The 72,089-nt window shown below is 43.0% G+C and overlaps 1 long non-coding RNA gene across 1 annotated transcript; it reads left to right on the top strand.

The window, feature by feature from the left end:
• The first annotated feature begins 37,440 nt into the window (after nt 1-37,440).
• LOC134413595 (uncharacterized) lies at nt 37,441-64,550 on the top strand. The gene is made up of 3 exons (XR_010026552.1): nt 37,441-37,511; nt 38,655-38,746; nt 64,418-64,550. It is a non-coding gene; the product is annotated as an uncharacterized LOC134413595 (long non-coding RNA).
• The last annotated feature ends 7,539 nt before the right edge of the window (nt 64,551-72,089 follow it).

Below are 72,089 nucleotides of genomic sequence, written 5' to 3'. Positions count from 1 at the left end.
TTTCAAGGCAATCCCATCATCCCCTGATGTTAGGGGAACTTTTGAAATTTGAACACTCCAGTATGTCAGGGATTTAAAGTTGCAATTGCAGACAGCTCAATGGGGCCAGTTCCAAGGCAATCCCAACATGCCACGAGATAACCCTAAATCTTCTGGCACATTTGAAAAAGGGATTATTGAATTTGATAAAGTCTAAGTGAGCGCAGGAAGGACTTCTCCCCTTAGTCAAAGCAAGACACATACACCATCGCTGCAAGGCGGGAAGGGGAGAATTATTATTATTATTATTATTTATTTATATAGCACCATCAATGGAAAGCAGGCAGGCAGCATGCATTGTAGTGCCGCAAGGATGGCTTGAGCACTAACGCATAGCAAACCAACCCATAAGTGGGCGCAAAGTGAGGCAAAGATGGCTGGTTGTTTCTTTCTAAGCCAGCAGTTACGCCTTGAGGGGCACAGAGGAGGACGATTGGGAGCAAACCAGGCACCAGGCGGGCAGAGAGGCAGGCAGAGTAGGCGAGGAGTCAGTCCTGGCAGATGCCCCACCACAGCAGCACCCCGGGGGAGGCGGGCAGGCAGGCAGGCAGGCTGCGGGCATTTCTGGGGGCACAAGGAAGTGATGGCTGGTTTCTAAGCCAGCATTGCAGTTAGTCACGCATTGCAAACGCAAACCATCCCAGCGAGTCGGTCACCGAGGAGGACAGGCTAGCAGAGGGGCAGGCAGAGTGACATGTCATAGATCTAGTATTGGGGAGGAGTCAGTCCCGGCAGATGCCCCAACACAGTAGCACCCTGGGTGGGCATTGGAAAACGCCATCTTGTGGGTCAATACTTCCCCCACCCCATGTCCTGCAGGGTTGCCTGCCTAACCCTTGTGGGGATGGGAGATGGAGAGCTTAGAGTGGCAGTGCCAGCAGCAGCCTTCGGCTTTCCCCTGGAACCAGTCGCCTTGCCCGCCTCTTTCCCCAGCAAGATCGCCTGGTGCTGCCTATGAAGATGCATCTTCATGCTGCTGGTTCCATAATGCCCTGTCGATGAACCCCTGCTTAGGCTGAGTTTGCAGTGGCGACAGACAGCAAAGCGGGGATCCGCTCCCAACTCAAAGTGGTCCCACACGATGCTTGTCTTTCGTTTCTGTGGTGACACCACCAATTGCCCGCCTGAGCTCTCTGGTGTTGCCACAGAAACAGGGGTGTGGGATGAGACTGGGGAGAGAGCCTCGGCCTGCTGCTGCTCCTCCTCAGCCCCCACATCCTGGAGGCCCACCGCCTCCTCCTCCTCCCCCCCCTCCACTGTGCTGAGGACCTCGTCTAGGTCCATCAGCGGGCTCGTGGGCTGAAAGGAGAATGAAGGAGTTGGGGATACTCCTCCTCCTCTAATGGCACTGCTGCCACGTGCCTCTTGCAAACGGGCACTTTTCCCATTCCCACCCTCAAAAAGAGAACGCCGGGCACAAGTTGCAGAAGAGAGTGGCTCTGCCTGCTGCTTGTCCTGCTTCTGTTTTGGAGCAGTCAGCCAAGGAGTTGCCCGTTTGAGTTTCACAGGAGGAGAGGAAGCCCTGCTGGCAGACTGAGCCTTGCTGCACGCCTGCTTTCTCTTTTCATGATGACTAACAAAATATTAATACTACTAATACTATGTATAAGGTACTACTAAGAATATGTATAAGAAGAATATAATATGTTTAAATGTAGGGAAATGGGACAAGAACAATAAAATATACTACTACTAATATGTATGAGAATATACTACTAAGAATATCTACAAGAATATAATAATATGTTTTAGAATATTACTAATAAATGTAGGGAAATGGGACAAGAAATGGGACAACCACTACTATAAGAAGAACAAAATATGAATACTACTACTAATATGTATGAGAATGTATACTAATAGACTACTAAGACTATGTCAAAGAATATAATAATAATATGTTTAAGAATAGGGAAATGGTGTGCGTATGCTTTCCCCAAAATGCTCAATCTGTGGCTGCCTGTTGAACTTGACAAAAGCAGCCCACTCCGTCGAAGTTACACAGAGAAGAAAAAGAGAATCCAATTTTTTTGGTATATTTGGTATATAGAAGATAGAAGGAAACACAATCAGGATTTAAGAGAGGGGAGGGGGAAAAAGAACCAACCACTACTATAAGAAGAACAAAATATGAATACTAATATAATATGTATGAGAATATATACTAATGGACTATGTGAAAGAATATAATAAAATATGTTTAAGAATATAAATGTAGGGAAATGGGACAAAAAGTGTGTGTATGCTTTCAAAAGAAAGCTTTCACAAAAGCAGAACAGTCAGGCTTTAATACAGGGAAGGGGGGGGGCAACCAACCCAACCACACACTCCAAAATTCAAAAATAAAGTTTATATTAAATCAAAGTAAGGGGAAAACACAGGGCAAACTAAGCTACAAGTCAGAAAGAAGCAAACAAACACACACACGCGCCAAACTAAACCTATATTAAATTAATCTATCTCCAAAGCAGGAGCACTAGCTAAGTAAGTGTTCCCTCCACGAACGCCAACCCACAAAGAGACACAAAACAGAAAGTTCTCAGGGTGGGTCTGCCTTAGTCCCCCCTCCAACGCTGGGATTGGAGGAGGATGCTTTCTGAGGAGATGAATTCTCATCAGGATTGGGAGTTGAATGTGCCTGTCATCGCTTCCAAAAAAATAATAATAATAAAAAAAAAAAACCCAAACCCCGATTTTTAAAAAAATATTGCACGTGAACCACAGCACGCAGAAAGTTGAGAGTGGTCTCAAAATGACCCCCATCCACGACTCTCTGTGCACAAGAATTTTCAGAACGATAGCTTAAACCCCCCCCCAGTTATCCCCGATTCTTTCCCTCAATGCAATCCTATGGGCGAAAAGCCGAAACGGAGCCCCGCGGTTGACCCTATTTTTAAAAAACTTCTAGCCCGCGACCCGTACGATGCAGAAAGTTGAGAGTGGTCTCAAAATGACCCCCATCCACGACTCTCTGTGCACAAGAATTTTCAGAACGATAGCTTAAACCCCCCCCCAGTTATCCCCGATTCTTTCCCTCAATGCAATCCTATGGGCGAAAAGCCGAAACGCAGTTTGAGCCCCGCGGTTGACCCGATTTTTAAAAAAATATTGCACGTGAACCACAGCACGCAGAGAGGTGAGAGTGGTCTCAAAATGACCCCCATCCACGACTCTCTGTGCACAAGAATTTCCAGAACGATAGCTTCAAAAACAACGTAGTTATGCGCGATTATTTGCCGCAATGCAATCCTATGGCGAAATGTTTTCAAGATGGCGACCGGAGCGCTCCGACTGAACTCGGAGCTCCGAAAAATGGTCGCTTCTCTTCGCCTTGCTTCTAGGGGGTCCGCGGTCCGCTCCTACTCCGCCTCTGGGTAAGGCGGAGCAGGCCAATCCGCTACTGCTTCTACGCTCCTAATCGGAGCGGAGCACATCCCTAGTTAAAAGCCACTTGTTCTATTGGTGGCTTCAGTCACATGGCAGCAGGCTCAGAGCTCTGCCATCTTTCTTCTTTCCCAGAGTGCCTCCCTTTAACTCCATTTTTGGGGTTCACCCACAATTCCCTGATTCCAAATCAGGTGAATCCCAAAATAGGGCAAAAGGGGTCTGGCTTATTTCAAATATAAGATCTCATAAGCTGCCTTGGAATCTAACAACCATTGCACATTCCTAGCAAGTGTTGTCAAGTACTGCATGCCATTAAAGGGGATCTATCAAATACCATATGATAAAAAATACCAATACATGCCAACTATCACATCCTTCCTAATATTGCCATCCATCCAATGTTGTCATATCCAGGGTCCTCTGAATTCTTTGGAAGCTCCTCATTGAGAAGTATGGATGAAAGATAAATTGCTCACTACTGCTGGCCTTTTTCAGTGGAAGGTTGGGTATATTCTAGAGTTCGGTATATTGCTCAATCAGGTGAATTTTGTGTACAGTCTAGAACAGGGATGCACAGCCTTTGCAGGTCCAAGAAGTGCATCAGGACATGCATGTACAAATTCACACAGGAACACACACATATCTATTCACACTTATACATTCATACCCATACACTCTCTCTCACACACTCATACACTGGTCCCGGGACCATCTCGAGGAGTGTGCACAGTGTGGCTGCTGCTCCTGGGTTATCCCTTCTTCCCCGCAAGTAGTGGGGTTCTGGAAATGGGCACGGAGCTGCACAGGGGCAGTCTGTACCCCTCAGGGGTGGGGGGAGCAGTTGCAAGTTGTTGTTGTTGTTTTTTTTAAAAAAAAACTAACATGTGCTGGACCACAATTGCGCTCCATCTCCATTCCGGGGGCGGGGGGGGGGGGCAAATGTCAGCTGCAATGTCCCTCTTCCCTTCCGGGACATCGCACGGCTGTCAAGACTCTGGGGGAGGATTGTGGAAGCAGCTAAGTCTGCAATCTTCCCCCCTCCCTCCCTCCCTCCCTCCCTCTACACCCTTAGGTGTAGACATGTCCATAGTGCATTCTGAGAGTACTAAGTTAATATCTGAGAGCTTTTTGAAGAGCTCAGATATTGACACCAAAATGCAGGAAGAAGATTGGGGGGGGGAGCAGGGTTTTGTTTCTGTACTGTGCATGTTCATCCCTCACTGCCTTAAGAATCGAGTGATGACTTTTTGTGTAACTGGTCAATTACAAGTTTATCTCCATTTTCTACCAATGGGATGCCTGGCACATCACCACACCTCAAACACCATCATTTTAATTAGAGGCATTTCACACATTCTGCTCATTATCAAGTGATGATAGACTGGGTCACTGATGTCCATGCAAGCATGGACCAGGTCTTCCTATAGATCCATTGGTGCACACATTTGATTTTACATAAAATCTCACATGTGGGGAAACTCACGGAGAAGGTAAAGACTCTTCACAGAGAGTAGGGGGGAAATTCCATAAAACCCAGTTTGTTTCATATTGCTAGAGGCTTAAGAAGTGAATTGGTATTGTTTGTAAGATGAAACAAAGGCAGGGGGCGGACAAAGACACTTTCCCTTATTCCTTAACTCCTTTCATTGCCTACGGAAACAACCCAGGAGCACGCTGTGAGATATTGTGTGCTAGCACACTAAAATAAAAATTGAATTGGACGTCTTACAGCATATGATGAAAGACATTATTGTTGTGGTATCTACATTATCTCCTGCAGCAATGTACAGTGGTAGCCCTGGCCCGTTTACCAAAGAAAAGTGATTTTGAGTGATAAAGTAGAACCAGCTACCTGGCTTCTAGCATTCTAACATTTGGGTCTGACCATTTCAACGTGTTTGATTAAGAACAACCATGCCTTTGTGTAGTGTAGCATTGGGGTGAAAATCTGCAGACCCACCCTGTGGTAGGTCAAACCTGCATCCAACCGCTCTCGAGCCTTTGAGAGCCGTTGGCATGGGTCCACCTTGACCTGCGCCCTTTGTCCTTTTTATGTTAATGGTGGCCACTGGGGAAATTGCATATTCTCTCCCTCCACTCTAATGCCAGAGTGAAGGGGGAAGATATATAATTCCCCCAGCCTTGAGGAAATTGCATTTCTCTCTTTCCCCAATCCCCATGCTGATGAGGGCCTTAAGGATGTATTTTGCCCCTCCACTCTAATGACAGCCATGGGGAAATCACATATCTCCCCACCCTGTGCCAATCAGGGCCTTAAAGGCCCTCTTAACCTTGCATTAAGAGGGCCTTTAAGGCTCTGATGGGTGCATGGGGTGGGGGCAAGGCACACTTTCCAGTGCTGCTGGAAAGTGTGCAATTCCCCTGGCCATGCCATTAGCATGGCCAGGGGAATTACGCACTTTCCGGAGGCTCCGGAAAGTGCACTTTGCCGGGGGGTTGGGAGGCTCGCTCAGCCTCCCGAGTATTAATCTGATGCTAAAAGGGTTAATCTTGTATTTGCATTTCATTCTCTTTTCTTGTAACCGTATATCTAGACAGAGATATTGTATACTTAAACAAACACCATGCCACTAGTTTAATTTTTACAATAAATAGATTCTTATTTACAATCATGTCTGTGGTGATGCTTGTCAGGTGGGATTAAATGTTGAGCTGTTTGGATTAGCAGTGGTTACCCACTGGGGTGTTCTGGACCCATTTGGTGTAGGTTCTGAAGCTATAAAGGACCAAATTCACACCGAGTACTCGGCAGAGGCTTGTGTGGCATGGATGCTTGGAGCAAGGCCAAGAAATCAGGGCTCACAAACACTTGCAGAGTGGTCCCCCTGCGAGTTCTTTAAAGCCTAATGTAGTGTATGTATGTGTGTGTGTGTGTGTGTGTGTGTATGTTCTTACCTTAGAATATTTGTTTACAGGCTGTTTATACCTAAAACTTCTATAAACCTCTACAAGTTCCCCATCTTTGCAATGTCTGGGATCCCTCTTGCAGCATCCATAGCCTAAAACAGGGATAGTGAACCTGTGTGGCCCTCCCAAAGCTGTTGGAAGTCAACTAGTATAATCTCTGACTATTGGCCATTCTGAGTCCAACAACATCTGGAGGGCCATGGGTTCCCCCACTCAGGGTCTAATATAGACTTCCCCAACATGGCGCACTCTGGGTGTGTTGGGATACAACTCCCATTATCCCTGGCCATTGCTTGCTGTGGCTGATGTGAGTTGCAGTCCAAAGTATCTGGAGGGCACCCAGTTGGGGAAGACTGGTCTAACGTGAGACAGCAGAGGAAACAGGATATTTATTTTCTGTAATGGCAGTATCCCAACTCTATCACTTCCTCCCAATATGCATTCACCAAATCCCATCCTTTTCTGGGTTTAGAAAATGGGTGAAAATATAGCTGTTCAGAAGGGGCTTTGGGATTTGATATAAGAATGAGCGAGTCCCTCAGTTTCACTTTCTCCCACATGCAAATGAAATCTCTTTCTTCTGTGAATGTGAAGAATTTTTGATAGCGGTACTGAACAAAAAGCTGTGCCTAGTTTGATGCCAGGTTATTTAGGCAGCCATGCATGCCTAGAGGATTGCACAAGGTGTGTTGCTTTTTAATCGAAGTGCTTTCCCTGTATATTTGAGAGTACGAACTCTAATCCACATTGATTGCTGGAAAAAGTGGAATATTAATAAAGGAATTAATATTTCTCACAGTTCCTTTGACTGAACAGAAGTTTATTTGTTTTATTTACTTATTTATTTTATTTTATTTGTAAAAGCCAAGGGAGGGGTGCCCTGTGTGTCATGTGGACACACAGGGATGATCCTGGGGCGAACACCAGGATATTGCCTGGTCTAGCCATGGCCTAAGTTTCAGTTCACGTGTTGGTTCAAAAGTGTGGAAGTTCACATTCAAATGAGAACCAAATACATTTCTCCTGCATCCCTAGTGTAACAGCATTGCTCCCTGTCCTTCCATTTTTGTCCAGGGTGTTACATATCTGGCAGCGTCTTCTATGAATGACTGAAGGCCTGTTTTGTGCTGACAAATGGCTCCATTGCCATTTCTGCATTTCAACCTTGCTTCCTGTCTCCAGCAAAGAGCAGCAGCCCAAACCTCTCTTTGTCAGAGCCATACCAGCACAATCAAAGCACTGAACGGAAGTCTTGTGGCATAGTCAGAGTTGCAGAGAATTCACAGTTCAGCAAAATGTCTATGTAAGCTAATGAAATGGCTGCTTCAGAGACTTTATTAAGAATATTTTAATATATTTATTATGTTTATATCCCACCAATTTTCCTCCAAGGAGCCCAAGGAGGCATACATAATCCTCCACCTCCTCACAACAACAACATTATGAGGTAGGTTGGGCTGAGATTCTGGACTGGCGCAAAGTCACCCAGTGAACTTCTATGGCCAAGTAGGGACTAGCACCTGGATCTCCCAACCCCCAGTCCAACACTCTAGCCACTGCACCACTCCAGAAGAGCCACTCTGGATCAAACCAACGATCCATCTCATCCAACATTCTGTACACACAGTGGTGAGCCATCTGCCCATGGAAAACACACGAGTAGGACATGAATGCAACAACACCCTCTCACCCATATTCCTCATCAACTGGTGTACATAGGTGTACTGCCTCTGATGCTGGAGGTAGCATATAGCCATCAGCACTAGTAGCCTTCTCCTCCAAGAATTTGACTAACTCCATTTTAAAACCATCCCAAATGGTGGTCATCACTACATCTTGGGATAGTGAATTTCACAGCTTAATTATGTACAGTGTGAAGAAGTCCTTGCTTTTATCTATCCTGAAGTTCCCAATAATCACCTTCATGGGATGACCCCAGGTTCTAGTATTATGAGAGAGGGAGAAAAAAGGTCTCCCTATCCACTTTTTCCTCACCATGCATAATTTTATATACCTAACATTTTATACACCCTTATGCATCCCCCCCAAGGTAAACAATTCCAGCTGTTGTAACCTTCCCTCATAGGGGAGTTGCTCTAGCCCCTTGATCATTTAAGTTTATTTATTTGTCTTCTTCTGCCTTTTATCTTTTTCATGTCTAGAGAAGATGAGCAGCTTTACTTGGAGATTTTGCCAGAACTGTCAGAGAAAATGATGCTTCTTTAGACTCTGTGATATTATTTATTTATTTGTAGCTAACTGTATTTCTCTACCCTCTAGGAATGGGTGAAACAGCCTTTTTCAACCTTGCCTAAATTCTCCTAAAAATCACTTTGACCTTCATTTCAGCTCACTCTCATTTTTGTTTTGATCTGTTTTCTGGTCTGTTTGAATGGGAAAACTAGGCATTTTGAATGGGAAAAGTCTACATTTCTGTGTTTATTTTTCAAAAGTGTGTATTTTTCTCCATTGACTAAAGTATCAAAATGTGCTGTTTTCTCTATACATGCTGCCCTTGGGTAAACTTATTCAATCTCATGGCCTCCAATATCACCTGTATGCCGATGACACACAACTATACCTCTCATCTCCGGAACTTTCTCCTGATGTCCACGATCGTATCTCAGCATGTCTTTCAGATATCTCAGCCTGGCTGCTTCATCGCCGTTTGAAACTCAATATGGCAAAAACTGAACTGCTTGTTTTTCCTCCTAAACCTTCTCCTCATCTCTCATTCTCTCTTACTGTCAACGATGTCACGCTTACTCCGGTCAAGGAAACTCGTAGCCTTGGCTTTATATTTGATTCCTCGCTCTCCTTTATTCCTCATATCGAGGCAGTAGCTAAATCTTGTCGTTTCTTCCTGTATAATATTGCCAGGATTCGACCATTTTTGTCTGTCTCTTCTGCCAAGACTCTCGTTCATGCACTGGTTATCTCTCGGTTGGACTACTGCAACCTCCTCCTCTCTGGCCTCCCCTCATCTCACATCAGTCCGCTGGTCTCTGTCCACCACTCTGCCGCTAAGATCATCTTCCTGCCCCGCCGCTCTGACCATGTCACTCCGCTTCTGAAATCTCTTCATTGGCTCCCAATTCATTCCAGAATCCAATATAAACTTCTCCTGTTGACCTTCAAAGCTTTTCACGGTCTAGCTCCTGCCTATCTCTCCTCTCTCATCTCACACTATTGCCCCGCTCGTGCTCTTCGCTCCTCTGATGCCATGCTTCTTGCCTGCCCAAGGGTCTCTACTTCCCTTGCTCGGCTTCGCCCATTTTCCTCTGCTGCCCCTCATGCCTGGAATGCTCTTCCAGAACACCTGAGAACTACCAACTCAATCACAGCTTTTAAAACACAGCTAAAAACTTTTCTTTTCCCTATAGCTTTTAAACTTTGAGTTTGTTCTGACTCTATACTGTTAGCTTCACCCTTCCCGGTGCCTGTTTACACTTCCCTGTGCCTGTTTGCATTCTCTTTCCCTCCTTATTGTTTACTACAACTTTATTAGATTGTAAGCCTATGCGGCAGGGTCTTGCTATTTACTGTGTTATCTGTACAGCACCATGTACATCGATGGTGCTATATAAATAAATAATAATAATAATAATAAAGTGCATAATTTTATAATATTATGTGCTTTCCGAATGCAATTGCAAATCTAAGAATCATAGAATCACAGAATCACAGAATCATAGAATAGCAGAGTCAGAAGGGGCCTACAAGGCCATTGAGTTCAACATTGAGTTTGCAAGCATTTCTAAAAATATATATGTTGCTGCTCATGTTTGCATTCGTGATGGTAAATGGGACAGGTTCACATGATTTGCAAACAGAAACAAAATTCTCATGCCACCCACTCAGTCCTTAAGACTTCAGTATTACAACCCTCACATGCCATAAAATAGCCATCCACAGTGCCTTTTGCCCCATCTCTCTGGAGGGGAGAGCTTGGAATCTGGACTGCATCATCAACTGCTTGATGAACCTGGCACACAAATACCCAGATATATCCCTCACAGGTTAGTTCTGTATCCGCTTTGTTCAGATTGTAATTATATGCCATTTGGGGATCCAATCTTTTCTAAAAACCAGGGCAAGATACAAAAGAATGAAGAAGAGAATATGAGAGCCAGTGTGGCTGTACTGGCACTCAGGAGATCCAGGTTCTACTTGATTGGTGGGAGATTCAGGATAGATAAAAGGAAGAACTTCTTCACACAGTGCATAGTTAAACTATGGAATTCACTAACACAAGCTGTAGTGATGGCCACCAATTTGAATGGCTTTAAAAAGGGGGTTATATAATATAATATAGTCTTGCTGCTCATGTCATACCCAATAACCCTTGTGATTGCTGCTCGCTCTGTGCAAATGAGAAATCTCCCCAAATTTGTGTAAATCTCCTAATTTCCACAAATATCCTCCATGGACTAAAATGGGGCTGATTTGGCCTACTGGGGAAATTTGTACATATTAGGATATTTGCATCAATCAAACTGGGAATTGGGAAAGAGGTGAATGCAAAGCACATGTTCGACAATTGGTGAATACGGTCAGTGGTCACATGCTCACAGTCATGCTCGCATTTGGAGTTTTGAACAGGGCATGTTCACATGTTTTATGAGCAAAAATGAAATTCTCATGCATCCCTACATATCTATCAGGTGAAGACTGTTTTCACCTAGGTTGAAGGTGTGCATTCAACCGAAATCATGTCTGTTTTCTGAAAATTGCCTAGCATGCTCTTAAATATTAATAGGATGTTAAGTACTACTACTACTCTTCCTAGTAGTAGTAGTATAAGTAGGAGTACTATCAGTTCCACTATTGCTATCAGTAGTGGGTGGTTCTTACTATTGGCAGAATGCAATTGCAAAAACAGTGAAAACTACTGTAGACGACGAAAAACAGATACCGAGATGGGGCATACATGTGGGAAAGGCTCCTTAGCAGTACCACATGGAAATGAAAGCTTACACCAATAGGGCACATGGATTTGTACATGTCAATATAATTTTCATTTGTTCACTTGATTTAGTAAAACAAAACCAAAAAAGCACCATCTACCCAACTGCACTCACCTTCCAGGAAATCAAAATTAGAACGGATGTTGCCTTGTGCTGCTTTTTGTTTTTAATGTACAATTCTTGGTACAGCAAGCACATGCAGAGAGAAGGAAGATGGAGCATGAATTTGCTTTTCACTGTATCTCTAGCTAGCCAGTTATCCTGAATGTGCCTGCAGGTTCTATAGTAATATTGTTCCAACCTTTGCTGGAAGGCCATAGTGTTAAAAATATTGTCATCTTTATTTTCAGAGATCCTTTTCCGAGCTTTGACTTCCTCCATCACCAAGCTGTAGCACTAACAGCCATCTTGTCTTGTCCAAGGAAAAGGCCCTGGTGCTCCTAGTTGAAAGCAATCAAGTCCCTGACATCAACATGCTCTGTAGTGGGATGGACGAATCTGTCAATTTAGGTTTCTCCCCGTTTCTACTTTTTCATTCCTAAATTTGATTCATATCCATTCATATCCATTCGCCATGAAATGCTGTAGTTTTCAACAAGAATCTGCTAGCCATCCCAGGAACTGAATGATTTATTACATTTTAGGGAGGTGAGGATCAAGATTTTCTTCCTCCTGCCTTTGAGTTCCGCCCAGGATCTATCTTCTATGGATGGAAGAGCTCCTTCCATGGGAGGTGTCACTGCCTGTTTTTTTTGGGGGGGATTTCCACTTCCCCCACATTTTTAGGGGGCTGGCAGGGGCTGCCATGGGGTGGAGGGTGGGGAAATCAGCTTCCCACCAGCCCAGTTTCAGGTACCAAAATTTAGATCAAAGCCTCTAAAAGTTCCATCACCTTAAAGTTTGCTTGAAATTTTGTGTGTCTAGTGAGTCTAGTGGACTCACCTAGACTCATGGCTCTCCTTGCACTGGCTATCCTAGGCGGGCAGGTGGGGGGAAGTGGCCCAGCACTGCTCTGAATCAGCCCAAGGGCCTGTCTTGATGAGGAGTTTCCCCTGGGGTGGATCTGGAGTGGTGGCAGGTCATCTATATGATGCAGCCACCATCCCAAAGCCATCCAGGGGCAAACCCCCAAAACTCCACTTAAAAAAAAGTCGGACACTTACCCTGACTTTTTTTTTTTTTGCTGTGGAAGCATGCCACACCTGATGGCAACCCCTGATTGGTTGCCATCAAGGGGGCAGACCTCCAGGAGGTCCAAGGCAGGAGCGCCGGGTCCCACCACAGCGTGTCCCTCTCTTCCTCCTCCTCCAGCTGCCCTGTTCCTCTTCCCCGTATGATGATGATGATGATGTAAATGCAAAGCTTCACATTTACAGATTAAATAAATAAATAAAAACTTGTGGGATGAGAGGAACAGGGCAGCCAGAGGGAGGTCAGAGGGAGGAGAGCTGGTTTGGGCACCGTGCGTCCCTCTCTTCCTCCCCCTCTGGCAGCACCGTTCCTTCCCCCTCCCCGGTGCTTGGAGCTGCAGCAGTGGCAACTCTACTCTCGTGCTCCTGCCCATGCAGATGCCAGGAAGAAGCACAAATGCAGGAGCCTGAAGCCTCACGGTGCTGCCACACAGCCATCAAGACAGGGCCCAAGGTATCCCACCACTTCAGTGCTGGTTTGCTTTCTCCTTGAGGTACCTTGCATCGACCCACCTTGGCTCAGATTTTGGGATTCAGCCCAAGGCGATGCTGAATCCCTAGAAAATTCCATTGCAAATTTCAGTAAAATGCAAATTTCAAAGCACAGCTGAGTTGTTGTTGTTGTTGTTATTATTATTATTATTATTATTAATAATAATAATAATAATAATAATAATAATAATAATCACATTTTTATACCGACCAATAGCTGAAGCTCCCTGGGCGGTTCACAATATGGTTTACGTATTAATTCAAAAATGTGAAATTACATTGGTTCAAGTGAAATGCAAACAGCATTTCTCCCCCATCCCTCTATTCAGGTGAAGTTTTTTTATTATTATTATTTTTATGGGATATGTAGAACAATGATTTAGGGCGCAATCTTATGCCTGTTTAGACAGAAGACGCCCTACAACTCCCAGCCCTAGCATTGCTGGCTGGAAATGCTGGGAGTCGTAAGACTTTTATTTTCCCTGTCTAAACATGCATAAGATTGTGTCTTTAAAGTCTAAATAAAGCTCAAGGATCATGGGACACACTGGGAAATGCAAGCCTCACCTTTCATTAGAGGCCAAGCAAGTTATTCATACATTGATAGAGGATTTGAGAAAAATCCAGTCTGCACTTAGGTTTTGGATGTCAGCTGCCACTGAAGACTGCTTTGCATTTTAAAAGCCCGGCTTTAAAAGCCCATAAGAAAATAATATATGGGAAACAGTGATACCCCTTCTTTTCTTCTTCTTTTTCCTTTTTTTTAAATAAAAACCTCTTTCAGCGTGGCTGAGAACTACTTTAATAAAGGAATTCTGGAAGCACTTTGAAGCCAGAGCTAGGCAGGGCAACCGTGATATCACAGTTATGTGAATAAGCTGCCCCAGTACAGCAGAGCTGGCTCTTTACAATACACCACAATGTCTAAATACTGCATAGGAGCAACACCGACTGGAAATCTCTTAGCTGGATAATGTGTTCATGGGTTATTTTGCTCTTCCAGAACGGTGTGTGTATGTGTATGCTTAAACACTCTGAAAAAGATATCCATTCACCATGAAATGCTGTAGTTTTCAACAAGAATCTGCTAGCCATCCCAGGAACTGAATGATTTATTACATTTTAGGGAGGTTTTCTAACACGAGGATCAAGGTTTTCTTCCTCCTGCCTTTGAGTTCCGCCCAGGATCTATCTTCTATGGATGGAAGAGCTCCTTCCATGGGAGGTGTCACTGCCTGTTTTTTTGGGGGGGGGATTTCCACTTCCCCCACATTTTTAGGGGGCTGGCAGGGGCTGCCATGGGGTGGAGGGTGGGGAAATCAGCTTCCCACCAGCCCAGTTTCAGGTACCAAAATTTAGATCAAAGCCTCTAAAAGTTGTGCACTTGAAAGTGATGGTAGTAAATTTTCAAAATTTCTGTTCTGGTAAATATAATCATTTACAAATATGATGAAAATGAGGTTGATAAAACTAGATTATATACATTTGTGATGGACTGAACCATATGTAGTTCATCTTCAACTAGGCTTGAAACTTGATTCCTATTGGGACCAGATGCTATAGTGAAGTTATGCGCCTTCCTTTGAGTGCAGAACACTTTCTCTATGCCCTTGGAGGAGGGGATCCAATTTGTATGGCTTCTGGGATGCCTTCCTAGTGTCCATAGGGTTGAATTGTTAATGATTCAAACAAATGAAAAGTTTGATGATTTACTACCTGGTTGTCTTCAGATTTAAGATTTACTGGCAAATGTCTGAATTTTCTGATATTTCCTATTGGCTTCATCAAATCTCAGGAATTACGTGCCAGTGTTACATTTCTGACTTGTATTGGGTGGTACAGAAATGTAATAAATACATAACATAACATAACACACAATTACACTCATGGTTTTCAATAACACGGATGATATCCCACTATGCGTATTGAGCCTCACTTAAAGTGTAGAGCATTTCCCAAGGATGTTGCCATTTACTTAGTTGATTAGACGACGTTTTGCTTGATATTTACACACTTACTAGTGCCTGCTGGAGAACCATTACAGTGTTTATGAATGAACATCTCCTTTTGCAGCTATTTGTACAGAAGATCATTTTATTGGTGGTGGTTGGGTGGTGGGGAGCAGGGAGAGAAGCCTTCAGTCCAGCTATCCCAAGTATAAAACAACCACGACAACTCTGTGACCTTTCTTGAGGCTTAAAATAATATTTCTAGTACCAACACGATTTAAATTTTCATGAACAAATAAGCTGTTTCGCACAGTGGAGAAGAGTAATAAGCTAGGATGAGAACTGAAACCAGCCTGGGACCTCTAAGAGACCCCCCTGGACCTGGCAGGAATCTGCTCTCTTCGTTTCAGGGAGAGCCTCCTGTGCTAGTCTAATTACCTTTTAAAATTCATATCTAGAACCACAGGCTGCCACATGGGATTAAGCACAGTATGCTTTGCAAATTGAAAATAAGATAGCTGTTAGAAGCATATACTTGCCTCTATGATTACAGCAACAAACAATGGCAAAACATTAATTTACATCTATTATAATGGAGGAGCAAAAACTGGGATGTTGGGGGGATTGGGGGGGTGGATATTATAGGTAAGGGATGAATTTGCAAAGGTGATGTTCTTTTTTCCTTTCTTTTTTAAAATGTAGGCTCCAAAGAAAGATGATTCTCAGTAGGGCAGATAACTAGCAACAACTGCAGTTCTAGCAAGTTATCACAATTTGGGTGGGGGGGGGAATCGTTAATTTTATTTGCAAAATGACGAGAGATATTTTTTTATATAGCAGAATTATTCAATCGTGAGTCTAAAGTTTATGCAGGTGATAAGGATTGGGTGAGGAATCGGGAAACGGGCAACTGCGGTTATAACAGCAAGCCGTGCACTGGCCGGGTGTAGGATTTTTTTTAAAAGGTGTTTTATCTGCTAGAAATGAATACAGCATTTACAAATTGGAAATGACTCTGTAAACTCAGATAAGATTGTCTTGGTAATATTTTACCGCGGAAGCTGCTCACCACTGCTTACTTTCAATTAGCCATCTAAATCATCGCCTATACAAAAAGCAATCCCTGCTGCTTTGGGGCAGAAGGAGTTGGAATGGTGGTGGTAGGGGGGGGGGAGGAAGTTCGAAGAGTTCCTAAGAGTTTTCATTCATGTTGCTGAATATGGAAGATCTGTAATCTCGTCCTTAGAGTCCATAGTTTAATGTAACTCCCCGAAAGTATTTCCCTTCAGCTGCCGTGAAAGGTACTTTCTTTCCCTCCTCCTTTCCTCCCCAGAAATGAATGGTGATTCATTATAGATAACCCATCCTGATTAATTTTGTTTTGACTTCAACTTTGGAACAAGAACCTTCGTGCCAAAGTCTCTCCCCTGCCCTAGCCCGATAGCAGCTATTTTTAGACCAAAAAGAGTAATATTTTGTGCAGGGAAGGGGGGCTAAATTTAGAGGTGGTAAAAAAAATAAAATTAAAACCCTTGATTGTCATCAGAGTCTTGGCTGTCAGATAAAAAGTGGCAACTTTTTTTTTCTTTATTGGTGTGTGTGATGAATTATAAATAAGTGGCTTTCTTGGAATTTATATTCAAGTTGTCTGGCTTCTGTCAACAAGATCCATCAGTTGGAGGATGTGAAGGACTGGGTAGTCAAAACCCAACTCATTAATTTTACTGAGATGCACATGTTTTCCTTGCAAAGCTCACAGAGATCTACAGACATTTTCTTTAGCCTTCTATGCCGAGCCGGTGGTAGCATTCGCAATTCCTAAAGATGAGGGACGCCAAGGGCTTGCAGTTCACGGGTGTGTGAACGTTCATTTTCTCTGTGCTTCACGGCTGACCCGCATGGCGTGGGCAGCTGGATGTGTGAACTGACTCTCCTGATAAGCATTGTGTTTGACGTGATGTGAAGAGATAGATGTGTGCTAGATGTGTGACAGCTGCTCACATGTGTACGATGATGGAGAAAGCTTGCAGAAACTGTGGGAGGGGGAAAGGGGGGATTATTGCAGCACAGAAACTTACTTGCTCCCTCGATGATTGTTTGCGTTACAGGAGCTTGCAGCTTGTTTATGGAGGATTCAACTTGACCCTGAGCAGAAAAGAGCAACTAAAACGAACAAGGGGATGGAGCATCTCCTCTATGAGGGAAGGTTACAGCAGCTGGGGTTGTTTAGCTTGGGAAAAAAGGAGGCTAAGGGGAGACAAGATAGAGATGTACAAAATTACGCATGGTGTGGAGAATGTGGATAGGGAGACATTTTTCTCCATCTCTCAAAATACTAGAACCTGGGGTCATCCCATGAAGCTGATGGGTGGGAGATTGAGGACAGATAAAAGGAAGGACTTCTTCACACAGAGCATTGTTAAACTAGAATTGAGTACCACAAGGTGTAGCCACCACTTTGGATGGCTTTAAAAGGGGGTTGGATAAATTCCTGGTGGAGAAGGCTTTCAGTGGCTACTTGTTCTGATGGCTATGTGCTACCTCCAATATCAGAGACAGTAAGCCTATATACACCAGTTTCTGGGGAACATGGGTGTTGTTGCACCTGTGTACTGCTTGTGGGTTCCTGATCAACAGTTGGTTGGCCACTGTGTAAACAGAGTGCTGGACTACATGGACCAGCAAGGCTCTTCTTATGTTCTTATGAGCAACAGGAGTAGATTCCTCTTTAGTCCTACAGTGGCACATGCATTGATCCTTCCATACCTGCACAGCCACCATATAGCCTTGATGCAAGAAAACAATGCTGGTATGGGATTCTCCAGTGTCACTGGGAAAGATGACGTGCATTCCTCTTTCCCTCTTTCCAGCCTCTTCTTTGCTTCTGCTCTCCCTCTTCTCCCTCCCTCCCTTTTGCTTCTCAACTTCACCTCTTCTATGGGTGTTTCTCCACTCCTTCAATGGAGTTCGTGAAGGTGCCCATTGATCCACTGCTGTGAAGTATCTCACAGCCAGATGACTTTGTTTGCCAGGAGACTTTCTTTTGTATTTCTGGTCAGGTGTAACACTAGGAGAGTTCCTACACAAATGTACCCTTATTTACTACAAGTGTGGACTCAGTCCCATTTTTTAAATAAATGATTTGTTGGCCTTTAGCATGTCCTCTCAGCTATGACCCTTCTTGAAGCTAAGTAATGTCTGGAGCAATAATTTCTTACCCCTACATCAAAGCATTGTACACACACTGCATTGTTACACTTGACTTGCTCTTTTTTTTTAATTATGTAAAAAAAAAATCACATTAAGCCCAATCTAATTACTGCAATGTATATTAGAAGCAGGGCACCATCAAAATTTTATTTAAATTAATCAGGTTTTGATTTAAGATATTAAATTCAAATTAATCATGTAAAAATGGAAATGATCCTTGACGTGCTTCCAGCTGTGACTTCAGTCTGTTTTCTCGTGTGAGTCACTTTCGGGATGTCTTGGGGGGAACATTACAAAAATTCACGCCGGTGCTATTTCAATTAGAGTTATTTAGCAGGACAGATGTAAAGAATATGGTATAATTAAAAAGGGGACTGATGACACGGATACAGATTTTCAGGATCAAAATGAGGAGAGGGAGAGGGAGAGAGAGAGAAAGAGAGATGGCTGTTATTGAAAATTGAATACTGGTCATATAGCCCAAGTTCAAACAGGCCAAGGTGAAGTACTCATTAAAGGAGGAATTAAGTCTTTGGATATTCCACTCATTTTTTCCCCCCTCTGGAGCCTCTACAAAATTCAGGCAGGGTGTAACTTTGAAGTATCATTAACAACCAGATGATACCTGATAAGAGAATTAGGATGTCCTTAAAATAATTTCTCTTCCCTGGTTGGTTTTCCCTGTTTTGATTAAATGGTTTCAAAGGCCTTTCAGAAATCCCCAGAAGCTTTAGAATTGCTACTAGACTACAGATTAGCTGAGGACAAGCTCTGGCAGCTCTCTAGGATGACACCATTCAAGGAGTAACCACCACACGTGTCTGGGTTCTTCCTTAAAGCAACAGTGTGCACCAGAATCTTCTGTAATGGATGAAAAGGAGTCTTTGGGCGGAATCCCAGCGGGGATATCTTGGTCCCACCTTGCCTAGGCTGCCCAAATGTTTTGAGATGACAATAAGAACAGAACTGGGGCCTGCACCATTTTCAGGGCCATCACTACCTTTAGGCTGAGTGAGGTGGCCACCTCTGGTGACAGATGCTGTTGAAGCAAAGAGCTGTGCATGCCCATACGATCTTGCCTAGACTTTTAAGATCCTCAGTAGAGGCCCTGCTCTCTATCCAGCAACTACCAGTGGCGTGTTCAACAGGAATGTGAGAGAAGACCTACTCGGTGATCTAGAGCTTCCTGCCAAGAGAAGCAAGGCTGGCTCCAATTCTGTTGACCTTCCGCAGGCAAGAAAATATGCTTTTGTTCCAACAAGTATTTCGGTTTTAGCCTGATTTCTCATTGAGGTGAGTTTCAATCTGATGGGTGCCATTCATTCCTTGTTCTTCTTCTTTTCTTCTTTTTAAACTGATGTGTTTTAATGAATGTAATTATATTCTAGTTATTTTTATTTTAGTAATTTTATTCTAGTTATTCTAGTTGTTTTTATTTTATTCTTGGCCACCTTGAGCACTAGTTTTAGTGGAAAGGTGAGGTATAATGTAATTTTAAAAATGTCACATCATCTGATATACTCAGGTACAATGGAGAATACTGTCCTATCACCTCTAATGAAGTAAGATTCAACTGCCAACTTATTGGCTTTTATACATGGAATTGGGAGGGGAGCATTTTGTCCTTCATTTAAGGCAACAAAATATCTTGGGCCAGCCATGGTTGATGTTCTGTAAAACCAGAGGTGGACATAGAATCATAGAATAGTAGAGTTAGAAGGGGCCTATAAGGCCATTAAGTCCAACCCCCTGCTCAGTGCAGGAATCCGCCGTAAAGCATCCCTGACAGATGGCTGACCCTCCAGATGCTTTGACTTAAAACTCACATCAGCCCTAGCCAGTGTAGCCAATTGTAAGGGAACTAGTAGGCCAAACATATGGAGAGCCACAAGCTGCCCACCTCTCTGTTAAACCACTGTGGGAGCAATCCTATAGCCCCTAGACAGAGTCTGTGGGGCTATAAAATAGTTTGGATTCCTGGATCTGAGGTCAAAGTCAGGGCTTTACCTTAGAGCTAGGGATCTGAGCTCCTTGCCCTCTTCCCGCCTACAGCTGGTGCAGAGAGAACCACACCAGCAAAAGCCACCTCATAGAGCAGAGAAAGTGGTCATGGTCATGGGCAGGGAGCTGACTGGGGAAGCTGGCTTACACCATATCTCCAGGCCATCCTAGCCTTTTCCTTCCCACTCCATAGAACCCCAGTTAGATGGGCAAAAAAGCCCATCTAGCTAAAATTTAGAGCAGGAGGTGCACAGAGACTCTGCCCTGGATGGCTGTCAGCATCTGTGCTCAGAGGTTTATGGCCAACCTGATCTGATTGTGCCCTGAGTGGAATGTGCAGATGCCCACCAGGGATATGCACTGGAGGCTTAAAATGGCAGTGTGGGCACTTATTTATTTCATTTCTATATTGCATAACAACTGAAGCTCTCTGGGCAGTTCACAAAAATTAAAACACAAAGTACAGCGTAAAATATGAAATATGGAAGCATAAAACCACAATCTAAAAGTACAACCATAATAAAACCTAACAGCAATGTAGATACTTAAAAAACAGATTTAAAATATAGATTTAAAACAGCAGAGCTAAAAGACTAGGGCCTTAGCTAGACCTACCTGTTAGCCTGCGACAGAGGGGTGAAGATCTCATGATGGTTTTATTGTGAGATCCCCCTTCTGTTTACACGTGGTGTGCAACGACCTCAAATTGCGCCCGCATTTTTTAATTTTTTTCTTAAAGAGCAGCAGCGCACAAGTGCGCAAAAGGTAAGTGTTGGCATTGTACTCACTTTTTCACCATTGCAAGTGCATTATTCATCTGGAGCTCAACAACCATATTGCTATGGGACTCTACTACTGGTTAGGCCTCATCTTGAGTACTGTGTCCAGTTCTGGGCACCACACTTCAAGAAGGATGCAGACAAGCTGGAGCATGTTCAGAGGAGGGCAATGGGGAAGACCAGGGGTCTGGAAACAAAGCCCTATGAGGAGAGACTGAAAGAACTGGGCATATTTAGCCTGGAGAAGAAAAGCCTGGAGACAAGATAGCAGTCTTCAAATACTTGAAAGGTTGCCACACAGAGGAGGGCTAGGATCTCTTCTTGATCCTCCCAGAGCGCAGGACATGGAATAATGGGCTCAAGTTACAGGATCACTTTCCAGCTGGACATCAGGAAAAACTTCCTGACTGTTAGAGCAGTATGAATTATAATTTAGGGAGGTAGTAGGCTCTCCCACAGTAGAGTCATTCAAGATGCAGCTGGATTCTACTACATTGTATTATCCTTTGGGGGACAGGTTTCCTCTGATTTGGCTTTCCCACATGAAACCATGTCCATGTGTGATGTTGGTGGAATTCCATGAGCAGTGGCCCACAAAAAAGGGTGCTAGCTGTTGGAGGTTTAATTGGAGAAGACAGTATGAAAGACAAACGTTCTGTTTTGTTATGTTATTACTGCAGTTGTCTGTACCTTTGTTACAGTTGCAGGAAGAATATGAAACATTGACAGTTTCTGCTTCCCACTCACATGAAATAAATGTACACAATGATTGTTCTTTAATAGTATTTAAAGATATTTTTAAAACAAACCATGTGGGAGTATAACTTCTTTTTTAAAACAAGGTTCTTTTTTTCTTTTTCTTTTTTACAGGAAACACTTTGTTGTGTATGACTGCTTAAGTGAAAACACAGACTCTTCATGTATAAGATGAGTCTAATTACAACTCATTTATTTAAAAGGATGTGGTAATGATCTTTAAAAGGTATGTGGTGAGTCACGGTTTGAATTCCTTGCATAACAGGCCGGGTGGGTGGGTGGGGGAATGCCGCCGGTAGTGGGTGGGGGAAAATCTCCCTAATACTGAGTCAGGACCTTGGTCTATCTAGCCCAATATTGTCAACACTGACTGGCAGCAATAGCTCTCCAGGATTTCAGTCAGGAGTTTCTCCAGCCCTACCTGGAATTGCCAGGGATTGAATCCGAGATCTTCTGCATACAGTGTGCTCTGCCACTGAGCTATGGCTACTCCCCTTAGGAGGACTGTTATGGAGTACTGGAGCTATGCAATTGTGCTTAATATGGCCATAATACACCTTCTGTGTATTATGCAGCATCCTCAGGAATAGTGCCAGCCCAGGCTGTTGAGGGCCATTGAGCAAAATACCCTCAATGGCTCCTCCTTCAGTGAGTCTGCCTCTCACCACCAGTAACACCAGCTGCTATTGCTCTTCTTCCACTCCATCATCTTTGCTACCTGCTTGCTTTCTTGATGGGTAGAGAGGCAGTTCTCATGGCCAACGTTGGCTGGGCCAGAGTGAGAGGCAAGTAAACAAGCAGGTTGCAATGGAGGGAGGGCCCCTCCTGGGGTATTGACCCATGGCAAGTGCCCAACCATGCCTCCCCTTGATGCCAGACCTGCTCAGGAATGACAGCAAGTAGTGTAGTGAAAAGAACACTGAATTTGGACAAGGGGAAATAAAAAAAAGCCCAACTGAGTTTAATTCCTACTTAGCCATGAAGATCTCAAGATGGTCTTGGGCAACTCACTGTCTCTCAGCCTAACCTAGCTAGTTGTGGGGATAAATGGGAGTGTGACTCCCCATTCCTCTGAGGACTGGTCCAGTGCACTGGTGTGAGATCTCAAGGTTTTTGTGTGACTGCACACTCCTTTGCCCCAGCCTAGTCTGGATTTGAAAAGATCAGTAGGAAATTCGGTGAATACGTGGGGAGTGTTTGCAGATAGAACCTGGCCAACGACGACTTGACATCAGCGTAGGAAATGTAAAGGTGTTCCAGTGCATAATAAAGCAAGTTGACTATTTTGGTAGGGAAGGCAAAAATGCCCCCGAAGACTGATCTGGTCTGGTGTGTGTGTGTCATGGGAGTCAAGAAAGAGGATAGAATATGGTGGACATTTCCTCATTTTGCCTCCTAGACTCCAGTCTGTGGATTGCTGCGCTTGGCAGACTAGGAGTTCACCAACTTGGGCAAGCATGACGATCTCCACTGGTCTTTCAAACCACCATTTTAATGCAAAATCTGATCTATCTATTTATCTATCTATCTATCTATCTATCTATCTATCTATCTATCTCCATTTATGCAAATGGATCATAACGCCTGTAATTTTGCAAAGATGGCCACTTTAGGGCTGCTATTTATGTAAATGAGCATTAATGAAAAAGGATGAGCTGCCATTTTTACACAAAATGGTCACACGGCGAGGGATCAGGCATGCGGCAAGCAGGGTCAGGTGGCTGGTGGGTGTCCAGCATGTGGCACGCGGCATGTACCCCTGGACTATGGTGAGTTCTCCCATCTCTACTTTCTGATTCGAGAAATTCATGGCAAAAACTGAGAAGTGTGAATTCTGAAGGACGCGTGGATCTGGATGGACTGTATCAGAATTCGCAAAGAAAAAAGAAATTCTCAAGCAACCCGAGTCTACATCCCCCATCTACTTCATTTCCAGAAGCAACAATTCACTGAAAATTTTGAAAGCCATGACAACACACTTGAGGAACTCTACCAGGTGATCCTTTTCATCACGTTTCATCTCTCCTGCTTCGTGAAAGTGCAAATGCTCGCCACTTAAGTACTTTGTACTCTTTAACAAGCCTTTACAGTTGCTTAACCTTGGGCACCAAATTCATTTTCATTAGAAACGAAGTATAAAGCATAGCCTTCCAAGAGAGATTATATTAGCCCTTCAGCCTCACTTTTGACCTTCCATTAGATTTCTTGTTATTTGGGGCATCAAGAATTTAATAACATGCAACAAGCAGAAAACACTTGCTTGGGACAGAAAACATAGGTACATTTAGCAATATATCTCAAAAAGCAAGCTCTTCTGCTCATCCAATTGCTAAGAAACATGATTTCTCATCAGAACCCACATGGTTCCTTTAAACTTTATGTGTTGGGGTGTGTGTGTGTGTGTGTGTGTGTGTGTGTGTGTGTGTGTGTATGTGTTTCTTTTTTTGGTAACCCATTTCCTCCTAGCTTCTAAAACAGCTTACAGGGACTGTCACTGTCACTGTCAAAATCGAAAGAAGTGGGAGGGGGAAGAACTAAAATAGTCTGGAATGGTTGGGTTTTTTTTGGTTTTTTAAAAAATGTGTTTTCCTTTAAAATATGTGATTATATAATGATGTGCAGTACACGCCATTTCAAAGAACAGACTACAGGATCACAGCTAATTTAGCATACTCAAACGTTTTCACTTTTCTTTTCTTTTTTAATCTGAATGCAACATGTTGAAATAGCTGAAAGCCCAATGTGCAGCAATGGGTTATACACAGAGTGGCATGTCCTCAACTCTGTTCTAGTTCAGAATTGGGGTATACATTTCCATTTGTTTCAAAATGTACCTCCAACCAGTTGAATGAGGATTGAATGAGCCCGATGGTCGAGAATGCAAATTCATATTCAGATATGCATCTAATCCAGACAAGCTGCTAGTGATGGGAGAGAGATTCATTTAGTTCACATTTTTTATGTGAATTTACCTACTTTCACACTTTCAAACCACTACATGAACAAAAACTCAGTTCTCCTTCAAAATTTGCACTTTTTCTAAATTCTGCAATGGAGTTCTCCGATTTTTAAAAAAGCATAGAAAATGCATATATTAGGGGGGAAAACATTTTAAAATGCATTACATTTGGAAAATTGCTTGCAAAAATGTGTATATTAGACAAAAACACAGACAAAAATACATGCATTAGGGGAAATGTGAATTGCTTATGAATTTTCATGTGAACTTTTACAACAACAACAACAACAACAACAACAACAACAACAACAATAAATATCTTCAGAGTCCCTGGTGAAGACTGGATAGTTTGAGACAAATGGAACCTAAGATTGTACACATGAGTAATTGAGAGAAACAGAAAATGGAAAATGTGTCCATCCCTACTGGCTGATTGCATGGATGTCTACATCTACAAAAGGGTCTCCCTTGCTGGATTTGGGACAAGCATGTTCTTGCAAAGGACTATAACCAACATCACATAATAGATCATTTTAAGAGCTTGGCATAGAAGTTTAAAAATGTAATACGACCCCTGAATCACATGAGGCAGCTAACTTACTGAAGCTAAGCTGATCTGCTTGGAGGAAAGACCACGTGGGAATCCCATGTAGCCACCTTGAGGTCTACAATGGGGATGTCCCAGGTGTCTATTTGGGGCTCAAGGCTTGATGATTTCTTGCTGGCTCAGCCCCTGGACACTAGTCCACAGACCCCTGCACTTGTCTGACATGCCGTGCACCAAGTGGGGAAAGTATGGTGGTCCCCACTGCTCCACCAAGTTGCCATTCTGTGGAAAATGGTGGGTCATCCTTTTAGGTAAATGGCCCTTTTGCACAAATGGCAGCCCTGACAAGGATGTTCAGGGGTCTGGAAACAAAAGCCCTATGAGGAGAGATTGAAAAAACTGGGTACATTCAGTCTTGAGAAGAAAAGACTGAGGAGAGACATGACAACACTCTTCAAATACTTGAAAGGTTGTCACACAGAGGAGTGCCAGGATCTCTTCTTGATCCTCCCAGAGTGTAGGATATGGAATAATGGGCTCAAGTTGCAGGAAGCCAGATTCCGGCTGGACATCAGGAAAAAACTTCCTGACTGTTAGAGCAGTACGACAATGGAACCAGTTACCTAGGGAGGTTGTGGGCTCTCCCACACTAGAGGCCTTCAAGAGGCAGCTGAACAACCATCTGTCAGGCATGCTTTAGGGTGGATTCCTGCATTGAGCTGGGGGTTGGAACTCAATGGCCTTATAGGCCTCTTCCAACTCTACTATTCTATGAATCTATGAATCTATCAGAGCCCTGTTTATGCAATATTACATGTGTCAGTGGTCTAAATAGACAAAATGGCAGCTTGCCAGAGCAGTGGGATGCTGTGTGCTGCTTGCCGGGCACCTGCCAAGTACCCAGTGGCTTGCCAGGTACGGTTTACATGGGAAGCTGGCCATCCGGAGACAGGAGTGAATTCGGCCATCCCTATTCTACAATGGAAGAAATCTAAGATACTAATATAAAAAGTAATGAAATTTAGAGAAACAATAAAGATTATCATGAGAATATTTAAAATGAAGCAAAAAGCATTGGACAGAGCATTGTTCTGAAGCATTCTGGAGAAATAATAGTGGCTGCTACAAAAAAAAAAAAAAAAAAAAGGTATCTGCCCATAGGTGGGGTTGAGGGTTCATTTCTGGTGTGTTGTGGCTGCCATTTTGTCCTCATAATAGCCTGGAATGATGCTGCATCTGTTGCACTCTGTTGCACGCATGTGCATGTGAGAGACAGAGAGAAAGGAAAATCCATTACTGCCCTGCGTACACTGGTTAGTCCACCCCTTTCACCCCACAAATTCCCAAAATCTCCCCCCACTCCAATGGGGGGAATCGGACAGTGAATGGCAGGAGGCTGGGTTAATCCAGCCCTAAACATCTCATCAGACCTGAACTCACAATAGTCCTTGGCATGGCACTGCCTCTCAGCCTCGGCCCCCACTCCTGAAACAGAGTGACCTCCCTCCCTGTAATAGTGAAACAATGTAACTAAAGAACTTCCAGTGTGCTAAATCTTTACATGAATATCACCTTAAGTATTATTCAAAGCCCCTTTAATGGGATAGGTCATGAATGTTACATATATAAAAGTGTAACAGGTAAAATACATTTATAAAATCCTGGGCCAGATCTACACCAAGCAGGATATGACAATTTGAAAACTACAGAGAGTGTGTGTCCTAGGCCCCAACAGTTGTCACTCCTGTTATTTTAAAGCAGTAGTATAGATCCTGCCCTGGAAAGTATGCACTCAAATGAGTTCCATTTCCGAGACACCTTCTGCAAATGTGTGGCAACCATAAAATATGAGAAAGTCTTTGCCACATCGCTGCAGAAGTTGTCTTGTGATCAGTACTCATTTGACTGCATAATTTCCAGGATTACCTTCCCAGTGCATATATTCTCAGGATTCCTGTCCCTGCTGACTAGCATCTGCTCATTTGCTAGAACATCTGAAAAGAGGAGCTCTTTCCACACATAGGCCCTGTTCAGACAACACGCTAAACCATGTTGCTTAACCACAAAATGCTTAATGGAATGCATTAAGGTTAATGCATTCCGTTAACCATTTGTGTTTAAGCAGCATGGTTTAGCGTGTTGTCTGAATGGGGCCATTGAGTTGTTGCAGCGTGTGGGGCAGGGCTGGCAGAGTACACATTGGCCAAATCCACACCAAGGAGGATATTGCCCTATGAAAGTGGTATATAAAAGGCAGGAGCCACACTACTGCTTCATAGTGCAATGACAACTGTTGGGGCCCATTGACAAATACCTGATACCTCTTGCATACTGCTTTCATACTGCTATAGACTTCTTGGTGTGGATTAGGCCATTGACTGGAGCATGACCAGTGGGTGTGATCCCACTCTCCCCACCATGGGTTGAGTCTATACATGGAGCTCTGCTGGATATTTTCACTAGGGAGAGATGGACTCACCCCTGCTCGCCTTCGTCAGGTACTCACCAAGCAGCTTTCTGTCCATACTCACAGCTGTGTGTGAGTTTCTTGAAGCTTGTAATGTTGTGCAAATAGCCCCTTTACTGCTGTCATTTATGCCTCATTCCCTTCCCAGAAATGCTCTGGCCGCCATCATTGCACAAAATGGCTTCATCGGGCTCTTGAAAAGCTGTGGGTGCTCAACAAATGGGTCCACCAGTGCCTTGGGGCTTGGTGAGCAGATCCAGGAGGCTGGGCGCAGGGGAGTCCATTCAACATTACCCTCTGTGGACTCTCACGACATCCCTAATTTCCAATGATAGACTCTTTCCTCGCCTTCCTGATCACACAGGAGGGCCAATCTCAAGCAATTAATCCCCTAGGGAAGGTGTTGGGCTGCTACTGGACTTGCAGCTGGGCTTGCTCATACTCAAGTGACGTTCACATGGACTGAATTCTGGCACCTCCACATGGATGATGTAAACACAGCAGTGCAACTCCCACAATGTTGCTTGCTGAAAAAGGCATAGCAAACATCCCACCCAGCTAATATAGGAAGGGTGTTTCCTTAACCTTTCTCCATTCAGCACTTACTCATGTGGCCAGTTAGCTCCATTCAGAAAATTCAAGTGGTGAAGATGCTCCTGGTTTGTACCACTTTGGACTACAGGTCAGGAATTACAAATGGAATACTCCCTATTGCAAAATCCCCTCTTTCTCACACTACTCTATTCCCTTTTCCTTGCATGTCATGTCTTTCTTCTTCTTCTTCTTCTTTTACTTTAGATGCTAAGTTTGCAGGCAGGGACCATCTTGTTTTACTGATTATATGTATGCCACTCTGGGTACCATTTGGACCAAGGAGCAGGGTAAAATATACTCTAAACAAACAAACGAACAGCTCCCAGGAAACAGAAACCTGGTTTCTGAGGGGAACACAGCATGTAGGGAAGGGGTTCATTTGTTCAATTTGGAGTGTGTGTGTGTGCAATCTCCCCCCTACAGCTGTTGGTGGAGTCCAAAGAAAGCTTTACCACTTGACTCTGCTGCCCCTACGTGAATACATGAAAGGAAACTTCTGGCTGCTACAATCTGCCTGCAATATTAGCGAAAGGTTTCCCTGTGCCCTGGGAGAGCGCAGTGTCCAGAGCAAAACAGCCAGTTTGAATACACCTAAGGATAAATTAATTCTATGTTGTTGTTGATACAAAAAAGCAACATGATGGAAAGGCTGAGGTCAGTCTTGTTAACAAAACGAGCCTCATATTGCAGTGTCGTTCCCTTCCAATGGCGTTTGCATCGCCCCCAAGGGGGAATGGGGCTTGCCGGTTGTTTATCTGTATTCTATGATGCCGTGTCCTGCAGGGCATATTAAAGCCCATGAAATAATGATGAAGCCGAGGGGTAATTAAAAGCCACAGTGACATTGATCTGCTGAAATTTCAGAGGGAGATCAGGGCACACGGGGAGACTATCCATCTTACCTCATGCAGGGCCAGCTTGATTGGCCTACTGAGTATTGAAGATGGCTAAGTTCCTCACCTGTGGCCAAGAGGGCTCCCAGTGCAGCAGACCTACTGGTTTAAGAGCTTTGCAAAACAGGAGGTTTAGGGAGCTGGTGTGGCCACAGCTGTTGCTCTCTGTCCTTGAAGATCAGGGAAAACCATTTAAAGGTACAGACCTCTTTGCATTGTATACATCAGAAAACCCAGGGAAATGAAATGATACAGCTAGGTCTCTCCCTCCATGCCACACTTGTAGCACATGGTTGGCAATCAAGCACTGAACATGCTCCAGAAACTTGATACTGTACCCCCAAAGGCCAACACTCCGATATTAATAGGTGTGCCGTTTCCTCAGAAAGGAGTGCCACGCTCAGCGTTTGGTTCTCACATGGCAATGACTCCCATTTGACTCATTCCACTGAGATGTTTGTTGTGGTAGAAGCAAAGCGAACAAAGGGGTTTTCAGTCTCCCAGTGAGAGCGCTCGAAGATGGTTTTTGAAGGCCATCCCATCCATTCAGAAGGCTGAAACAGCCCCCAGGGAGGGATAGCAGAAGTGAGGAATTTGCATCTGAATGCAGGAAGACATCCTAAGGTATTGGCCCAAGCCATGGTGGACGAGGATTTGGATTCTGCTTCAGGTGGCCACATGTCTTGTGCCACCATTGGTGATGTTTGCCTTTGATATGGTTTTCCACTTCTGGTGCTCCATAGAAAAGAACCTCAAAAGGGCATGGGGTGACCACTTGGCTAATAGTGGTATGTGCTCACAAGGAAGCAGCCCTGTTTGGGGTCACGGTTAGGTTAGGCCAATCACATTAGCCATGCATCCAACTTTGCAGATGACAGCCCTCTACCTGAAGGGTCCCTGAGGACAGTCCTCTGTTTGAAGGTCTGACCAGTCCAAGTCTGGTTTAACGATAAAGAACTGTAAGATCACAGACTGTGCAAGGCACATAGGTCACCAGGCCACAATCTTCCTCACTATGGTGAGTCATAGTGTATTTCTATGTAAATGATCACAATTTTGTCATATAAATTAGCAAGCACACATTTCATGCAGCTCTGCATCCTCTTTTGTCCTCTTTCTTGGTGTTATGTCAGTGGACACTCTAGTACCACCCCCATCCAAATTGCATTGTGGGGGGACTAATAAAGATCTATTATATAAACTGCTTCCAGATAATTTTAAATATGGTCAAGAAATATTATGGCAAAACAAGACAGATATTCCTGTGGCACTCTTAGTTTTTCCCCTTCAATGCACTAGTGGTTGTTGTTGTTGTTTTACATCTATATAGTTAGATCCAATCAGGGCTGGCCCTACCATTAGGCAGAGTGAGGTGGTCACCTCAGGTGGCAGATGCTTGGAGATGGCAGTGAGATGTTGGAGGATAGAGGCATGTACCCTGTGGCCTGCCCTTCAGGTGTAATAGAGGATGCTATCCCATTGCTATTGTTGAAGACAGATTCAGCTGCCATTCAATTTTCTGGGGCAATTTCCTTTCACCCATCTTTTCTTTGAACAACCAAAAGAAGAACAATAATCTCTGCTGAAGGTATTAATTCAGGACAAATAGAAAATGATCCCTAGGGGTTTCTTAGCTGTCCTGATTTGTCATGTCGTTGGTAATGTTAAAAGTGCTTCCTTGGCCAATGTTGAAAAGTATGAGGAGGAACATAGATGAGAGAGGGCCTACTTTTATTTCTTTGGCTCTCTTATGCATCTCAGGCCTTTGCTAGAACTACCTTAAAATCCGCGCCGGATGAGGGGTGAGCCCACGATGCAGCTATTGCAGATCTCGCCCTTGTTTACATACGAGGCGTGATGCGCTCACGAAGAGAGCCGTTGCGCCCGCCATTTTTTTCTTTTCTTAAAGGGGCCGGATGTGAAAGAAACCCTTGTGTGCTTAGGTAAGTTGATTATTTTTTTAAAAAAATACATTCTCCCCACTCCCCCACCCTGCCCCCGATGGGTGCAGCACTCCTGGGGAGTGCTGCGCCCCATGCATGGCTTCTCCTGGCGATTCACAAGTCATTGCGCAGAGCCGGGAAAAGCAGCGGAACGGGCTACATGTTTGCAGTCTTGAGCTCAGCCCGAGAATGTGGGAAAAATCAGACTAGATGGGGTAGGCTATATTCTGGGGCCAGGGAGGGTTTATCCTTCTCTGAGCCCGGGATCCCCTGTGCATCATCTGGACGCATAGGGGCAATCCCGGGTATCAGCCCGTGATATAGCCTGGTCTAGCAATGGCCTCCAGCCCAAGTTCTTGAATTTGTAAGGATGTGTGAACTCCCAACAAAACTTGAGATCATCAAAGTTCTCTGAATTCCATCTTGAAACTTGTTCCAACTTGGGTCCAAATCAGATAACGAGCTTTATTATTTTATTTTATTTTGCATGAAAATCCATGCATATTTCGATGCATAGTTTTTCAATTGTGGCATCTTTGAAATATACACATTCTTTTCTTGCTTAATGTACATGTGTATGTCCCCCCAACCCCCAGTATGCATTTTCATGTGCATTTTTCAAATGTATGCATGCTGTTGAACGCAAATCACATTGCAAGCTCGGAAGTGTATAGATTGCAAACAAAGTGTATAGATGTCTCAAATGCAGATTGCATTTATGACATTTATTTATTTATTACGTTTCTATACCGCCCAATAGCCGGAGCTCTCTGGGCGGTTCACATGTTAAATGTTAAAGGTGCAAACTGGGTAAATCCTAAAAATGAGTGGAAACAAATGTCTCATATATCTCTATTGAATCGTGCTCAGAAAGTAATACAAACTTAGTTCAGCTGCTGAAACACTAATATACTATGCTCTCATCATCCCAGTGCACATAAAGTAAGGCTGAGACTAAAGTTGTTTAGTGAAAATCTTGGGCTGAAATTAACTGGGGGCAAACAGCTTCAGGACAGGGCAAACAATTTGCCCAAACCAATTTCACAGCCCATTTTTTATCGTTGTACTTATTGCCATCACTAACTATGTTGAAGTCGTGGCAGAAATGGTGATGGTATTCATGGAATTCCTGGTGGTCGCCATTTTTGTCCCTGTTTTTTTAACCAGATGCTTTCTGCCTTCACTCTAAAATGGAGATGGGCAACCTGCAGTCCTACAGCTGTCATTAGACTCCAACTACCATCAGCCCCAACCAATGTGGCCAATAGTTAGGGATGATGGGAGCTGCAGTCAAACAACATCTGGAGGACCATGAGTTTCCCACCATGGCTTTAAAGGTCTTCTGTGAAGAAATAAAAGCAGCCATGACTCATGAGTTCAGTGTTTAGTTTGGTGTTGGCTTTGTCCCCTTTCATGTCATCTCGGCTTCTCCAAATTTGAAAATTTTAGCAACTGTCAACTCAGCCCTGTGATATAACAGCCTGTCCTTGATTACAGATAGTATGACTGATGCCACCTTTACTATATTTATTTATTTATTTATTTTATTTAAGGATTTTTATGCCTCCATTCAGCCAAAAAAGGCTCTCACGGCGGCTTACAAAAGGATTTCTTGACAGTCCCTGCCCACAGGCTTACAATCTAAAAGACATAACACAAAAGGAAAAGGGATTGGGAGGGAGGAGGAGGAAGGGAGAAAGGAAAGCAAATTCAGGCACTACAATCTTAGTTGCAAATGAATGTATGAGAATTTCATTTTTGCTCACAAAATGTAAACATGTCCCATTCAAAGTTCCAAACACAAGCGGCAGCACATCCGCTGCAAATATTCGCAAATTGTCAAATTTGTGTTCATGTTCAGCTCATTCCTTATTCCCAGTTCAATTTGCGCAAATTTCCTCAGTAGAGTGATTCAGCCCTGCTATGGAGGAAATTTACCCACATTTGGGGAGATTTGTGTGAGTTTCCGCTGCTCCATTGGTGCAAATTTCCTGCTAACAGGAATTGGCCATGAGTGGTGAGACAACGTTTGGCAAATTCTGGCAATCTAGTGGATACCACTTGCAGACAGGAATTGGCTGTATGTCAGATAATCAGTGGAGGCATAAGTGCCCTATTGGATTCTGTCCAGTGCTTTTGGAAAGACATTGAGCACAAGGGAGAGGGCCTTCTTGGCAGAGGCCCCACACCTTTGCAACACGCTCCCATCGGAACTCTGCTATGCACCATCCTTGCAGGCTTTTAAGTAGGCCTTGAAAACATTTTATTTTACCATGGCCTTCTCATGATGAGTACAGTTGTTGCTAATATTGCTGTTGTTGTTCTTGCTGGTTTTAGTGTTTTTATTGTTTTAAATTGCTATTTTATTGTGTTTATGTTTTTATTGCTTTTAATATTTTAAGTTTGTATGTATTTTATTGCTGTAAGCCACCTTGTGAGGGCTTCTGCCCTGAAAGGCCACCAAGAAATGTTTTAAATAAATAAATAAGAAATTCAAAGGAGAAGAAAAATTCAAAATTCTTGGTTCAGTGTTCTCCTGCCTACCTTTCTGATGAGGTAGTTGAGGAGTGTGTGGAAGTGCCCTATGGTTCATTGCACACTCATTTCTCTGGCAACCTGTAGCCTCCCCAGCTTCCCACACGTCAATTAAAGCCCAAGGAAAGACTTCTTGAGGTCATTCCTCCCATAGGGCTTTTTCAGATCAGGAAGTGCAGTCTGGGAGATGTCAAAGCAATGCAGAAAGAAACACACATACACACCACATACATTGCCCTTGAATGACACCAGGTATGGGGCATGGTGAAGGATGCAAAGATGTGAGCAGGCTGCCCAAACATTTGCTGGTGTTGACATTTGCAGTGGCAGCACACAGACAATATCCTAACTTCACATTCACACTGATGGGGTCCCTGCTGGTGGTGGCTAACAAGGAAAGGGGTCTTGGAGTCCTGATGGATAGGTCAATGAAAACATCAACCTAGTGTGCGGCTGCTGTGAAAAATGCACATTCTACGTTGTGGACCATTCGGAAATGAATCAAACATAGATCTTCCAATGTCATAATGTCTTTATACAAACCTATGGTGCAACCACACTTGAAATACTGGCCATGCCACATCAAAAAGGATATTGTAGAGGAAGGGAATGGGCAGAAAATGGCAACCAAAATGATTAAGGAGGTAGAGCAACACCCCTATGGGAAAAGTTTACTACGTTTGGGGCTTTTTAGTTTAGGAAAAATGGTAGAGGTGTACCCAAAATGGTGCCTGGTGGGGAGAAAGTGGATAGAGAGAGGACTTTGTCCCTCTCTCCAAACGCAAGAACCAGGGGTCATCTGATGAAGCTGAATGGTGGGAGGTTCAGAAAAGTATAGAATTCATTAGCCACAATTGACTAGTGACAAATGTGCAGTCCCAGCTTTAAAGGGGGACTAGACATATTCATGAAGTATAGGGCAATTATCCTAATCATGGCAACTGTACATTACTTCCAATATCAGAGTCAGTATGCTTTTGTATAACAGTTGCTAGGGAACTTAAGTGGGTGGGTGCTTTTGCAGACATGTCCTGCTTATGGACTTCCCAGGGGCAACTAGTTGGCCACTGTGGGAATGGAATGGGGGTTAGATATGTCTTTGGTTTAAACCAGCACAACTCTTATGCTGTTGGCGTTAACAGTCCTTATTGCTGCCCACCCCACCCCACCCCATCATTCCCTTGATGAAACTTCACATTCCATCAGTAAGAAGATATTTATATCACCTAATTTTGCTTGTCAGACTGACAGTGTTTCAGAAATCAGAATTTTTGTACTGTGTGTATTTCCATTCAGGTTGGCAGGGAATATTAATAGGAACTGTTTGTTTGTTTGTTTGTTTGTTTATATGTACACAACACAAGACAAGGAAAGAAAACCTTTGTAACCTAGTTAACCTTTCCAGGTACCCAGTAGTGAGCAAGAGGAAGAGAAGATACAGAACCATTTCCCTCCCACCCAAAGCTATGGTGCCTCAGCCTCCTTGAGTCTTCACTGGCTTCTTCTTTGTATTTAAAGAATGCAAATTTGAAGGGAAAGAATTCCCCCATTCCTGACTTCCTCCACCCACCCCCACTGTGATGCCATTGCATAATTATCTGGGCTGGTTGAAAGAATGAAACCCAGTTCAAAATGTATGAGTTCATTTTTTATGTTCTACTGAGAAAATTTATTCAGTGTGACTGCTCAGTAGTGAGAGCAGTAAAACACCTTAATCCCTGGTTGAAGAAAGGTAATACCTTGACAGATGTGTGCCTCCTACTTTCCTTGCGGCCATGTTTCAACAACAAACCTTTATTTCTGCTTCTTGGCTGTAGCAGGGAAAAAAATGAGTGGAGCAATAAAGCAGTCAGACAAATCTCTGGAGTCAGGCAGCAATGCAATAGTAATGACAGATTTTTTAATGTGGCGGGAGAGATTGACAGGAAAATGTCTTCAGAGCAAACGCACGCCAGATGGAATGAAAACGGTTTACTGGAGTATGGAGGTGCTACTGAACCGAATAGAGGGTGGGTTTAAGGTGGGTGTCTTATCCGATTCAAGTAAACAACAACAAACACCCGAAATCCCCTCATTTGGCCATTGCATAGACCTGTCTATTTTTTTATTTAAAAGGAAAAAAAGGGGGGGTGAGTACATCTGCTTTCTACAAACTTGCAAAAAGTTTGCAAACAAAAACTTTAGAAGATCACAAGTTTTGAGTTTGGCTGTGCTGGCCAAAATGGGTAAGAAAATGGTTTGGTCTAAAACATGTTTTTTTGCTCTTCAAAGATAAAATCATTCATGTGGGATTTTTTTTTATTGTTTATTATCCTTTAAATCGGAAGGAAACTATATCTGGAGAAAAAGAGAGGGGGGAAATAAAATATCATGCTTTTAATCAAAAGTAGTTAAAGTCTGTTTTGTTTTGTTTTTAAATCCAGTCAGAAGTCCAAATAATGCTTTCAAACCAGATTTAAAAGAAGCCAACTCTGTTGAGTTACCTCACAAATTAAAGCAACACCTGGATATTCTGCAAAGTGGTCCTAAGAACTCAAATAAAGGTAAAGCATTGCAACATTTTATATGCTATAAAAACACAAAAACATTCAGAAATGAGACACACACACACACACAGAGAGAGAGAGAGAGAGAGAGAGAGATGGAAAAGAGGGGGGAAATCAACTATTTGTAATTAAAATCATTTTAACACTTTATGAGCCATTCAATGGAGAGAGAGAGAGAGAGAAGATAACTGGAATGTCCTTTTATTTTGTTTTGTTGTCTGAAGGGTATCTTTCTTTTATTAGTAACTACAGTTGTTTTATATCCTATTGTATTTTTTCTGTATTCCCCAGAAGTAATAACAGATGTATACTTTTATATATACTTTTATAAGCAAATTAGTTGTGAGATAAACACTGCCTTTTTAGTGTGTATTCTCATTCTCAGTCCCAAGCTTAGATAAAATGTTTACCTGAGGAAATACAGAGGACAAAAAAAAGAAAGAAAGAGTGCTGTATATTATCAGTCCAAAAAGACTGATCTTCCCTAATTTGACAGCAGTTTGCATTAAAAAAAGTTATCCTCCATTCTTCGTGTGCCATTTTCATTTTGCTACCCCTTTGACCCCAAACTGTGCAGAACAAAAGTTATTGTTTTCTTCCTTCAGCACTTAAATGTGGGTTGCATATGATCCAATACAGTTTGTGAAAAGTTGAAGGATAAAGAGAAGAGGAAGCTCAAGGAAAGTCTGCAGTTTTTTTCATGTCATTTCATCAGATATCTACAGCACTAGGATAACAAAGCTTTAGGCAAAATGGTTAACACTGACAGGAAAAGTAATTGGGAGAGCCTGGCGACAAACACTTTTTATTCTAAAGATTTACTGATTATTATTATTATTATTTTAAAAATAGAAGGGCTTCACAATTTTATTACTAGGTATCTCGTTGCTGTAATATTCTATTTAACCCTACTTTTGGTCTTCATTTGTATTATGCTTTAGGAAATAAAAGTTTGCTTCATTTTCTTCTACTGAGCTTGTTCTTTCTTGAGCAAGTGCTGCTTGCCACATTTTTACTCACCAGTATTTGCCAAAGCATCAATATAACAAGCTGAAAAGTGAGATATGAGGAGGAAGGAAAGGAATTAAAAAAGCAACTTAAATGAATATAGTTCCCCTTCCAACAATCTAGACACCACACTACACTAAAGAGAAGAACAGCAGTTAAAACGCACATGCACAAACACACACACACACACACACACACACACACACACACCACATGTGATTGGTGCTAACTTCCATTCTTTATTTGTTCAGTGTGGGTCCTTACATTCAGAAAATCAGAATACATCTGTGGCTTAGGTTTGTGCAGAGTCTTCTGATGGTGGTGAGTAGTTTTAAAAATAATGTTCAGCACTGATGTTCATAGGTGGTGCTTAAATGTGTGGGTGGGTGGGTGGCATTGCTTTCTTAGAAAGTTATTTTAGTTTATTTCTATGATTTTTTTCAGGGTAAACACACACACACACTCACCACGTGTCTAAAGAAACTGAATGCATGACATGTGTGCGAAATCAAGTGAATGGTTTAATTTTAATACTGACCAAGGCAGTGTGTTCGTTGTTAAGGTGTCCTTAACCCATTTTATTGTACCTAGCAGGTTATGGAATACTAATCTCTGTTCAGAGACCTGGGCAGCATCCAGAGACATTCTGACAAGTTTCAACGGCTGCCTTAATGAAGAATGCCTTTTGATTTTTTTTTACGCAGTGTCAACAAAGAATTTAGCCTCACCTGTACTTCATGCTTAAAATACCACTTCCCAGTGCACTGGCTTTATAATATTGTTAGAATTCCGCCCTTACACAGGTTCCCTCTTAGATGAACTAGTGCACTAGTTTGTGTTTTCAGTTCAGAAGATGCTAAATAGAGACTTTCAACCTCGAAGTGTGTTCATTAGTCATTTACAAATTATTTTTTTATTCCTAAAATCACCAAGTATATCAGCATGCTCCCATGCACCCTCGCACTGTGGAATTTTGATAATGTATGTCCTAACCGCTTAATTGATTGATTAGCTTACTGCCGCTTTCTGAGACACCAAATTTATCTTTAATAGCTGGAGTCAGGCACGGCAGGCAATCGAGGGGGGGGGTGTCCCTTGGCGTCGATTTGCTCTTAACTGGAAAGTCATTACCACTTAATACATGTAGATTGTGTTGAAAGAAAATTATGTGTAATGAAATGAGGGAAAAATTAGTGGAGTGTTATGGGCGAAAGCAGATGTTACGGAGGAATTATGCTAGCAGAGATAATCACCTTCGCTAGCATTGTGTGTGCTGGGGTGTTAACTCGGGGAGAGAGTTGGTGAGTGAGCTAAATAAATGTATTGATTTACACGGATTTGCTCCTCGAAGCTACGGTCGTCAGTGGAACACACTCAGCCTCAAGGTTTATGTATCAAACACTCAAAGCTTCTCATTTTGTTATCCTTCTCCCCCCCCCCCCCAATTCTTCCTATTACGTGCAGGTACCCCTATTCGAAACGTGAGGGGAAAGCAGTTGATTTGCTTAGCATTGTGAAGTCAAGAAGCATCCATGGGCTGCAAGCTGAACATCATGGTAAGATTTGGATGCTCTATCTGAACATTAGCTGCCGAGACATAAGACATCGAGCCCAGCATGGGCAGTGTCAGAACTACCTGACAGATCTGGGAAACTGCAAAAGATGTAAGAGAGGATGGAATGAGGTTGCAAAGGTAGGTTTTAGAAAAGGGAGGCATTATAGCACAGGACAGAGTCAAAAGGCACAGAAATAGCCTGTTTTATTACAGATGTTAAGGAATCCCTAAATGAAAGGAGGCTATGACTTATCATAATTTCAAAATCAGAAAACAACTGCAAACATGTGTAGTTTTTAAATATATAGGTGTCACCATTCTTCTAACTAACACTCTGAACTTGCCGGGTTTGAATTTCAATGGCATTTAGCTATTTTTAGCATGAGGTCTCTATATTCTAGGGAAGGCTTATTTGCACTAAGAATCTCTTCTTTATTGCTCATTTCCTAATAAAATAAAGTTGCCCTAGGAAGATATTACTTGGTAGATTTGACTATAAAAGCCGCTGATAATTGGGCTTTTCTGACATATTATTATGTACCTTTGCCTTTTAATGAAGCTTTTGCCACTAGGTTTTGTTGGTTAATTACAATAATACACACATGCCTTTCAAGATTCCAAGTCTCTTATTCCCAGTATTCTTGTTGGGTTAGCAAGAAAGCTGTCAATTCACTTGTCAGTATATTAACGAGTCAAAGAAATGCAGCCAGCCAGCAATGAATCAATTGGAAAACTATGATGAATGCTTCAATAATTAAGGGAATAATTAAATTGCCCGATGTAGGACGGTTTTAAATGAAACAGCTTTTGTAACGGTGTCATAGAGTTGTTTATAAAATACAAAAAGAAAAAAGAAAGAGCTGCAGTTTAAACAATGCTGTAGGTCTTTCATTTAAATGTGCCTGTCTTCTCTTTCTTTACTGCTGGGGCTTCATTCCTGCACACAAACACACAACTCAAAGATCCTGTTCCCTGTAACTGGGCACATAATAATGGCCTTTGGGTAGTGACCATTCTGTAAACATAGCTGAACTTTCTGTTTGACATTGCACTCAATGATAAACGTATGTACCATAGAAGATCATCTTACTTATTAATGGAAATTGTATTAGCTGTGGTGACACTAGTGATTTTCTACAACACTCATGTCATCAAGTATAAATAACAACCTTGTAAGTACACATGCCCATGCACCATAGATCCCTGATTGGCCCACAACTCTCAGACAAGTATCCAGGTCTATTTAAGGCTTTTCGCCATATTTTACGTGTTTGTTGCAGAAAACGCCAATGTGCCCATAGCAGCACAATGGCAACATGCAAAGTGCAGCTGCTATGAGTCTCTGAAGAATATTTTTACTTCTCTGTGATTTTGAATGCTATCCTAGAAACCAACATTCAGTCACCAGAACGCCTAGCAGTGGGATTCTATGAGTTGCACTGGTAACATATTGAGGATGTGACTGGTTTATTTATTTTTATTTATTTAAGGATTTTTATGCCGCCATTCAGCCAAAAAAGGCTCTCACAGCGGCTTACAAAAGTATTTCTTGACAGTCCCTGCCCACAGGCTTACAATCTAAAAGACATGACACAAAAGGAAAGGGGATTGGGAGGGAGGAGGAGGAGGGGGGAAAGGAAAGCAAATTCAGGCACTACAATCTTAGTTGCAAAGTTCAGCAGTTACAGTTGACAGCAGGAGGGAGGGGGCTCTCAGCTGGAGCTGGACCCAAGCACGGTGGAGAGGTGCCTGGCTGCTGCTTCCTCCCTCACTGGTGGCCTCTGCAGAGACAGTTGGTAGCAGGAGGGAGGGGGCTCTCAGCTGGTTGGGACTGGTTGGTACCCTATTCATGGAGGGAGCTTTACTTCCCAGTGACAAGAGGAAGCCTCACTGAATAGTTAAAGCTTCATACTGAGATAAAATTTAATGAAATAACTGATCCATATTGTTAAGCATAAAAAGTAATAACGAACACTTAATAATTTTAAATTTTAATGATTTAATACATAACATAAACAAATATACCAGAATAAGAACTAAGTAGTCCAAAGTACACATATCACCTTTTTCCCTACTGATCATACAGAAGGCTACATACAACCACCTGTCCCATATGCATTTCAACCACAAGGGCACACAGGGACAATACCGGGGTTCGCCCCATGATAAAGCCCAGTCTGTCTAAGGCCTTCGTTATTCTTGAAAATTTGTACTTCTCCAAAAGTCGCAATGGAGTTCTCTAATAATTTTTTTTTAAAAAAAAACGCAATCAAAATGTGTGTATTAGAGAAACATGCACACAAAAATGTGTATATTGATGGAAATCACATAAAAAAAAACCCATTATATTATATGCTTGCAAAATGCAGAGATTAGGCAACATTGTGTACAAAAAGAAAATCTTAGGAGAATAACGTACAAAAATGTGTATGAGTTATTACAAAGAGTTTTTTTAAAAAAGGCTCACATTTCAGAATGAACAGAAATTAAGACTGGGAAAAAAAAGAATCTGAGGGAAAGCAAAATTGACACATTTCTCCTTAAGTAAGGAATTGGGTGAAAACTGGCTGAAGATTTGTCTTTGGAAAGTTCAAAAATAATCATGCACCTCTTGTGAAGTACCAAAGAACATAAGAAGAGAGTGTGGGAACCATATGCTGGACTAGGCCTACTCGTTTGACTCTCTTGTGGATTACTGTAGGGTGTCCGTATGGAAAGGAGGACAGGGCTCCTGTGGCCGTTTCTACACCTGCCTTTTCCCCCAGGATTGTCCCTGGATCGTTCCTTTGCATCCAAGTGACACACAGGGGATCCCGGGAGCAGGCAGGGATGATCCCTCCATTTTCCTGGGATAACCCTTAGCTGTAGAAAGGGCCTGTGTCCTCAACAGTTGTATAGAAAATGGAATTTCAGCAGGTGTCATTTGTATGCCTGCAGCACCTGGTAAAATGCCCTCTTTATCACAACAGTTAAAGCTGCTGGCGCCCTGCCCTCTTTTGTATCTGATCAAGAGGGCTCTTGATTGTGGTTGTGCTTTTTATATTGTATTTTGTATTTGTATTTTTAACTTGTTGGTTGTTTTATGATGGTTTTAATTTTTGTGAACCGCCCAGAGAGCTTCGGCTATTGGGCGGTATAAAAATGTAATAAATAAATAAATAAATAAATAAATAAATAAAATTGAAGCTTTAACTGTTGTGATGAAGAGAGAATTTCACAAAGTGCTGCATGCATACAAATGACATCTGCTGAATTTCCCTTTTCTATGCAACTGTTAGATACAGGATTCCTGTACTCCTTTCCATATGGTCATCCTAGATTACCCTAACATCCCTAACTATAACTATAACAGGACCTGGTATCAGTACCTACCTGGTATTATACCCTCTCATAAAAGAAGGGGGTGCTATGTGTTTGTGTGTACAGGATAGTTTTTAATTTTGCCACTCTTTTCTTCTAATAAGGGGAAGATATAGACTATCAGTGGTACCATCTCTGTAATATATGGTTTCATTGTTTTAATTACTACTTTATTGTGAACATGTTTTTAAGGCTTTTAATATTTTAATATTTTATTGTTTTTAATATGTTATGTATTTGATTGTTGTAAGCCGCCTTGTGAGGGCCTCTGCCCTGAAAGGTGGCCAAGGAATGTTTTAAATAAATAAATAAATAAATGAATAAATAAAATAACACATTGGCTTGGAATGATGGGATTTGAAGTCCAACACATCCAGAGGCAACCAGTTGAAGAGGTTGTTCTATGTACTATACCACACTGGCTGTCAGTATAATTATGCCTTAAGTGTTTTCTTGAGGGAAAATGTCTGGCTCTCAGGAAACAAATGACTAATAACTGTAGATTTATCTATAAAAAGACAGAAAGAATAGTCTGGAAAGGTCCAAGGTGAAGGCTCTCTGTTTCTGAAAACTCCATGAGCAGGATATAAAGGCCAAACCATTCGCTGTGAATTATTGACCCAAGTCTAAAATCTGCTTGAGTTAAGAACAAGAGACACTATTTCTTCTGTATGTTGTAGTTTTACACTTCTAAAGGATACTATGAGAAGATATTGCTGGGCATGTTTCAACAATGTGCAAAGGAAGTTACATATATTTAGCGTATCATCTTCCCTTCTAGTTTTGCTTGTTTCAGAGGGGTAGACATATTAGCCTATTGCTGCCAAAACAACAAAGAGCCTTGTGGCAGTTAAACGGTTAGCAGATTTATTCTTGAATTCTGTCAGATCCACACCTGATAAAATGGTCTCTAGTCTGCCCAAGCTTAATCCATTATTCTTTAAGGTGCCATGTGTGTTTTGCTTGCATTGACAACATTTAAGGTGCTATCTTTTGAAGACTCCTGATAGTAAGATCATAAGGACATAAGAAGAGCCATGCTGGATCGGACTAAGGGCCTTGCTAGACCATGCCGGATAAGCCAGCATGGAGGCGGGGCGACGGCGCGCTAACTCTAGCGTGCACCGCCCCACCTCCTAGAAGGCCGACACGCAGGGACTACGGAAGCCCTGCAGCGTCAGCCATTTTTTTTTGTTAAAGGGGACACGTGCGGCCCGAAGACTCCGGACAAGGTAAGGTGTTTTTTTTACTTAAGCCCCCCCCATCCGCCCTCCCTCCCTGTCCCCGTCGTCGCCCTCCGCCATCCCCTGTGTCGCCCTCCGCCCCCCTGCCGTCGTGTGTGTCGCCCTCCGCCGTCGCGTGTGTCGCCCTCTGCCCCCCTATCTTCCCTCCCCCGGGATCCCCCCGGCCTGATGGGCACAGCACTTGTAGCGCTGTGTCCAGTCCATGGCTTTTCCCGGCTACTCGCGAGTAAGCGAGTAGCCACAAAAAGGCCCGGACCTTCCTAGACGTTCCGCAGCCCCGGGCTCAGGCCGGGGCTGCGGAAAAGGCGCACCATAAGCGACTTCGCTTATGGCACGCTAAGGGAGGCTTCAGTGCGCCTTGAGCCCAGATTCCCCTGTGCATCATCTGGATGCACAGCAGGGAAACCGGGCCTCAAAGCGCGCTAAGGCATTGTCTAGCAAGGCCCTAAGGGTCCATCAAGTCCAGCACTCTGTTCACACAGTGATTGATCAGCTGTCTATGGGAAACCCACAAGCAGGACATGAGTGCAATAGCACCCTCCTGCCCATGTTCCCCTGCAACTGGTGTACATAAGCATATTGCCTCTGATACTGGAGGTTGCACGTAGCCATTTGGACTAGTAGGCACTGATAGCCTTATTCTCTATGAATTTATCCAACCCCATTTTTAAAGCCATCCAAATTGGTAGCCATCACCACATCTTGTGGTAGTGAATTCCATAATTTAACTATGCACTGTGTGAAGAAGTCCTTCCTTTCATCTGTCCTGAATCTCCCACCAGTCAGCTTCACGGGATGACCGGGGGTTCCAGTATTATGACAGCGGGGGGAAAATGTCTCCCTATCCACTTTTTCAACACCATGTACAATTTTGAACATCTCTATCGTGTCTCCTCTTACTCACATTTTCTCCAAGCTAAACAATCCCAGCTGTTGTAACCTTCTTCATAGGGGAGTTGCTCCATCCCTTTGATCATTTTAGTAAAACCACTTTACTAGGGAGGGCCGAGAAATCTACAATGGATTCAAATGAGTTTGGATTCTGCAGTAGATCAGCTTTTCCCAAATCTTATGGATTCCACAGACTTTAAACCAGTTTTCACTTTTTGGGGTGTGAGGGAGATTTGTGCTCATTTTCATTTGTAGAAGTATGCATTAACACTAATGTACGCTTATGCAATTGTGCAAATGTGCTAATGCACATTAGTAAATACAAATTAGTGCTAATGTGAATTAATACAAGCAGAACAAGCGGCGAGGTGATGTTTGCCCTGACCTGGATGGGGTTGCACCCTCTCTAAAGGATCTGGTCCGTAGTTTGGGGGTGCTCTTGGGGCACAGGTGAACTCAGTGGCAAAGAGCACCTTTTATCAGCTTAGGTTGATATACCAACTACGCCCTTATCTGGACAGAAATAGCCTAGCTACAGTTATCCATGCTCTGATAACCTCTCATTTGGATTACTGCAATACGTTATATGTGGCGCTGCCTTTGAAAATGGTCCGTAAACTTCAACTGGTACAAAACTGGGCAGCCCATTTACTAACAGGGACTGGCCGGTGAGATCACATTACGCCAGTCCTTTTACAACTTCATTGGCTGCCAGTCCAGGTCCGGGCCCGATTCAAAGTGCTGGTATTGACATTCAAAGCCCTAAACAGTTTGGGGCCAGGTTATTTGAAGGAACGCCTCCTCCCATATGTACCTGGACCTTAAGATCATCCACAGGGGTCCTTCTCCGCGAGCCCCTGCCAAAGGAAGTGAGGCAGGTGGCTACTAGGAGGAGGGCATTCTCCGCTGTGGCACCCCGGCTGTGGAATGAGCTCCCCAGAGAGGTCCGCCTGGCACCTACACTGTACTCTTTTCCTCTCCAGCTGAAGATGTTTTTATTCCCTCAGTATTTTAACACTTAATTTTAACTTAAATTTAAATTTTACTTTTCTAACTCTGTATTTTAATCTTATATCATTTTTGCTGTGTGGTTTTATCCTGGTTGTGCTTTATATACTGTATTTTGTATTTGTGTTTTTAACCTGTTGGTTGTTTTATTATGGTTTTAATTTTATGTGAACCACCCAGAGAGCTTCGGCTATTAGGTGGTATAAAAATGTAATAAATAAATAAATAAGAATTTTGTTTAAAACAAAATCTGATTCCATCTATTTGCATAATTGGCAGGACCTGAAAAATATATAGGTGCAAAACATTTCCAGAATGGGGGGGGGGAATCACTACAGTCTGCCACTGCTTACTGGAATGAAAATGCTGCATAATCCCATTGGGCTTGAATGGAATGGAATTCCCAGGCCCACGCATCCCTAGCAAAACCATAATGTGGCGTAGAGTGATGTGAATTTCGATTTGATCACATAATGCTTGAGCTGCAGTGGTTACTAGTGTGTTTCCAAGCCCAATTAAGTCCTGGTTTTGACTTCTAAAAACTTAAATGGTTTGTGACCAAGTTACTTGAAGAACCGCCTTCACCCATATCTTAAAGCCTGCTCACACTTTTATAGCAGCAAGACAGGTCCTTCTCATTTTTCTGCAGTGGCACTACACCTTTGGAATAAGTTGACATCAGAGGGGCCACCACGCCCAATCACTGCAGGCTTTTAAGAAGGGCCTGAAAATGTACTATTCTACTTTTGCCTTCCTCTGATATGTTTGCCTTTATTGCTGTTTTCATTGTGGTTTTGTTGTGTGTTTTCTGTTTCTACTGTGTTTTTATTTATTTTTAAGACCACATTTTAAGACTTCATTTATTAATATAAGCCACCTTGGGATGGGTTCTGCCCTGAAAAGATAATAATAATGAAGTCAGTTTTGAGTAAGGCTCAGACTCCATGCAATCAGGTTCTGCAACCTGGGATGAGAGTCTGGCTGTGAGATAGAGATGGGCAAACTCAACTTTGCCAGTTCACAGGACCCCTGCTGGCTGCCCCACTTGCTCCTTGCACTCTGAGCTGCTGGGCAGTCCACATGTGCCTGATGAGTGGTACCGGCTGCCCAATTCCTTGCCAAGCCAGCTTTTTGAGCAAAATTAGGGCTTGTTGCTGTCTGTAAATCCCCATTTTGCTCAAATGGTGGCTGTAAAAAAGGCCATTTATGCAAAATTTTGAGAAAATGGCCCTATTTACAGACACCATTTTGAGAAAAATGGTGATGTACAAACAACAAGCCTCCATTTTGCACAAAATGGTGGCCAGCAGGACAGCACAAGGGATTCCTGGCCAGCACAGTACTCCTGACACCACCTCCTTGCAGGGGAGGAGAACATGAGGGCTTGGCCTGCTTGACTCCTGGAATTCAGCCTGTATCCCCCTTCCACTGTCACCCAACTCGGCGTGCACTGAATTGGGCAAGCACGGGGATCCCTGCTGCCATTTTGTGGAAAATCACAGGTAAGTATTTTACATAAATCTCCCATTTTACAGAAATGGTGGCTATCAAGAGGGCTATTTGGGCAAAATTAACCTAAAAGGAGACCAGCACTTTTCAAATAACAAGGTTTACATTGGGAATGATAGGAGATGCATTCCCACACATCTGGAGAGTCCCAGGTTGAGAAAGAGATAACTAGATGGACCTCTGATCTGATCCAGCAAGACAATTCTCTCCCCATCACCACCACCACCATTTTTAGCAATGGTTTTCTTTGTTTTGTTTTGTTTTTAAGGAACCTTTATGCCACTGTTCTTAAATTGTGCTACCCTCCAATATCCTTTGGGGAAAGAATGGGTTAAAAAAAAAACCAACGCAACAAAATATCAGGTTACATGCTGCTTAGTATATACCACGTTAGAATCTAACCACTTAGCCATAGCATTGACACGTTACAATAGTTGACAGTTTTTTTTTGCCACTGATGGTTATAATAATAAACTATTCCACAGGCCTATAATTTTGAATCACAAAATTTACCACAAACATAAAGTGCATATGCTACAGAGAAACCATTATGTTCTCCTGGAGATAATAACGATTATCTGGAAACTGAATACAATGTATTAATACAGGGGTTGAAATAAAAGGTTTGACCCATGCATTATGTACTTCACAGCAGTATTGCATTCATGGGCAATCACAATAACAGCTTACCACTGGTTTGCTGCTTGAACTACCACTGATCATTCCTGCATTGTGGCAGCATTGCCACCTGACCAGTAATGGCTTGATCTCAAATCGCATAGGAAGCTGCATTATATGAGGCCACACTATTGCTTCATCTGACCTAGTCTTCTCCTCTCTGAATGGCAGAGGCTATCCAGGTCTCTCCCATGGCTTTCTAAAGTGAAGATGCGAAGGACTGGAGCCTTCTGTATGCGAAACACATGCTCCATCCAGAGATGCGAGAGAAATGTGTTCAGTTCACATTGTAATGTGAATTTACCAAATTTCACACATTCAAACCATGGTGCAAACCCAAACTCAGTTATCCTTTAAAAATTGCACATCTCTGAATCTGGCAATGGAGTTCTCCCATTTAAAGAAATATGTTTTTTAAAAATCCATATTTTGTTGAAATTAACATACAAAAATGCATTTTATTATGAAAATTGCTTGCAAAAATGTGTATCTTAGTCAAAAATGCATCCCCAAATGTATTTATTAGGAGAAATGTGTGGAGGAATTCTGATGAATGTCCAGGAAGGTTTTTTTTTAAAAAAACTCAGAGTTTAGGATGAACTAAATTTAAGATTGGGAGAAGTTAGACATGATATAGGTCTTAGACTGGAAAAGTGAGAGGCTGAGAGAAAACGAAATTGGCAGCGTCACCTATTCCTAGCTCTACCACTGAGTTATGGCTCCCTTCCTGCCTAGACCAGCTGCAGGTTTGATGGAACCCTGGGCATGGTATCCTGTCTAATGGGCCCCTTCCTCTCAGTGGTCCCTAGTGGGCTTACCTGACTGCAGTATCACTATTCCAGGTAGCATTGGATGGCTGTGCCTAGGCACCCTTTTAATTTCCCCAAATGCACCTCTGTCACACTACATATGGGGCACTGAGGAAAAGAGAAGAGATTACTGGTCAGTGTCAGTAAAAAAGAAGAATAAAAATAAGAACTCTGAGTTTGCTTGCAAAAGCTGCTCCAAGCAACCCAGGAAAGACATCGTAAGAGGTCACGGAACCCTAACCCTAACCCAGTTGCCCCAGAAATAGGTAAGCTGAATGCAGTGGCTGAGTGCTAAATGTTGAAGTGCAAATGCTCCTTGTGACAGTTACCCATAGCAACCCCCTCAAAGAGAGCCCCCAAATACATGCAGCTGTGTTGATCCATATCAACAAACCAATACCAGCAGATCCCATCTTCACCAGGAGCAGGTCTATCATAAAGGCAATGCATCTTAAGGACCCATTCAAGACTCTCCCCCGATGCTTTGTATTACAACAGGGATAGCTCGCAATGATATTATTTCTGGGAAAATGATTTCTCCCCATTTCTACTGTGAGGATTGCTGCTACGTTCAGGGGAAACTGGGAAGCCAGAGGGTGGTGGTGGCAGATGACATCATCACCCCTGCTAATCAAAATGCCCCAGCATTTTGACCCTGTGAGCCCTTACTCCATTACACCACTGGTCAAGTGCTCTTTCCAAGGGCAGTATCCCTTATACGCAGTGCAATAAATGGTGGCACAGTCACCATTCCTTTCACAAAAGCACCGATGAACAACAGCCATTAATTTAGCCCTCCTGGTTCCAGGAACTGCATTTGAATCCATGGCGGGGTCTTTTATAGGCTTGAAAAGTGTCAGAAGTAGAGATGGTCAGACTCATCCATGCCCGGCTCTGTCGGGTGCTCACCAAACCGCTGCTCGCCCCTCCTCACGGTGCCACATGAGCTTCTGGACAGCCTAGTGACAGCCTAGACTAAGCTGTGGGGACATCCATCCTCCTAACGAGCTGCCAACAATGGCAGCTCAGGAGGTTCCGGGAAGGTCATATTTATTTATTTATTTATTTATTTATTTATTTATTTATTTATTTATTTAAAACATTTCTTGGCCACTTTTCAGGGCAGAAGCCCTCCCAAGGCGTCTTACAACAAGACATAAAAACAGTTTAAAACATTAAAAGCAATAAATATGCAGTAAAATAGCTATTAAAACATTAAAAGCTAACAATAAAGTCATCAGGAAAAACAAGGGTAATAGCAGCAAAACATTACTCATCATGGGAAGGCCACGGTAAAATAAAATGTTTTTAAGGCCTTCTTAAAAGCCTGCAAGGATGGTGCATGTAGATCTCTGATGGGAGTTCATTCCACAGGTGTGGGGCCACTGCTGAGAAGGCCCTGTCCCGTGTGGACACCCACCTAATTTCTCTCACAGGCGGGCAAATGAGAAGGGCCTCTCTTTCTGATCTTAAAGTGTGGGCAGGCTGATATTGGTGAAGGTGGTCCATCAAGTAACTTGGTACCAAACCATTTACGGCTTTGGAGGTCAAAACTAGCACTTTGAATTGGGCCGGAACCCCATGAGCCACCATTGTTGTGCAATCCTGGCAGCTTGCTAGGAGGATGGGAAGCTGCCTGGCTCCCCTGAGAAGTGAAGTGCAGGGGATGCTGCAAACCGAGACTTGGGGTTGGATGGACTAACTGAAGTCCCATGGATTTCAGTAGGTCAACTCTAAGTATGACTTAATTTAGATCCAACCTCTCTTCTTTGCATATTTATTTATTTATTTATTTTATTACATTTTTATACCGCCCAATAGCTTAAGCTCTCTGGTCGCTTGCATTGGACAAGGCTTCAAGTCATAGCTTGCTTGCCAAGCAGACTCCCAGAGTGACGTCATCATCTCCCTGGGCTCCACTTTACTTCTAGTTGCTTAGAAAAAGTGCCCGGCCTTAGGACTGCCGTTATTTCATGCCTTCCACAGCAATCCATGGGACCTATGAGCCACAGCAGGAGAAAGCACAAGGTTTGCAATATACAGTTGAAGTGGAGACAAAAGCCCCTGTTCCCAATCCCTGCCTGGAATTAGTGAACACACTGTATCAGAACGGGGTGGGATATGTGACTCCCAGCTCAATTGTCTCACCCTCACTGAATCCACATTACGTTCTGTAACATAAGGGTCTACATAGATGTAACATCAAGAGATCTGTGTTCAGGGGTGTTTGTGTGCAATCTGCAGGGCTGGGAAGGGGTGTTTTTATTCCAGAAAAGGGGCAGGTGAGAAATTAAATTCAGTTCAGTTTTGATTTCCCAAAATGTACCTATTCAGGATGGAAAGAACCTGAGACTTAAAGAATTCCAGTGTGGGAGAAACAGAAACCTAAATGTTTCCTCCAACTAGCCCCAAGGCTTTGAGTGTTTATCTCTTAAAAGTCTGGTTAGATGCCCTGAGTGTTCAGCCATGGTTGTGGAATTGAACTGGGGTTGTCATCTTCTTTCTTTTTGTTTCCTCACAGCTCCTCAACTTTAACAGATATATGACAGGCAGGTATGTCATGGTTCTCTCAATCTACCTATTGAATTCAGCTGGTGCAGTTTAATAATTTCATTTTGTTACAGTTTGATAAGAATTTACCAAAATGTATACTTTTTTTTCATTTGAGATGGAAAGAACTTGATATTTATAAAACAAAAACAAAAAAAGATGCAGGAGAAAGTGAAATGGACAGATTTGCCCATTTCTATTCATGAATTACTTTTCCAATGAACTTCTCTCCCAAACTGCTCTTTTTCCTGTGGGAGAAATTTCTCTGGTAGCAGTTTTGGATGGGTGTGGGGGTAGGAATGGATTATCATCCATAATTCGCGTGGAATGAAGGTTTAGCCGCCTCCAGCACTGAGGCCCTAATCTGAGTTGAAGGTCAAGGCTGCAGGGCAAATCTACTTTGGCTCTTAGTAGGATGGGGTGGGATGGGGCTTAGACAAATTCATGGAGGGTTAGTGGCTACTAGTCCTAATGGCTATACGTTATTTCCAGTATCAGAGGCAGGATGCCCATAATAGGGATGTGCAAATCAGCAAGACTCAAGTTTGCCAAATTCCATCTTGAAGCTTGTTCCAACTTGAGTCAATATCAGATTGTGAACTTTGGTATATGAGAGGTTTTTTTCCGCATGAAAATCTCTGCACATTTTTGTGAATATCGCCCCCACCCACCCACCCAAAAAATGTACACATGGATTGTGTGCATCTTTGAAATGTACACATTCTTACCCTATTGATTTTTTTCACACTTTTTTTTAAAGATATACATTTTTCCATGTTCATTTTCCCAACATATTCATGCTGTCAAATGCATTTTTGTGGGGTCTATGGACTTCAACTGTGGATTGTATCTGAATCTGTGTTAATTTTGGAAGGTGTAAACTGGGTGAATCCTGATCAAAAATTAATTTCTCATACATCCCTAGCCGAGCTACACCAACTGCTGGAGAACATGAGTGGGAGGAGGGTGCTGTTGCACTCAGGTCTTCCTTGTGAGCTTCCCAGAGACAGATGGTTGGCCACTGTGTGGACAGAAAGCTGCACAAGATGGTTCCTTGGACTGATCCAGTATAGCTCTTCTTGGGTTCTGATTAATTTTGTTTGGTCCACAGACTGTTAATTTACACTACCCATACTAATATGCAGATCAGAACTAGCTTCTCTTAATTTTGCAATCCAGTTATCACCACCAAAAACACAAATGCCCACCCCCACCCCACCCAAAAAAAGTGTACAAAAATGCAAGTATTAGGGAAAGTTGCCTTTTTGGTGGTGACATCCTGGCCATGGCATGCCCTCCCCCGGGAGGTTAGATCGACACCAGCATTGTTCAGTGCCAAGTGAAAATAATTATATTACACCTGGCCTTTTGATTAATAGTTGGGCCTATGTATCAGAGTTGGATAGCTGAAAGATAGTATATCTTTGATTCTATCCTGACTTAGTTTGTGTATTCTGTTGGCTTTTATAATTATATTGTATGTTGTGACATCTCTGGAATTGTTTTATGATGAAAAAACTTTAATCAATATAATAAATAACCACATAATATAACAATGCATATATTTGGGGAAGTTGCATACAGAATGTATGTATGTAAGGGGGAATTGTGTATGAAACTAAATGAGAATTTTCAGGTTGGATCCAAGAACTGTGTTTTGTGGATGGAAATGCTTCACTCATTAGGGATGTCAGAGGATTCCGTTTGGGTGGGGGGCAAAGTTTGACGGATTTTTTCCGGCTCAGACCTGCAGATTTCATTCCATTCTGAACTGCTGGCACCGACTTCTTCAGTAGAAAGTGAATGTGTGGATTCAGTTTTTCTTTTTTCTTTTAATGTCGGAAATGTGTGCATTCCCCCCCCCACCTTCCATCATGTGTGCAAATTGTAATTTGTGCAAATTGTAATTTGAGCAATTGAGGTATGTGTGTGACCAGTCAGGGAAAGGGGACCAGATCGCCCACATAGCAAGCTAATCCTGTAAGTGTTGAACTGACATTTGTGATTCCTCTGCTTACAGTCTGCACTTTCCCAAGTCTCAAGAAAGTGCTTTTCACATGGTTTAACATGGAAAGTGCTTTTAATCAGTTCGACACTTCAAACCCTGAAAATTAGCTTGTTCAGTGTGTGATCTGATTCCCTTTTCCATAGAATCATAGAATAGTAGAGTTGGAAGGGGCCTATAAGGCCATCGAGTCCAACCCCCCTGCTCAATGCAGGACCTGCCACCCTCCCAAAATAAAAATAAATCACAATTTGCACAAATCACACTTTGTGCAAATGGTGGAAACCATGAAAAACAAAATGCACAAACAATTCTCGGAAACTGCAAAAAAAGAAATCCAATTCAATTCATTTCCACTTACCAGAGCAGACATGCTGTGGAAATCCGTTGAGCTTGTATGCAAAAGATATCTCAGTGACGGACGTCTCTATCACTCATGGAAGGTGCTTCTGCCAGTTTTTCAGGGATCTCCATCCCAGCACACACACTTAGGACATGTCTACACCAGGGGAGGAAAGGGGGAGGATCCCACGATATGCTGATCGCGAGATCCTCCCCCTCAGTCCACATGGGCTGTGCGACATCCTGGGCATTGCACCCATCGCAGTGGCCATTTTTTATTTTACAGACAAGAAGAGCTGGATTGCACCCAGGCACCCAGAAAATTAAAAGGGAAAAAGTGGGGGGAATCCCCAACCCTGCTCCCCTCCCCACCCTGATGGGCACGGAGCACCTAAAGAGCTCTGTGCCCCATGCCCAGTTCCTCACGTTTACTCACAAGGAGCCGTGATGAAACAGGGACAGACGCCCACACCTCCCGTGGTCTCAAGACAATCATGAGACCATAGGAAATATCAGGCTAAAAGCCATCCTGGTTATCCTGGGGAAATGGAGGGATCTCGTGTAGCGCAGAGTGGTAAGTGGCAGTTACTGCAGCCAAAACTCTCCCCATGGCCTGAGTTCGATGCCAGCAGAAGCTGGTTCTCAGGCAGCCGGCTCAGGTCGACTCAGTCTTCCATCCTTCCGTGGTCAGTAAAATGAGTACCCAGCTAGCTGGGGGAAAGGTAACTGCGACTGGGGAAGGCAAACCACCCCACAACAAAGTCTGCAAGAAAATGTCAGCAAAAGCAGGCATCCCTCTAGGAGTCAGCAATGACTCAAGTGCTTGCATGAGAGGTTCCTTTCCTTTCCTTTCCCTCTGTACCTCTGGGATCCCCCGTGCATCATGTGGATGCATCATGTGGATGCACAGGGATGATCCCGGGATGATGCCCGGAATAAGGCATGGCATAGACATGCCCTAAAGTTCACCCCCTTTTTAGCCAGATCCCGTTATTTTTGTGTAGCATTTTTTGGGGTGGGGGGTGGACAGCCTGCTGTGGTGGGAAGTGGGGAGGGCAACAGCACTTGTACCAGCCCAGCTGCAGACACGTTAATTCAGATGCAACCCCTCACATGGTTTTGAAAAGCGACAACACTGCAGAGTGATGTGGAAACTGAACATATATGTTTGAATATATGAGAAATTTGCAGAGGCCAGAAATAAACTGATTCGGCCATCCCTTCATAAAAACCACTGAATTATGCAGTTTTTATGAAGGGATAAATAAAAAGGCCGAAAGGGTAGGTCAGTGTCAGGGGCAGCTATAAGGTTTTGCTGCAACTTAGCTATCTTCCAAGGAACTGGATGGTTCCATTCACTTCTATGGGAATGATTTAAAATAAACAAGTGAACAAACAGAACAGCAGTATGCTAGCACTCTCTGGGGCAGTGGTCTTCAACTGGTCTGAGACCCACCTCGAACACCCAACCTACATCATGGGACCCATTTTCACAATTTTCTCCATATCCAACATGGCGTCAACAGCTTTGCCCTGACCCTTCTGGAGTGATCTTGAGACCCACTTTGGGGGTGTGACCCAGCAGTTGAAGAGCACTGATCTGAGGGACCAAAAGATGCACCCCACTGGATGGACCATTCACAAACTGGCTTCTGTATATGACTGGCAAAATGATTGTCATGTGGATTGATGAATGAGCAGGGGAGGGAGGGAAATGATTGGCCTTTGAGAGGCACCAATAGATGGAGGAGAAGCACCAATAGATGGAGGCACCAATAGATGGAGGAGAAGCCCTCAAGAATGGGTACACCTCTGTAAGCTGTATAAGCTAAAGCTGCATATGACATTTATGATATTGAGAATGGCATCCCTGGACCAGCTTCCCCAGTCTAACCATTCAGGCATTAGCCGTTCCAGGGTAAAAACTAGCATCACTCCTGGGTAACATCAGCAGAGACTGCTACCAGGAGGACCACCAATATTATTACTAGCTGCAATAAAAAAGCACTTCTTAAAATGTTTTTTTTTCCCCACCTAATTGTCAAAACTGAATAATATTATCAGCTTTTTTATCCTTTGAGTATTTCTCTAATAAGAAAGCAGAGAGATGCACAGCAAATAAAAGCGGAAGATTTGAGGATGCAAAGCAATCATGCAAAATGACTTTCATATCAGTTCGATAAGCAGCTGAAATTTAATAACTACATCTCTCCTATGGTGCCAGATGAAAGTTTAATACTTTATGCTTTTGCTTCCTTTTCCACCCCTGCATGATGCTCATACAGAACCATAACTTTTCCTTTTATAGCCCATGTGGTGGGGGTGGGGGGGTGGGCAAGGAGGTTAGGTGTAGTGGATTAATCAAGGCTCTGGGGACACCGGCCAAATTCAAGCCTAGTCTAGAGAGAGAGAAAATGTGTTTTCCCTCTTAACCAAGCCACAGAAAATGAATAATAGCAGCAGTGCTAAAGAAAATGAGGGGCTACCCAATATGTACATTAGGGGGGGGGGTGCAGCCCGGACACCCCCACCCCCAAATGTCCTTAACCTTTCCGGCTTTCTTGATTTTCTTTTCTTTTCAAACTTGAGGTTCCGCTTGAAAGGAATCTCTAAATTTGCATTAAATGTCTCTTTAGGCAAAATTTGGAGTGGCAACCTTTGGATCTGAGTGCAAATTTGCCACTCTTAGAACTGGCCTTGCTTCGATGCCTATAGCAGAAGCTTAACATGTAGGAATTAAACAGGTGAAGCTTTTCCTGGAATGCAGACAAAAGTGTCACCTAATTCATTTCTTTTTAGAGGCACTGAATTGGGGCCAGTTCATGTGTGTGTGTGTTTACCATGGTAGTAAAACAGCAGAAATGATAATAAACCATTATATGACTTTAAAACAAACAGAAAAAAAAAACATGTTGTCCTTGTAAACCAGAGATGGATGGATCTGCTGAGATTGTTAATTTGTGTTTATTTATTTCTTAATATCCATATGGAAATTCACACATTTTCTGTGCTCATTTTCCCTAATGTATACATTAATGTGCCAATTTTGGCTCCAATTTTAAACATGCACAACCACCCCCCCCCCCCCAGTATTTTACAATGTTAAAATACTGTTTTGTGTGCACTATTCTCAAATATAAGTGTGTGTGTGTGCGTGCTCGTGTGCGCATTTTCCCCTCAGATCCGCCACATTGGAAAGCCCGCCAAAAAATATGGATTTTGGAATGGGACTCTTGTCTCTGCTCACTGAAAGGTTCGGGAGGTGCAGAAGTGGTAGATCTATAAGGAAATACTCGATGGAGAAGATATCTCAGTCTAAGGCCATGGCTAGACCTAGCAGCCTAGCATGATGGAGCAGGAAGGATCTTGCAATTTTATGATTGTGAGACCTCCCCCTCTGTCTACACACAGTGTGCGATATCCTGGGAGGAGGAGGAGGAGGAGGACGTCGTGGCTGCCATTTTGTTTTTTGTTTTTTTAAGGGGAAGGAGCGCTCGAGAGGTCAAGCGCAAAAGGTAAGGTGTTTTTTTAAAAAAACCCACCTCCCGCTCCCCCACCCCACCCCTGATGGGCACAGAGCTCCGATGGGCACAGAGCTCCTCACAATTACTCACAAGGAGCCAGGACAAATCACGACGCCTGGCCACACATTCCACAGTCTCGGGATCAGCCCAAGACTGTGGAAAAACTGGGCTAGAAGGGTAGGGCAAAATCCCGGAGGGGTCATCTCTCCCTGCACCCAGGATCCCCCGGGATAAGCCCTTGTCTAGCTATGGCCTAAGTGGAACCCAAAGATGGTGACTTGTGATGGACTAGGATTGCCAACTGATTGGGAGACAGAGGGAATGGCCGTTTTTGTCCTGCATAGTTACTTCTGCAGGAGAAGTGACGGGGGGAAAACCCTCAGGTTCAAATCCCCACTGAACCTTGATGTTCAGGGCTAAACTACATCTGATGTTGGTCATATGCTTAAATAAGTGTGCTCAGGAACACAGAAAGCTCCCTTATACTGAATCAGACCGATGGTCCATCTAGCCCAGTATTTTCAGCACTGACTGGCAGCAGCTCTTCAGGGTTTCAGGCAGGATTCTTTCCTAGTCCTACCTGGAGAAGCCAGGACCTAGCTCCAAACTACTGCTTTAAAGTGGTATTGCAGTGCACTGATAACTGGCGGGGCACATCACACATTCCATATACGGCTTTCAAACTGTTATTTCCTGCTTTTATTCCACATTATCCAAAATACCGCAACAAATGTCATTGTATGTCCTACGAGGCAAAAACGCACAAGAAGGATATAGCGTTACCATGACGGGATCGTAATGATTTGACACAAGCTGTAGATCCTAACGGATTAGACTGTAAGCCTGAGGGCAGGGACTGTCTTTTTTGCTAAGTGTAAGCCACTCTGAGAGCCTTTTTTGGCTGAGGAGCGGGGTATAAATATGATAAATAAATAAATAAATAATAAATAAATAAATAAATAAATAAATAAATAAATAAATAATACCACACTGAGTTATGGCCCCTACTAACCCGTCCACTTTTATGTTGAAGAAAAAAATGGCTGTGCAACCCACAGTCTGAAATGTGGTCCCAATCTAGATCAGGCTCCACATTGGTTTTGTGCTGAAAATTGCTCTCTACCCTATTCATTTTCCCAAAGTAAGTGCTTACAGTAAGTATAAGCAACACTTTTGGGGAGCAAGACACAGCTAGCAGGGAGCAATTTTCATCAGCAAACCATTTCAGGGGCCCAGTCTGTATTGGAACACATTCTAGATTGGAGAGTTGCAACTGCTTTTTCTCTGAAACAAAAGGAGACGGTTTGAGCATGCCTGTTGTAACCTGTGACTAACTGCACATGTTGTTTGGCTCTCACTAGGTGATCTTGGGTCACTCCCTGTCTCCCAGCCTAACTTAATTCATACAGTGGGGGCAGGAGGGGCACTTTTTTTTTAGCCTCAGGAGCACATTCCCTTCCCAGGAGCCTTCCAGGGCTTCATATGCCAGAGGCAGGCACTCCCCCTGCAAAAGATAGGTGTGGTCAAACCTCTCTCTCTCTCTAGCTTACACACACACACACACACACACACACACACACACAGATTTTCATACATACACATTGACACATAAAACACATACAATCTCACACATACACAAACTCTCATACAATACATACTCAGTCATTTACACACACACACACACACACACACACACACACACACACACACACACACACACTGCCAGCCAAGCTGAAATTAATCCTGGAAAAAGCCTTCCATTGGCTTCAGCATAAGACTTTTCAGAGCCTCGTTGCAACAGAGGCTTTATTTGGGCAGGTTGTAGTGCACAGGGAGGGTGTGGGTTAATCCTTCCTTCGCCAGATGGCCCCCTGCATGGACATTAGGCCTAGGAGGAGCCTTCCACTGAAAACAGCAAGAGGTTTTCCCTCCAAGCCTAATTATTGTGGGGGGACAAGGGCAAGGAGGGGAGGACATGGGCCTCATGGTGAGGCTTCATAGGCTGCATCCAGCTCATAGACCAGATGCTCCCCATCCAAGCCATAGAAGGTTGTCACGAAGATAACATAGCAGTGGAGGAAACCATGTACACCACATTGAGGTCTTGGAAGAAAAGGTGGTGAGATATCAATGTTGCTGTTGTTGAATTATCATCATCATCATCTTCATCATCATCATCATCAGCATCATCATCATCCCTTGCTGGTTGTCTCTCAAAATCAGATAGGTAGAAAGATCGATTGATCAGTTGGATATAATTAGAAAGGGTTCTGCCTGACCACTAGACTGCTACCATCAGCCCAAGCTCAGCCTACCATTGATCCAGCAGCCATGTGACTCCTTGCCATATGGGGAAGAGCAGAGACCATGATAGGGAGTGCTCTTTGGCCAGCCAGCCAGCAGATGTGTGCTAAAAGTGTGTGTGTGTGTGTGTGTGTGTGTGTGTGTGTGAGAGAGAGAGAGAGAGAGAGAGAGAGAGAGAGAGAGAGAGAGAGAGAGAGAAAGAGAGAGAGCATGCACATGCATGCACAACAAAAATTGTAAATGAATTTTCCTACATGCTTAATTCACTAAGAATGAGTGTTTCTTACATCACACTTAATTTCTTGACGCTGTGATGCATATGTGTACCTTGACCTGTAAATTGGTGGCATGGCTCACTTTCTTGAGGCATTTATAGATTACTTCCTGTGACACAACTGGATTAGGTTGATATTTGATTGGTTGACATCATGTATTACTTGGTAAGCCATGTCCCTTAGATACAGGCCTTTGGGCTCCACCCCCAGGTGTGTGCATGCACTCTCCCTGAGGCCTGCCCACTCCAGATACCTGCATGATTTCCTAGTATCATTAAAACATTATTTTTCCTTCCCCCAAATTCCTTGGGTGTTTCACCTGAGCAGAAGGCCACTCTTACTGTGATTTTGGTTGAGCCTTGCTAATCCACCCAAAAGAATGGGTTTTCTCCATCCAATCAAAGGGAAGGAGTGAACCTCTATTTTCTGGAGGTGATTGATTTATCTGTTGATAGTGTCTTCTTTAGAAGTATCCTGTTGAAATTATCTGTGTAGCTGACCCCACTAAGAAACTGCTGTGATGAATGGACAAAATATCGAAAGTAAAAATAAACATAAAAATGCAGGTTAGATTTGAGATGTAGACAAGAATGCATATTTAAATATTGGGGGGGGGGAGTTGTGGTTAGATAGATGGCTTTAAAATGTTTCATGTATGTTGCACACAAATTTTATTTTAAAAACTAATAATGTGAAGTCCAGATTTAAGTGCATTATTTAATAGAAAATGCTCATCTAAATTATATTGTAAGATAATGAATCAGTTAAGCAAATCAGAGAGATCTTTGGATCAGAAACACCACCTGCAGACTATATATTCATAGAATCATAGAATCATAGAATAGCAGAGTTGGAAGGGGCCTACAAGGCCATCGAGTCCAACCCCCTGCTCAATGCAGGAATCAACCCTAAAGCATCCCTGACAGATGGTTGTCCAGCTGCCTCTTGAATGCCTCTAGTGTGGGAGAGCCCACAACCTCCCTAGGTAGCTGATTCCACTGTCGCACTGCTCTAACAGTCAGGAAGTTTTTCCTGATGTCCAGCCGGAATCTGGCTTCCTTTAACTTGAGCCCGTTATTCCGTGTCCTGCACTCTGGGAGAATCGAGAAGAGATCCTGGCCCTCCTCTGTGTGACAACCTTTTAAGTATTTGAAGAGTGCTATCATGTCTCCCCTCAATCTTCTCTTCTCCAGGCTAAACATGCCCAGTTCTTTCAGTCTCTCTTCATAGGGCTTTGTTTCTAGACCTCTGATCATCCTCGTTGCCCTCTTCTGAACACGCTCCAGCTTGTCTGCGTCCTTCTTGAATTGTGGAGCCCAGAACTGGACGCAATACTCTAGATGAGGCCTAACCAGGGCCGAATAGAGAGGAACCAGTACCTAACGTGATTTGGAAGCTATACTTCTATTAATGCAGCCCAAAATAGCATTTGCCTTTCTTGCAGCCATATCGCACTGTTGGCTCATATTCAGCTTGTGATCTACAACAATTCCAAGATCTTTCTCGTTTGTAGTATTGCTGAGCCAAGTGTCCCCCATCTTGTAACTGTGCATTTGGTTTCTATTCCCTAAATGTAGAACTTGGCATTTATCCCTATTAAATTTCATTCTGTTGTTTTCAGCCCAGCACTCCAGCCTATCAAGATCACTTTGAAGTTTGTTTCTGTCTTCCAGGGTATTAGCTATCCCACCCAATTTGGTGTCATCTGCAAATTTGATCAGCGTTCCCTGCACCTCCTCGTCCAAATCATTAATAAAAATGTTGAAGAGCACTGGGCCCAGGACTGAGCCCTGCGGCACCCCACTCGTTGCCTCTCCCCAGTTTGAGAAGGTTCCATTGATAAGTACTCTTTGAGTCCGATTCTGTAGCCAACTGTGGATCCACCTAATAGTTGTTCCATCTAGCCCACTTTTAGCTAGTTTGGTAATCAGAATGTCATGTGGTACTTTGTCAAAAGCTTTGCTGAAGTCAAGATATATGACATCCACAGCATTCCCACAGTCCACAAGGGAGGTTATCCTATCAAAAAATGAGATCAAATTAGTCTGACAGGATTTGTTCCTGACAAATCCATGTTGGCTTCTAGTAATCACTGCATTGATTTCAAGGTGTTTACAGATTGACTTCTTTATAATCTGCTCCAGAATTTTCCCAGGGATGGATGTCAGGCTGACTGGTCTGTAGTTCCCAGGCTCCTCCTTTTTGCCCTTTTTGAAGATAGGGACAACGTTAGCCCTCCTCCAGTCGTCCGGCACCTCACCCGTCTTCCATGATTTTGCAAAGATAATAGACAAAGGTTCTGAGAGTTCTTCCGCTAGCTCCTTCATTACTCTTGGATGCAGTTCATCGGGCCCTGGGGATTTGAACTCATTCAAGGAAATTAGGTGTTCTTTGACCATTTGTTTATCAATCTCAAACTGCAATCCTGCCCCCTCAACTTCTGCTTCACTTTTTCCAGGGGGGTCATAGATCCGCTTTTGGGAGAAGACCGAGGCAAAGTAGGAATTGAGCACTTCAGCCTTTTGTTTGTCGTCTGTTATCAATTTGCCATCCTCATTAAGCAGTTGAACCACCATTTCTTTCCTCTGTCTTTTACTACTCACGTATCTGAAGAAAGCCTTTTTATTGCTTTTAGCATCCCTCGCTAATCTCAGCTCATTCACAGCTTTAGCCTTCCTGACGCCATTTCGGCACTTCTGCGCCACTTGTCTGTACTCTTCTTTTGTAGCCTGGCCTTCCTTCCACTTCCTATATGTATCCCTTTTTGTTTTCAGTTCATCAATAAGCTTTTTGTGGAGCCACATTGGTTTCCTCTGTTGTCTTCTATCTTTTCTCCTTGTTGGAATTGTTTGTAACTGTGCCTTTAAAATTTCATTTTTTAGATACTCCCACCCATCCTGCACTCCTTTTCTTTTTAGGCTCCCTTGCCACGGGACCTTACTTATTATAGTTCTGAGTTTATTAAAATCAGCTTTCCTAAAATCCAGAGTACGTGTATGGCTACGCTCGACTTTTGTCTCCTTCATAATCAAGAATTCAAGTATGACGTGGTCACTTTCCCCCAGAGTTCCCGTAACTGCCACTTTATCCACTAAGTCATCCCTATTGGTCAATAACAAGTCAAGGATTGCTGACCCTCTAGTTCCTTCCACCACTTTCTGTAGGAGAAAGTTATCACCCATACATGTCAGGAATTTCTTGGAAGGGCCGCTTTTGGCAGTAATGGTCTCCCAACAGATATCAGGGTAATTGAAGTCCCCCATCACTACTACATCACACTTCCTTGAAACACTGGCAATTTGTTTCTCAAAAGTTTCGTCCTCGTCTTCTCCTTGATTGGGTGGTCGGTAGTAGACTCCGATTATCATATTCTTTTTATTCCTAGCCCCATTTATTTTAATCCAGACGCTCTCGACGGGGCTCCCAATCTCATCCGCCTGTATTTCTGTGCAGGGATAGGTATTTTTAACATATAGTGCAACTCCACCTCCCTTTCTATTTCTTCTGTTCTTTTTGAACAAGTTATATCCTTCAATTGCTATATTCCAGTCATGGGAGTCATCCCACCAAGTTTCAGTTATACCTATCAAGTCGTATTTGCCTTCATGTAATAAGAGTTCAAGTTCATTCTGTTTGTTTCCCATGCTCTGGGCATTAGTATATAGACATCGAAGACCATGTGTTTTATATTCTGGCTTTGTTCCTACCTTGTTGCAGACACTATTTTGGGACTCTGTTGGAGCTGTTCTCTGTACTGTGGTGCATTGGCCTTCATCCATTGTTGCCTCAAAATTTACGTCTCCCACCCCCACAAGATTCAGTTTAAAGCCCTCCTGATGAAGTTCTTCATGCTGTGGCCAAACTCATTCTTTCCAGCCCTTGTGAGGTGCAACCCATATTGTTGGGATGCATCTTTGTTATGTTTCTCATCTTCCTTGGGAACTTTGTAACTATTTTGTTTTCTTCACTGAATTCTGTTTTGATTTGGGTGAAGTGTTCTGACTGTTCCAAACCTTTTCTGGCTTGAAAAATAAGAATACATCAGTGTTTTAGGAGTGGAACCCTGCAGAAACTGGTGTCAGTATTCATAAAATAATTGAGTTTACACAAAAAAGTGATTTCTATAATAGCCCCCTCCCCCCATTACAAGTATGTACATTTTATGTAAAATTACTGACTCAAAAGGCAAGGTAGGGGAAAAAATCACCTCCAACAACTTCCTGTAATTGCAAATTATTGTGAGGGAAACAGAAGGAAAAGATTTTGAAATTATGAGCCATTATGCAAGAGAGAGAGAGAGAGATGGGAGGGGGGAGAGAGAGAGGGAAGGAAGGAGAGGGAGAGAGGGAGAGAGAGAGAGAGAAGCAGTGGGGAAAAAAAGACATCTCGGCTTCATGAAACACAGCTGACAAGCTCAACTAAATTACCCCCGGACCATTACAAAAATCACTTAATTGCCAACCATTTTGTTAGGTCAATTGACTCTAATTGAAAAAATAACAAAAAGCTTATTATGCTGCAAATGCGGCCATGGAAAATGAGTCTTCTGTTACGAGGAAACAATAATTCTAAATTTCAGCTGCTGCTAACACTACAAAGTTCAATGTTTTCTTCTGATAGAAATCTACTGTGTGGCAGAAAGCAGGATATGCATCCAGTGACTGATATTTCTTTTAATTCCATGTTCCCATGCCTCCCATGCTAACCCTCCCTTCCTCGCTATGCATACACTGTTTTGTTTTCTCACATAGTTGATCACATTTCCTTCCCTTTGTATGCCAGGATTCATGCGAGTTTATTTCCTAGGGGTCGTTATTGGCTGGGGTGTATGCAGCTTCATTTCCCACTGCCCCCTTCACAAATTTCCTTCCAGTATCCTGGAAATCACATTCCACCACTGGTACCTAACACCCTCACACCTATCCCCGAAAGACTGTGGGATATAAGTGTTGACACCTCGATGTTTACTCTTTATATCCCTTCACCCCATCTGTGCATCCTAATTTTCAGACAGTGGAGCCCTGCAAAATGCCTGAGATAGAATAAAATTTCCGCAACAGAAGAGAGGAAAAATTGTAGCCAGCTCTTGAATGGCGTATAGTGCTATAATTAAAACTCCCGTCTGTGAATATAGGTGAAGGATTATTTCATGTGAGTACCTTTTCTTTTCCAGGATGGTTTACAGGAGTTTGTACCGCTTCACCAAGATAAACGGTCTGGAGCGTTCCTATTGTCCGATTTACAGAACTGAATAGTGGAGATTTATAATGGGCCCAAGTCGAGAATTACTTAGAGAAGTAATTATTTCTTGTCCATAGAACCAGGAGGCAGCTAGGGATGACTGCAGTCTTTTGTTCCGTTGCTTCGCTATGAAGAGATAGGGAAATTGCATGAAGTTCTAAGTAGCTCCGGTGTGTGATTAGATAGTTCTATAAAGCTCAGTTTTGCATACAAGGTTTGCCTCTTGAATTGTCCTCTGAACATTCATCAGCTTCATCTTTCCACAACAAATGGCCGCCTGTTTGGGACAGAGGTTTGTGAAGGCCTTGCCACGTCGAATTCACAAGTAGGGCAGCTGGAGAAATTCGAGGCAGACTAAAATGAATTCAGATTTCTAAGAATCTGACCAGCGTAATCTGCTGCAGACCAGCATCCCCAGGCCATGCAAAATCCACAGACTTCTGGATTTTTATTTTTATTTTCCTTTTCCCAAATTTACGCAAATTCATTCGCAGGAAAATGCAGACGTTTCTGCTGAGACAAATGCCATGCTGGAAAATATACATGGGGAAAAGTCAAATGGAATGGGGGACAGTATGGCAGATGTTACATACTAGCATAAATGATGTAAATTGTGAATGTTCTGATGGAATTATTTGCTTTTCTCCCCTGCGCAACAGGAAAAAATCAAATCTGTCTGTTAACCGACACCAGAACAAACACCACCACACAATCCACAAAACGTACATGGGAAGGATTTCACACAATCCAGACATTACTATTCACAAGTATATGTTCTTCCCATTCCATCGCTGCCCTTCCCTGTCAGTAATGTCGAATGCAGGATACTTCAAGAAGGGAATTGAGTCTACCCCTAGCACTACTGCATGCAGTACACAGCACAGATTGAAGTACCAGTATTTTGGTGCCTGAGTATGCCTTGTTTACATATGGTATAGCCATTATATGTGCATCATATGGTTCTTATTGTTTTTAATAAAATCCTTGTATCGCTTACCCAGAAAAGGGATCTACTAAATATACAGGACTTCTGCCTTTCTTTCCTTCTTTTGGGACATTCACAGCTGTGTATAATCAATGGAACGTTCTTTTGGCATGCACCATAAGGTTAGCAAAGACCTCGACATGCTGCTGAATTTATGAGTAATTGCATTGTTTGAAATGTGCATCATTTTGATTTCTACAGGTGTTTGGAAGAAAAAAGGATGGCGAATAATATTGGATTTTATTTTATTTATTTATTTTAGAAAAGACATTCATGAAAACTAAAGGTTGTTTGTGTAACATTAGGCTCTCCAGATAGAAGAGAAAAGGGAAAAAATTCAACATCTTAAAATATTGCAAGATTAATGAATAGAGGGGCTTTGGCAAGCAGCAAGTATGTTTTCACTTTTTTTAAAAAAAAAGAAAAGTCTGTACTTTCGCCTCAAAATAAGTAATGAATATGTAGAGTGAAGATGGGGAAGGGGAAAGAATTAAATAAAACGTCAACTTCTAAAATTCACTTGTTTGGGGGGGGGTTGTTCTTTAAAAAGATAATTAACTTCTTCAACAGCCCCCAAAGACAGAATATTAAGTTGATAAAATCTTGAAAGCAAAAGCAAAATGCCACACTACCAGTGAAAGAAAAAGAGGCTTCACATCCCGGAATACAACCAATTTCTTTCAAATGAGGAGGAAAGCCCTACAGAGAGAAATAAAAGTGAGGAATGGTGAATTCTGTAACACTTGCCAGACCAATGAGCTTCATCAATTAATCACAGCAAAATAATCACCACCTACATTAAAGAATAATACATGAAAAGGACAGGGCATAGATTTAACTTATTCAGAAAGGGTTGGCTCCCTAATCCCTCTGAGTCTTGACATGTTAACTGGGTAGCGACTAATTAGATGTCAAAAATTCATAAGCACTCTTTAATATTGCATATATCTGCAGCAGACATTTCAATATGAGAGCTGTATACACAGAGAAGTCACTATAGCATTAAAACGCAGCAGGGTGGGAGGAATAAAAGGAAAACAATAAAAACAATGGCCCTTAAAACCCCCAGAGAATACCTCCTTTGGATATGTGTGCTTTCTTATTCAGAAAAGGTATCACCCTAATAAGAATTATAGGCAAAAAGGAAGAAGTAAAAAGAGAGAGAGAGAGAGAGAGAAAGAAAAAAGAAAAGATCTCCCTGTTCCATGCTGTGTGGACGAAAAGAGGGAGAAAAGACTGACTTATCAAAGGAACTGCCAGGTAAATAGGAATTTACTATGCATGCACAATGAATATTACACAGTGCCTTGACACAGGGCGATAATGAAAGACATGCTATTGTGGTATCCATCGGGGGATTTCTCTCTCTCCCCCCCCCCCCCCGCCTTCGTTCTTCCTTCCCTTGTCTCTCTTGAGCAAAGAAGCGGTGATGATCCTTGGCAGCCGCCTCCTGTTTCAAGCCATTTCACATCATACAGGAAGAACCTCAAGTTCAGTGTATTAAGTAACTGAGTTAGTTTTCTCTGGCGTTGGCGATCTATACAGTGCTGGTGCATAAGCAATATATTTCAAATAGAGGATGCTCTAATTTGTATGGATTATTTTTTTAAAAAGCCTTTTATTAAAACAATAACAAAATCTGCCTGAAAAAGAATGACAGGCGCGTGATTTATATGAGAAGGCTGCCACATTGCAAAGAATGCATCCTATCATGCACTATTTTACTTCTCAAATCCTTTAATTTGTTGCTCTCAGGAATGACAGTTGGCTCTCTGGTGAACAATAAAGAATTTCCATTTTCTCTTTTGACTCAAAGCATCTATTGTATGGGAGAGGTTTTATGTACATGCATGTGCACACACACTTCTACCTTTGCGAAAACAAAGTTTAAATTTGGAATTCTGTTAAGAGGTTTCCCATTCTCCGGATACCAAGAATAAACACATAACGTGGGGAAAGTGATTTATGATCCTTGCAGCCTAACCACAACATTTTTTTTTCCTAAGAAGGAATGATCTGTTAACTTCTATAGGACATACGTCTAAGGCAGCAGGGTTAGGATTATGGCCTTAATTAAGATTGCATAAATGTAGTGTTATGACAAATTGAACATGCCCCCTTTTAAAATGTTGCATCTTGAAGATAATATCTTGAAATTGACCCCCATGCGAAAATGCTGTTTGTTACATTTCAGTGGAGTACCATCTTATAGAGACAATGGAGCACTAATTGTATAGCATTGGTGTATGTGTAATAATGAGGTACCAGCTGATTAGTGCCTTCATATTCAGACATTCCATGTGATGTCAAATCACTAAATGATGCATCACAGGCATGACAATGAGGTCTGATTTAATGATCCCTGCCTGTATTTTAAAAACAACAACCCCCCCTCCCAAAAACCAACAACAACCAATGGTCAGTCTTTTTATTTGTTACCTGGGGCCATTGCTTTGAAAATCCACCCCATTTACTTTCCTCCAAATACATCTTTTTACGACCAACCTTGCAATCAGAATGAACTGAATGCATTTTGCTGTTACTGTTTTTTATTTGCATCTCTTTCTCTTATTAATAAACATATTTGAGAAGATTTCTGTTTGCTCCCCTGACCCCTCAACTTTGCTATGTAATCTCCAAAGAAGCCCCCCCGAATAAGATTCAAAAAATGTAGAGTATCAAATTTTTCCAATCATTTCCTTTAGCTTCACCCCCACTGCGAAAGCTTTTAAACTGCACCACTTTATAACAGATATGCAAGTATTAACGTGATATCACAAAACTCTCCCAACAAAGGAGTTTGCTTTGCAAATTAGAACACATTTATGAAATCACTGTATACATTTTGTATCTGTGTTTGCTACATTGCCATGGTAGGTTCTGAATAATTTTGATCCAAATTTATTTTTTTATCTTTTTTCAAAACTGCATGATTTATGTAACTTCATGCCATTTCTCCTTCCAAGCTCCTCCCCTCTTGCTTTGGGAGTATAACCTTTTGCAAAGGGAGTGGCATAACATCTCATATTTGCATATGCAAGTTTTCGTAAGATTAGCTCTTTTGTACATTACATAAAAGTTGTTTTTCCTGTGTGTGTGTTTTTTTTAAAAATAAATAAATCCCAAAGACTCATAAATATTGCAAAGTCCTTTTTAAGGAGTTTCTTTAAAATTGGCCCTAGCTGGTTTTGAAATTTTGTTTTTTAAAAATATATATAAACACATACCATATCAACATTGCAGTCTGCTTCATGAATTATTCTTAAACCCCAATATTTATAAAATGAAAGCTTTGCTTTTAAAAAGCAATGGCAAAGAAGTTCATTTTAAGGACACTTGCACTTCGGGGGCTAGCTTGCACTGTGATTTTATGCATATTCAGTGTGTGTGTGTGTGTGTGTGTGTGTGTGTGTGTGTGTCCATAGTTCCTCTAACATGAGTGATTGTCACTGCCATACAAGAGTGTAAATGTAAGAAATAGGGGTGTGCACGGACCCCCCGCTCCGCTTCACTTGCAGATCCGCCATTTTTCGGAGCGGGTCGCTCCGCCCCGCCCCCGCTCCGCCCACTTCCGCTCCGCTCCGCCCGGAGCTCCGGATCGGATCCGGAGCTCCGTTTTTGCCCCCCCATAGGCTTGCATTGAAAGCTAAAAAAGTAAACAACTTTTTTTCCGTTGAAGTTAGAAACCTCACGTTTGGCACCATGACACCTCATGGGCGTATACACACACACGCCAAGTTTCAAGGCAATCCCATCATCCCCTGATTTTTGGCGAATTTTTGAAAATCGGGCACCCCATTCACACCCCTTGGGATAGCTCCGTCAATTTGCATGTTACAAACCTCAAACTCGGCACCAGGGCAGCTTATCCATGTGTCCACATGCACGCCAAGTTGCAAGCAAATCCCATCATCCCCTGATTTTTGGCGCGGCTCTACCCTCTAACGCACCTCCCATAACCCTAATTCACACCCCTTTAGATAGCTCCGTCAATTTGCACGTTAGAAACCTCAAACTCAGCACCATGATAGCTTATCCACGTGTCCACATGCACGCCAAGTTTCAAGGCAATCCCATCATCCCCTGATTTTTGGGGAATTTATGAAAATCGGGCACCCCATTCACACCCCTTGGGATAGCTCCGTCAATTTGCATGTTAGAAACCTCAAACTCGGCACCAGGAGAGCTTATCCATGTGTCCACATGCACGCCAAGTTGCAAGCAAATCCCATCATCCCCTGATTTTTGGCATGGCTTAACTCACCCCAAATTGTCCCATTCTACAACTACGTCAATTTGCACGTTAGAAACCTCAAACTCAGCACCATGATAGCTTATCCACGTGTCCACATGCACGCCAAGTTTCAAGGCAATCCCATCATCCCCTGATTTTTGGGGAATTTATGAAAATCGGGCACCCCATTCACACCCCTTGGGATAGCTCCGTCAATTTGCATGTTAGAAACCTCAAACTCGGCACCAGGAGAGCTTATCCATGTGTCCACATGCACGCCAAGTTGCAAGCAAATCCCATCATCCCCTGATTTTTGGCGCGGCTTAAACTTTTTAACTCACCCCAAATCAAGTCCCATTCTACAACTACGTCAATTTGCACGTTAGAAACCTATCCTTTGGTCCCATGACAGCTTACCCATGTGTCCCCATGGACACCAAGTTTCAAGGCAATCCCATCATCCCCTGATGTTAGGGGAACTTTTGAAATTTGAACACTCCAGTATGTCAGGGATTTAAAGTTGCAATTGCAGACAGCTCAATGGGGCCAGTTCCAAGGCAATCCCAACATGCCACGAGATAACCCTAAATCTTCTGGCACATTTGAAAAAGGGATTATTGAATTTGATAAAGTCTAAGTGAGCGCAGGAAGGACTTCTCCCCTTAGTCAAAGCAAGACACATACACCATCGCTGCAAGGCGGGAAGGGGAGAATTATTATTATTATTATTATTTATTTATATAGCACCATCAATGGAAAGCAGGCAGGCAGCATGCATTGTAGTGCCGCAAGGATGGCTTGAGCACTAACGCATAGCAAACCAACCCATAAGTGGGCGCAAAGTGAGGCAAAGATGGCTGGTTGTTTCTTTCTAAGCCAGCAGTTACGCCTTGAGGGGCACAGAGGAGGACGATTGGGAGCAAACCAGGCACCAGGCGGGCAGAGAGGCAGGCAGAGTAGGCGAGGAGTCAGTCCTGGCAGATGCCCCACCACAGCAGCACCCCGGGGGAGGCGGGCAGGCAGGCAGGCAGGCTGCGGGCATTTCTGGGGGCACAAGGAAGTGATGGCTGGTTTCTAAGCCAGCATTGCAGTTAGTCACGCATTGCAAACGCAAACCATCCCAGCGAGTCGGTCACCGAGGAGGACAGGCTAGCAGAGGGGCAGGCAGAGTGACATGTCATAGATCTAGTATTGGGGAGGAGTCAGTCCCGGCAGATGCCCCAACACAGTAGCACCCTGGGTGGGCATTGGAAAACGCCATCTTGTGGGTCAATACTTCCCCCACCCCATGTCCTGCAGGGTTGCCTGCCTAACCCTTGTGGGGATGGGAGATGGAGAGCTTAGAGTGGCAGTGCCAGCAGCAGCCTTCGGCTTTCCCCTGGAACCAGTCGCCTTGCCCGCCTCTTTCCCCAGCAAGATCGCCTGGTGCTGCCTATGAAGATGCATCTTCATGCTGCTGGTTCCATAATGCCCTGTCGATGAACCCCTGCTTAGGCTGAGTTTGCAGTGGCGACAGACAGCAAAGCGGGGATCCGCTCCCAACTCAAAGTGGTCCCACACGATGCTTGTCTTTCGTTTCTGTGGTGACACCACCAATTGCCCGCCTGAGCTCTCTGGTGTTGCCACAGAAACAGGGGTGTGGGATGAGACTGGGGAGAGAGCCTCGGCCTGCTGCTGCTCCTCCTCAGCCCCCACATCCTGGAGGCCCACCGCCTCCTCCTCCTCCCCCCCCTCCACTGTGCTGAGGACCTCGTCTAGGTCCATCAGCGGGCTCGTGGGCTGAAAGGAGAATGAAGGAGTTGGGGATACTCCTCCTCCTCTAATGGCACTGCTGCCACGTGCCTCTTGCAAACGGGCACTTTTCCCATTCCCACCCTCAAAAAGAGAACGCCGGGCACAAGTTGCAGAAGAGAGTGGCTCTGCCTGCTGCTTGTCCTGCTTCTGTTTTGGAGCAGTCAGCCAAGGAGTTGCCCGTTTGAGTTTCACAGGAGGAGAGGAAGCCCTGCTGGCAGACTGAGCCTTGCTGCTTTCAGCACGCCTGCTTTCTCTTTTCATGATGACTAACAAAATATTAATACTACTAATACTATGTATAAGGTACTACTAAGAATATGTATAAGAAGAATATAATATGTTTAAATGTAGGGAAATGGGACAAGAACAATAAAATATACTACTACTAATATGTATGAGAATATACTACTAAGAATATCTACAAGAATATAATAATATGTTTTAGAATATTACTAATAAATGTAGGGAAATGGGACAAGAAATGGGACAACCACTACTATAAGAAGAACAAAATATGAATACTACTACTAATATGTATGAGAATGTATACTAATAGACTACTAAGACTATGTCAAAGAATATAATAATAAT

This window comes from Elgaria multicarinata, chromosome 2 (assembly GCF_023053635.1).
Source record: "Elgaria multicarinata webbii isolate HBS135686 ecotype San Diego chromosome 2, rElgMul1.1.pri, whole genome shotgun sequence".
NCBI lineage: Eukaryota > Metazoa > Chordata > Lepidosauria > Squamata > Anguidae > Elgaria > Elgaria multicarinata.
This window is presented reverse-complemented; position numbering and strand designations above follow the sequence as displayed.